Source organism: Onychostruthus taczanowskii, unplaced genomic scaffold, assembly GCF_017590055.1.
Source record: "Onychostruthus taczanowskii isolate IOZ18803 unplaced genomic scaffold, ASM1759005v1 scaffold213, whole genome shotgun sequence".
Taxonomy (NCBI): Eukaryota; Metazoa; Chordata; class Aves; order Passeriformes; family Passeridae; genus Onychostruthus; species Onychostruthus taczanowskii.
The window spans coordinates 1-72,089 of record NW_024499385.1 but is presented as its reverse complement, the minus strand read 5'-3'; the positions used below and the strand labels follow the sequence as shown (position 1 = coordinate 72,089).

At 38.7% G+C, this 72,089-nt stretch overlaps 1 protein-coding gene and 1 non-coding gene across 2 annotated transcripts; both read right to left on the bottom strand.

Annotated features, from left to right (window-relative positions):
- Window positions 1–982: 982 nt before the first annotated feature.
- TRNAL-CAG lies at window positions 983–1,065 on the bottom strand. Its single transcript has one exon. It is a non-coding gene; the product is annotated as a tRNA-Leu (tRNA).
- A 28,974-nt stretch (window positions 1,066–30,039) lies between these two features.
- Window positions 30,040–71,723, bottom strand: NFX1 (nuclear transcription factor, X-box binding 1). Its single transcript, XM_041404559.1, has 18 exons — window positions 71,564–71,723; window positions 70,247–70,346; window positions 69,893–70,110; window positions 69,074–69,171; window positions 67,712–67,742; window positions 66,467–66,549; window positions 65,816–65,924; window positions 60,655–60,774; window positions 59,958–60,037; window positions 59,394–59,624; window positions 59,037–59,110; window positions 56,356–56,457; window positions 51,611–51,652; window positions 51,154–51,252; window positions 46,613–46,679; window positions 39,736–39,881; window positions 33,117–33,218; window positions 30,040–31,628 (listed from the first exon to the last, which is right to left on the bottom strand). Exons 1-18 carry the CDS (start codon window positions 71,721–71,723, stop codon window positions 31,553–31,555), a joined length of 1,938 nt encoding a protein of 645 aa, XP_041260493.1. The 3' UTR covers window positions 30,040–31,552.
- Window positions 71,724–72,089: the final 366 nt, after the last annotated feature.

The window sequence follows — 72,089 nt, the reverse complement described above, 5'->3', positions numbered from 1 at the left end:
ACACAAGGATCTCAGGGATTTGATACTGGTTTTGAAAATTAATGATGGAAGAAATCCAGGGTCTGGGATTTGATTGCAATGGAGATAAGCTATAACCAAAAAAATCTTGTGAAAGAGGAGTGGAGCAGTTATTGCTGAGAGTTCCTGCTCTGACAGATGAGGATATTTCTACTACCAGCAGTACTCAAACACTGCAGGGCTGGATAAAACACTCAATAAAAGACATCATCTCAAAGAATTTGCAGTATAAATGTTATGAAGCCTCACAGGCATTAGGGAAAAAATGGTGCAGTAAAAAGACTGTTCTGGGTTTAACTGCTGCAGCTACTGCTTTTTATTTTTCTTTTCCGTGTTGTCTTGTTTAGGTTTGAAGAGGATTTCTGAGTTTGAGAACCACAGAATTGATAGGTTTGGTAAAAACCTCCAAGATCATCACATCTAGTCTTTGACCAAATGCCACCATGGCCACTGTATTCTGTCACAAAGTGCCATATTTATTCATTTTTTAACTTAGCCCATTTCTCCATCCTGTCCAGGTCCCTCTGTAGAGCCTTCCGTGCCACAAGCAGATGGATTTCCATCCCGACACTGGCATGGTACCCCTGGGCTCACCCAAGGAGCCTGGGTTTATCCCCTTCCCCTTCAAACCTTGTTTAAAGCCCTCAATCAGCCCCAAAACTCATGGCTTAGAACTCTTTTTCCCCCCTGAGACAGGTGAGCCCACTTTTCACCAGCTGCCCCAGTGCCTGTAAAACACCAGAAATGCCAAAATTCCACCTGAGCCAGGTTGATCCTATGGAAAAATAAAACCCCACCTGAAACAGGTGTTGATTAGTGGAAGGGACACTTTTTATGAACATGAACAACCAATAGTCGGGTGTTAATCCTGGGACTCGACCAGACCAGAGGGATTTCCAGGAACGTCTCTTACACAGAGAGGCAGCAGAATTCCCTGTGAGATGGCTCTGGCCAGCAAAGAAGTTGTCAGGAGTGGGATTCGAACCCACGCCTCCAGGGGAGACTGCGACCTGAACGCAGCGCCTTAGACCGCTCGGCCATCCTGACCCCTGGGAGCTCTTCCCCTGCATCCTGAAATTCCTGGGAAATTGTTTTCCATTGAGTGTGTCCTTTTAGTGTGTGGAGCATTTCCTTGGGCATCCAGGATTCTCCTCTGGGAAGCAAAGAACAGCCTGGACTCTGGAACTGACAGGAGAGTGCAGCCAGGTAGGGGTCAGTCTCTTCTCCCAATTAAAAAAGAGATAGGAAAAGAAAAAATGGCCCAAAATTGCACCAGGAATGGTTCAGATGGGATGTTAGGACAAATTTCTTTAGTGGAAGGGTGGTCAAGCATGGGAATGGCCTGTCCAGGGAAGTGCTGGAGTCACCAGTCCCTGGAAGTGCTCCAAGGTGTGTGCATGTGGCTCAGGGATATGGTGTGGTGGTGAGCACAGTGCTGGGTTAGTGATGGGCCTCGGTGATCTCAGAGGTCTTCTCCAAATTTAATAATTCCATGAAAAGGCTCCGAGTTCTCTCTGTCCTCACTTACAGCTAAGTTAACAATTAGTTAATAGATTGACAATTAGCTTAGGGTGGCCCTAACCAGTGCAAATACCAAACACCAGCTTAATGAAGGAGGTAAAAACCCCAAAGAACCTCAAGAATCAGAATAAAAAAAGAGATACAATAATTTATGGCATATCCCATTATCTCTGCCAACTCCTTTTTTATTTTTTTTTTCTTTCTCTTTGTTTCATTTTTTTTCTTTCCCTGCAGAGTGCTGGAATTTGTCCAACAGACTTTAGTGAATTGACAGTGGCATATGCATGAGCTGATGGCTGCTGCAGCTCCTCCAAAGCTCAGTGATACTCCTGTTAAGAATGTAATTAGCAATTCATGGAAATAAACGCTGTACAAAATATTAAGTGTATAAAATAAACTGCGGAGGGGGGGGAAGAATCCCTTTTTCCTTCAGGTTGGGAATTCTTGGCCAGATGACCCACGGCAGATGGATATCACCGTAGCCCAGACGAGATGCTTATCTGAGAGGGGCCAGGATCATCATCACCCTGAATCTGAATGCCAGATTCCGGGAACCAGGGAAGTGCATCGTTCTATTCCCAGATGAAGGCTTTGTGCAGCCCAAGCCAAAGAAAGATACCAACATGAATATGAAGAACTCTGAAAGAAACAAAGACTTTCTGCCGCGGGCGAAATAAACTGTATAAGAACTGCTACCTCGAAGCAGTTGGTGTGGACGGGGAGGTCAAGGCACCAGTGAGGGGGTGCTTTCCTCTCGTTCACCCGTATCATCGACCGGGGGTGATACGCTGTCCGTTTTTGGTGGTGGCTATCGGACTGTTATTACGGTCGCGAAATAAATTTTATTTTTCATATTTTTATTAAAATTGGCTGACTCGCAATTTTCATTTATAACAATTTGGTGACCAAGCCGCCGTGATCTGGTAAAGGGTCCCGGGGGTTTCCAGCCCAAAATCCTGGGCGGCGCCCCGACGGAGTTTCAGCGGCCGGGTGAGGCTGGGTACCCAGTGGAACAAACCAGATAAAAACGAACTTTTTGGCAGCCTTAAAAACTAGCCACGGAAACACCAAAACGGGGGACGGGCCCTGAGCTCTAGAGCATGGAGATAGCTCTCCGTGGAAGCCGGCCAATTTTTACCCATAAAATCTACGTGCATGAAGATCCCACGCGAGAAAAAGGAACCGTGAGTATCGCGGGGTTGGGTACAAGGGTGGTCGTGTGGGTGTGTGTGTGTGGGTGTGTGTGTATGAGACGTGAAATTTTCACTAAGTGAGTGTGGACCTGGAGACCGCAGTTCCGTCCTCCCGCGAGGGAGACGGTCGGGCAAAGGGGAAGTGAGTGAAAAAGTGTCCCAAAACACACACACCAAGGAGACAAGGAAAAGGTCCGGAAAGCAGGGAGCGAGTACTGGCTTTTCCTGGGAACACACACACGGAGGGACCCCAGAAGGGAGAAAAGGGGAACGAAGGGGAGGGGTCCCGGGGACCACTGACGGATCAGGAGGAACGAGGAACCTCGCTGGATCCAGGGAAAAGGTAAGAGACTTGTTAACAGAAAGTCTGTGGCTCTGTTCTCCACACAATTAATGAGTTAACAAGGAAACTATTAATGGTGGTTGTCTGGCTTCATTGCGTGTACTAACTAAATCGGACAAAAGCGGACGATGGCTGGGAGGAGGAGGGACAACAAGGGCTCTTCCCACTGAGGGAAGTCCCAACCACTCCGGGTATTATCGGTTATGTGAATGTGCCAATAAATTCGAGGATGTGCGGGCCTTTAAGAAAGATATGGGGAAAATCATGGATGATCGATCCCCTGGGGGTGGCGGAACGGCTTGATGAGTTTCTGGGAAATAGCATATATTCGTACGATGATATTTGTGCTATCCTGAAATCGCTGTTTAACGCTGAGGAGCGGGACATGATCCGGACAGCGGCGATTAAGGATTGGGAACAGAAACCCACAAGGGGGAAGTGGGGAGGCTAAGTGGCCCAGCCAAAGGCCATCGTGGAATGCCCTACTAGAAGAACACAGGCAGAAGTTGGTGGAGTTAAGGTATATGGTCATCCAAGGTATACAGGGGGCTGTGCCAAAAGGACAGAATCTGGGAAAAGCCTTGGGGGAGCGTCAGGGGAGGGACGAGACTCCTACGGAGTGGCTGGAGAGGCTACGGAAAAGCCTCCAGATGCATTCTGGCACTGATCCTGACTCCCCGGTAGGAGCTATATTAAAAACCCAATTTGTGGCAAAGTGAGCGGCGCAGAGCCGTCTCGGTGTAACCCACAGAGCAGGCTAGAATCAAATCGGCGCAGGTCAGGCCCAGCTGATCCCAGCCCCCTCCCGCCTGAGAAGTAAAGTTGTTGTCTCTTGGTTGTTCGCCTCAGGCGAGGAAGCGGCACGGGCGGGGCCCAGGCCGGCAAGCGGCGAGTGGGAGGGGGATGGAAAAATCCCAGGCAAGGGAAACATACAAAGCGCAGCGAACCTATTGGGGAACGCGCGGGCTGAAACTACAGGTTGTTTTAAAACATTAACCAAAGGATTTCTAACTGGAGTGGAGTTTTTGATTCAGAGCATTTCGGCTAAGAATCATAAACAAGCTAGCCGATAGAAGGCTTAAAGGTATTCAAAGTGCTCTCTTTAAAACGGTGTAAATTGCTGCTTTGAATTACAAAAGGCTTTTCTGTGCTGCAGTAGCTGTTGCTGTGTACCTCTTAAAATTGCAGAGGCATTTTAATCAAAAAGCACAGATATAAAATAAAGTTGTAATTGGTGAGAAAGAGCCATATGAGTCCAGGACGAAGTCCAGGATCGACCCAGGATGATTTTTTCTTTAAAGAGAGAGGAGTAAAAGATGGCAAAGTCACACTAAAAAGATACCAACAAGTTTTTTTCTTCTCCTCTCCCTGCAGTTTAAATCCGTAGATTTGTGTAAGATCAGACTGGTGAATGTACTGATACTGGTATTGGTAATACTAATAAAAAGGTTGAAACCAGACCGGGTGGCAGAAGTTAGTCCCGCCTTCTCCACAATCAACGGGGAAAGATCTGATAACTGCCCAAGTTATCAAAAGCTATGGTTTTAAGCCGTGTATGAATTAAAGGAGTGTATAATAAAAGAAATTAAACCTTTTGAAGGTTTGTGGGAAAGGCCATTGAAGAAGCCTTAGGGGATATTTTAAAAGTAAGTAATGATAGTCTATGAAGGAAGCAGTAAGAGGTATGTATTTCCAACTGGGTGCACACATTTGGGAATAGTATACAACTTCAGTGGAGAGACTATGTGAGAAGGACTAATACAGCCTTGAAGTTTAAAGAAAGCTTTGGGAATCCTTTTTTTTCCTTTCTGAAGTGTAGGTTTTTTTTGAAATCTTGAAGAGGTTTGAGAAACGTTAGAAAATTGAAAAAAGCTTCTGGGGACATTTAAAATAGCTGTGAAATGTTAAAGAAGAATAGTGTGAATCCTAATGGTTTACAAAAAGAATTGAGCAGTTAAAATCAAAAATAAAGTAAGATTCAAAGTGTTTTATGGCCTATAATTGACGTGTGTTGAACCAGTCTCTCTGTTAGTATTTTGGAAAAAAGCTGGTAGTATATTAGAAAATTAATTATACTTAAACAAAGGAAAACACCACCTTCAAGGTGTAAGAAATATTCAGATGGGGATTTTCAAACTTATTGGGAGAAATGTCATTAAATGTTATTTAGATTCAAGTTGCATGAAATACTGAAGGCAATGACATAAATAACTGCGAGTGTTATTGATCTGTACAACTTTGTCATGGGATTTGAGTTACCTATTACAAGAAGTGTGGGCCAAAGGGCTTGTATGCCAGGTGTGCGGACCAAGCTTCCTCAAGTCTGGGGAGTACGATATATCCTGCCTCGGCTCCTTTTTGGAGAACAGATTTTTCCCAGAGGGAACAGGGCAGTTTTCTCTTGCTCGAGAGAGTCCTGTTCAGTAAGGAGACCGCGCCTGCGCGGATCCGCACCGGTCTGGGTGGGTGTCTCCGCTCCGGGAGGGGAGTGGGGAGCTCGGGGGAGGTCTCTGAGCAGAGACTTGTCTTTTTCGCTCTGTTTCGGGGCACGCAGGGGTTGCGCAGCCCCGCAGGGTGGGCTACGGTAGCACGCTGGGTTTGGCCGCAGACGGCGCGACTCGGCCGCTTTTGGAACGCGCGCGCCGGTGTCAGCGGTGCGGCGCCGGCTCGGAGGGAGCGGGGGCGCTCAGCCGGCCCCGTCCTGTCCCTGCGGCTCGGCGGGGCGGCCCCGGCCGCGTGCGGCGCGGGCGGGCTCTGCTCCTCAGCGCGGCGCGGCCAATTCGAGCTCTTTGCTACGGCCGGCGGCACGTTTAAAAGCTGTGCAGGCGGCTGCACTGTGCAACGCAAACTTGCAGTTTTTCGCTTCTTAATTGCGGGGGTTTTTTTAATCGGTAGCGATTTCCATTCTGTTTTTGGTCGGCGTGGGATCGCGCTGTGCCTTTTTACATCAAATATGGGGGCAAAAATAAGTACAGCGCAGAAAGGAGCCTAGTACAGGATTTTAAGTCTGGGGTTATCACCTTATGAAATAAAAGTTTAACATTTTTTTTTGTATGCTACCTATGAGGCAAGGAGAAAAGCGGGTTAAATGACTAGAACTTTAAATAGAAATGATACTGTCTTTTTAAGATCAGTTCCAGGCAACACTTATGAACATACCTATGATCCAGACCAAGGAATAAGAGTGGATCCTCATCAATCAAGAATGAATTGGGAAAACACACGCAGGATCACACCTGACTGGGCAGTGAGACCAAGCTTATATCAGTGGTTTCAAGTACCGCCTGGACAGACTTTAGAATACCTTCGATATCCACCCTGGCAAGGGCCGGTGCCATCACAAACAGGGGGATCTGGACTATTCCGGGCAGGAAATTCTGGTATTTTGGCTTTAGCCTGTGATTTATACAAAGACGAGGGAGAGTTACAACCTAGATCAGTGCCTCATAATATACCCTGCTTAATCCATCCAAACACCAGGCATGCTAGTTGGGTAAAATGTAAATGTTTAAATTGTAAGAAAAATTGGTATTGTAGTTCACACAACAGATGCTCCTGTTGCAGGGAGTGTCGGGGTACAAGTAGGTCCCCTATCCAGATAGAATACCTTATTTTGTCGTTGGGAATTGTTAATTCCTATTACATGGGAAATACCTGAGAAACTGTGGGAAAATACAGTTAAAGAATGTCAAAAACGATTTGCCTGGAAATTAGCTAAATGAAAGCAAACGATGAGTAATATCTGACTAGCCGTGTCTTAGAGCTTGCTACTGAATTGGGCCTACTTATAATTGGATTTCCTGAATTGATATTGTTTCAAAAAGGGAATAAGGAAAAATTGGATTCAAAAGTCTTGAATATGAGCTATTGAATTCCAAAGCACTTTTCATTTATAACAACAACTATTCCTGCATTCAGCAGATATATAAATCTTTGCTAACCAAAGGCTGAGGAATCTAGGCAGGTGTGGGTGGCACATATATTTACAATATAGCATGTTTACTGAGGAATGATACACCAGAGCATGTGCGGATATCACCACACAGGTTTCTAACAAGATTGAGATTTTCTTTGTAATCCTTTATTGAGCCACTTTTCATTAAATGCACATACTTGCTTGTACTTGAGTTGCTAGCAGAGTAATGCTGTTGGCTCATGGGCAGCCTTTGCATGACAATTTCCTCTTTCAGTAAACTCCTGTGGCTTCTGTAAAAAGAGTGAAACTCAAGAGTTGTATTGGTTTGCTAAAGGGAAAATCTCATGGCTGAGCTTTGTAGAAATCCTCAGGCTGAGCTGGGCCTGTAATAAGTTTACATGGTGATAGTTTGTGGTGCTTTTTAGTCCATGAGGTTGGGTAGACTATTTGTACTGTGACAGATAGCTTCCTTTCTTAAATTTGTGGCTTCCATTTACTTTATGAAAGCCTGAATATTGTCTATTTTGTTGTAAATATGAGATGGATAAACAACAAAGCAAAAAGGTGTGTACACAGGCCTCTCTGACACTGGCACCTGGAATAGGCATTCTGCCTTTCTGGACAGTAACTTACAGTGGTCAACAGAAGTTTCCAAGTGCAAGATATCTGGCAGACAAGCTGACAAACTCTCCAAAAAGTAAGGGATAAAGATTGTCTCAAGGACCAGTACCAGCAGTCAATGACTAGAAGTCACAGAAAAAATAGATGCAAAGAAACCACATTATGTATTTTAACTCCAGGAATGCCCTATGATGTTGCTTAATTGTCCAGCAGAATCCTTGAAAGGGCCACAGTAGGCAAGATTTTTTTGCAACTTCAGATTGATTTGTTCCATCCAGCAGAGCTGAATTTCCTCTATTTGGAGAGTGATCTTATGTCATTTAGTATCCTCATTTAAGAAGAAACCTAGAAAAGAATGGTATTGTTTCTATCCTTCTCTGTCTTAGTGATATGTTCTCAAAGACCCTAAATGTACTAATTGGCCAAAATTGTGCTGACCATCCTCACCTAAGACACTTCTACCTTCACATTCTCTGTCCCTGGATCTAGGAACTCCCTTTAAATTTAGGCTTGGGCCTTCTGTCTCTGTGTGATCTGTGGTATGGATGTAGTTGCCTTAAGTTCCATTACAGCTCTGCTTCATCATGAGCTTTGTTATCCAGCGGCTGGCCTGCTTGTCTCACTTGGGCACTGTGGAACCAGTGGCTGGAGAATCTCCTACTGTTCTAGCTTTTGTTAATGTGGTTTGGCTCCTTTCCCAAAGGGAGCAGACAGGCCTGAGTGTTCCTTGATGTTCTTCTGAATGAGGCCCTGGATAACTTGCTCTACCCTTGAAGTTTGCCCTTAATGTAAGAGACTGCACTAAATGACCTCCAAAGGTTCTTCACACACTACTTCTTTCTGATTTTGTAAAAATGCAACCACTAGTCCAGACCAACTAGGTGCAACAGAATTTGCTTTTTAACAAAGAAGAAAAATAGAAGGAAACTAGAAAACTTGGTAAAATATCTGTTGCCTCCACCCTCTACTTCTGCTCTCTCTTTTCTACTTTTGCTGCACTGTGTCAGTATTGTGTGGTATGGGGAGGTCATGAAGCCTAGCTCCTGTAGTTTGCCATGCAATATAGGAAACACTAATAGAATATTAATAAAAACAGGTTATACCTTTCCTGGCAATAAAACAGAATGAAAGTAATCTCTCACTAAGAGGTGAAAAAGGTTAAGCCTGTGTTATGGTGCCTATAACAGCACTGCTGTCTTAGAACTCTGTGAGCTCTAATTTCTGTTCATTCTTGTTGCATTGTTCAACTTCACTTGCAGAGTTAACTTTTCTATCCTTTCCCTCTCTGTCCACTTGACATACCATTTCACTTACTCCTTGAGCTGAGAGGTTGTTGTGTGGAGAAGATGCCAAAACTGTGGAGATGCACCCTTAGAATATGCATAGTCCATTTTTCTTACTTGCAGAGCCTGTGCCAGCTGGAGCAAATTTTATTAGTTACAGAAGTGACAAAATAAACCACTTTTACTGACTACAACAGACTGCAGTGCAAACCTCTCTACAGGCTGAAGTAGAAAAAAAATTTGCTTTCACAAACATGACTTTCACATACACCTGTTCCTCTTCATCATTGCAGAACCACTACTCTGAGGGAGGGAAAATTGAGGGAGGGAAAACATAATGGAAGTATTTAAAACACTTGTATCTCTTTAAGTTGTTCTCTGACAAAACAAATGCCCTCTCCATCCCCCCAATGGCATCTGCTAGCATACACAACTGAGCTGACTTGCAACATAAGCACTGTAGGTTAATCATTGCCAAGATTTAAATGAATTGTGAAACTAGTTTCATAATGCCAAATAAGTGAGGAGAACAGAGAATCATAATAAAAAACCATAAAGAGTTGCTTAAAGAACAATACTTTTTCATATGAGTGGCAGGTAAAAACACTAAGATGACAAAATAGAAGTTAATTTTATTTTTGCTTTAATATTACTTTGCTTTAACTGTGTTTATTATTCTGCTGACATAGAGTACTTGGCAGAAAAACCCCTGCATAATTCAATTACATTGCTTTTCTTCCAAAGAGAAATTATGCTCGACTCAATGCTAGGAGCTCCTCTGCCCAGTGAGAGCCCTCACCACTAAGCAGTAACACTGATATGCACTCCTTGGAAGAATGAGTTCTCTCACTGAGTATTACATTTTCAGTAGAAAGGGTGGGGAGTAGTTTCTTGCATACTCATTAAGGATGTTGTTTTGGGACATGGCAAATAGCATAGTTGAATCCCTTCAGGCAATTAATACTTGGAATCTTCCTGGACTACTCCAAATAGCATGTTATTATGCTAAAACTAGGCGCTTCACATTCTATTTTTAATTAACTGTCTGGTGACTGTTAAATCTCATATTCTTTAGTATGTCTGCTGAATGAGGACCCTCAGAGGACATGGGCAAAATTAGAACCTTCTTTGCTCTGTCTGAAACAAGCTGATTCTGACCAATTATTTCTCAATAAAGAGAGCGAATATCTTTTATGTATCAAGGAAGCTAGCCAACATAATGATCTTGCAAATCAATAGAAAACTGCTAATCTTTCTGTAAACTATAATAGCTCAGTTACAGCTTCAAATTTGAATATTGACTCAAATTATGATACACCCTGGCATGCTGAAATACTAACCAGCATAACTTTATTCTCTTTGTAGAATTTTGTTCAACTAAGTGTAAAAACTTGTATTAGATTTACTGCTTACTAAAAATCACAATTTTCACAATATTTGGGAATATGTAATCTCTGTGGATTTTTTTTTCTTAAATCATGCCTCAGTGTCTCCATACTGTTGTATACTGTCACACTGTGCAATATAGTTGGACAGTACCTCTCAGAATAGCCTGAGGAAGTAAAGTACACATAAAATAGCACCTTTCCAACTAAGAATCAAGGGAAACTTTCCACCCAGGTTGGAAGCAGAGAAGCAACTGGTGGTGAAATGGCATCTTTTGGTTACCACAAAACAGGAACAAGAGCCAGGCTTTAGAATATTTTTTTTCTTAAATTTAACTGTCATTCAGTGATACATACTACTGTGGTGGATCCCAGGAAAACAAATTAGGTTGTGTCTGCTATATGGACTTTGATCACACTTATCTAGAGACTGTGTGCTGCAAGCTAACTGGTTAAGAAATGCTGATTGATTTTAGAAAAACTGTCTACATCTCTACAACAACATCTCTACAGCTTTTCTTTAGACATAAGCTCTCAACATCAGCCAGTTTTGCCTTACAGGAATAAAGCTTATACTGTAATGCAAAGAAAAGTCCTTAGGTGAGTTGTAGCATCCTTTGAAGCATTACACTTTGAGCTGTCTTCTAAATGGAAATTTGGGAAACTGTATGAAAAGACTGTGGGCTGAGAAAAGCCTTGTAACTCTTCATGAAATCTGACCTGGTTTAGAGCCAAGAAAGTGGCCTCTGTCAAGGAAATTATGCATAATTTTGAACTAGGCTGTGCTAACTTTCAGCTCATCACTCCACTACATAAAAAAACATATATCTGGAGAGAAAAAATGTCTTAAGTCGCTCCTGTTCTAGACATTTTGTTGCCTGTAGGAATACATTTTTCCTTTGAATATTAAGGGCTTAAATATATAAAATTACTGTAGACTTCATCACCTGATATATATGTATATAATTTATAATGTATGAAGTGTGTATATGCACAACCTGAAAAATTAATCTAGTTACAATTCCTGTAGGGTTTGAATAAGACTGAAATACCTCTTTAGTCAGAGTTGATTGTTCATCTTGTCAAACCCAGGGAAACAGGCAAGTCATATCAGAGAAAGGAGTCAGAAATTGCACAATTAGCTTGGAAATCGCTGCAAGATCCCCCTTTAAACACAGACGGTGTGAAGAAGACAAGGCCTCATAATGGGATAAAAGAGCATAGGTGAAATAAAGTGTCCACAAGAAAGATTACATAGATTTAGACTGGGAGGAACCAATTGTCATAATTATATAGCATGTATTTGGGCTTGAATGGACAGAAATGAGTGACTTTCTCTATAGCTGTTAGACTGGGAAACCTGGAAAAGCCAAGGAATGGATGCAGCATTGATCCAAGCGAGGGGAGGGAAGAAAGGGAAGAGAGTTGCCTTTCCTCTGGTATTCCTGAAATGTGTAGATTCCATCCTTTTTTTTTTTTTTTTTTTTTTTTACCATTTTTGAAAAACTCTTTGTTACAGATTTTATACTGTTAAATTAGTGCAATATTAGCAGTAATAATAAAAGTACTACCTACTAGGAGGTAGTTCCCCTAACATTAAAAACATACAGGTATAGTAGCAAGTTGGAACATGCAAGAGGACTATGCCCCAGTCTTAGGAGGTCACCAAGAAATCCCCAAGCAAGATCTTCCCCATGCAAAGAGGCTAGTCCTCTGAGTCTGATAAAGACACCCTGAGTCCCCTGACCCAAGATGCCAGGATGATCGTGGCAGTTCCTGGGGCAGCAAGATACAGGCCACATTGCACAATACAATGGAAAAACAGAAGAAAAATGCCTGTTTTGGGAGAATGCATAGGTGGTGACCATGAGCATTTTGATGCTGGCTAAGAAGTTTGCAAGTTTCTTAGCAGATTCAAATTGCAAATCAATAGAAAACTGCTAATCTTTCTGTAAACTATAATAGCTCAGTTACAGCTTCAAATTTGAATATTGACTCAAATTATGATACACCCTGGCATGCTGAAATACTAACCAGCATAACTTTATTCTCTTTGTAGAATTTTGTTCAACTAAGTGTAAAAACTTGTATTAGATTTACTGCTTACTAAAAATCACAATTTTCACAATATTTGGGAATATGTAATCTCTGTGGATTTTTTTTTCTTAAATCATGCCTCAGTGTCTCCATACTGTTGTATACTGTCACACTGTGCAATATAGTTGGACAGTACCTCTCAGAATAGCCTTAGGAAGGAAAGTACACATAAAATAGCACGTTTCCAACTAAGAATCAAGGGAAACTTTCCACCCAGGTTGGAAGCAGAGAAGCAACTGGTGGTGAAATGGCATCTTTTGGTTACCACAAAACAGGAACAAGAGCCAGGCTTTAGAATATTTTTTTTCTTAAATTTAACTGTCATTCAGTGATACATACTACTGTGGTGGATCCCAGGAAAACAAATTAGGTTGTGTCTGCTATATGGACTTTGATCACACTTATCTAGAGACTGTGTGCTGCAAGCTAACTGGTTAAGAAATGCTGATTGATTTTAGAAAAACTGTCTACATCTCTACAACAACATCTCTACAGCTTTTCTTTAGACATAAGCTCTCAACATCAGCCAGTTTTGCCTTACAGGAATAAAGCTTATACTGTAATGCAAAGAAAAGTCCTTAGGTGAGTTGTAGCATCCTTTGAAGCATTACACTTTGAGCTGTCTTCTAAATGGAAATTTGGGAAACTGTATGAAAAGACTGTGGGCTGAGAAAAGCCTTGTAACTCTTCATGAAATCTGACCTGGTTTAGAGCCAAGAAAGTGGCCTCTGTCAAGGAAATTATGCATAATTTTGAACTAGGCTGTGCTAACTTTCAGCTCATCACTCCACTACATAAAAAAACATATATCTGGAGAGAAAAAATGTCTTAAGTCGCTCCTGTTCTAGACATTTTGTTGCCTGTAGGAATACATTTTTCCTTTGAATATTAAGGGCTTAAATATATAAAATTACTGTAGACTTCATCACCTGATATATATGTATATAATTTATAATGTATGAAGTGTGTATATGCACAACCTGAAAAATTAATCTAGTTACAATTCCTGTAGGGTTTGAATAAGACTGAAATACCTCTTTAGTCAGAGTTGATTGTTCATCTTGTCAAACCCAGGGAAACAGGCAAGTCATATCAGAGAAAGGAGTCAGAAATTGCACAATTAGCTTGGAAATCGCTGCAAGATCCCCCTTTAAACACAGACGGTGTGAAGAAGACAAGGCCTCATAATGGGATAAAAGAGCATAGGTGAAATAAAGTGTCCACAAGAAAGATTACATAGATTTAGACTGGGAGGAACCAATTGTCATAATTATATAGCATGTATTTGGGCTTGAATGGACAGAAATGAGTGACTTTCTCTATAGCTGTTAGACTGGGAAACCTGGAAAAGCCAAGGAATGGATGCAGCATTGATCCAAGCGAGGGGAGGGAAGAAAGGGAAGAGAGTTGCCTTTCCTCTGGTATTCCTGAAATGTGTAGATTCCATCCTTTTTTTTTTTTTTTTTTTTTTTTGTAAGACTTTTTTTTTTTTTTTTTTTTTTTTTTTTTTTTTTCTTTTTTTTTTTTTTTTTTTTTTTTTTTTTTTTTTTTTTTTTTTTTTTTTTTTTTGTGACACTGTTGCAAGACCGCTATCTACAGATTTTACACTGTTAAATTAGTGCAATATTAGCAGTAATAATAAAAGTACTACCTACTAGGAGGTAGTTCCCCTAACATTAAAAACATACAGGTATAGTAGCAAGTTGGAACATGCAAGAGGACTATGCCCCAGTCTTAGGAGGTCACCAAGAAATCCCCAAGCAAGATCTTCCCCATGCAAAGAGGCTAGTCCTCTGAGTCTGATAAAGACACCCTGAGTCCCCTGACCCAAGATGCCAGGATGATCGTGGCAGTTCCTGGGGCAGCAAGATACAGGCCACATTGCACAATACAATGGAAAAACAGAAGAAAAATGCCTGTTTTGGGAGAATGCATAGGTGGTGACCATGAGCATTTTGATGCTGGCTAAGAAGTTTGCAAGTTTCTTAGCAGATTCAAAGCTGGGGTAGAGAGGGGCAGAGGCAGGGCCAACAGCATCCTGCTGTGGTCCTGTTGCTAACTCCATTGGAAGAGTATAATTTGGAACATATATCCCACTTCTCTGCATACACTTTATATCATTACAAACATAGCACTTTCCTGTCTCTAGTTTCTTTTAACATGAGTATGAAAGCACATGTCTTGTGTGCTGCTTTGGCTGGGATAGACTTAACTTTTTTCACAGTGTCTGGTATAGGACTATATTTTAGATTTATGCTGAATACAATGATGATAATAGAGATGTTTTTGTTATTGCTTAGCAGTGCTTACACAGAGCCAAGGTCTTTCCTGCTTTTTGTACTGACATGCTGGCAAGGAATTTGGAAGTGCATGGAAAATTGGGAGGAGACATAGCCAGAGCAGATGACCCAATCTGATCAAAGGGATATTCCAGACCATATGACATAATGCTTATTATATAAAGTAGGGGAAGAAGGAGAGTGGGATGTTTAGAGTGATGATTGTATTCCCAAGTAACTGTTATGCATGATGGGACCCTGCTCACCTGGAGATGGCTGAACACCTGCCTGCCCTTGGGAAGCAGTGAATTAATTACTTGTTTTCTTTTGTATCGGTTTCTCGGGGTCTGGATTGAAGGCACTTCAGACAGTAGTTCATGTTTGGACTCGGGTGTTTATTATTTCTTATCAGTAAAACAGTCTCACAACCATGAGTTCAGCAGCTTTTCATTAGAAGGCACAAAATGGCTAACAGTCTCTTGTTACAAGCTCTTTGAAGACTAAACTATCCAATTAAGAACTGACACCTAGATTATTTTCCCTTTTAACCCAATAACTGATCCCAAAGAGCCTGCAATGTGGACTTTTCTGCCCAATTACAAAATGCCACCCAAACCCATGAAGAAGAAGGAAGAAGAAGCATGAAGAAGAAACCCAGGACGACACCCTGTACCCTCCATCTTGCTTCCATCCACAACGTACTAAAAATCCCAAAACCTAAATTTCTCACCAAGTGATACACCTACACTTCTCTCTATAATCTATTTCACACTTTTGTGGACTCTACTCTATCTTGAAGTCTAGGAAACTTTCTCCATGAATGAGGGTCAAAGTCAGTGCTCCCCTGGGGATCAGGACACCCTAGAGCAGAAAGAGAAATATTTCTAGGTTTACACAGTTTTGCTTGTGTACGTGGCTTTTGCTTTCCATATTAAAATGTCTTTATGTCAACCTATGAGTTTTCTATCTTTTACCTGTCCAGTTCACTCCCTGATCCCACTGGTAGGGGAGTGAGCGAGCGAGCAGCTGTGTGGGGCTTGGTTGCTGGCTGGGGTTAAGCCACAACAGTCCTTTTTGGCTCCCAACGTGAGGCACAAAATGTTTAAGACAAAGACAGATTTTATTTGGATGTGCTAAATTGAATGTATAGCTATTAGTGCTGTTTAGCTGGTAATCAGCAGGCTCCTGTTCTTGCCATGGGGCTCCCTTCCCCCAATATACTAGACTGTATATTAGTCTAGTGCTCATTAGTGGTTGTTTTTTGCTTTTGCTGCTTGCTGTATTGCTGTACTGCATATCATTTCCCTGTATTGTACCTGGGAACATTTTGATAACAGCCTTAGTGATATACCTGGACTGGCAGAGGCCAGGGTGTTGCTGCTGTTTCTCTGTTGCTGTACTGGACAGGTGGAATTCCAGTGTGAACTTCAGCTGAATAAACTATGACATGAATCAGTCTAGATGGAGCAGAGACCCACCTGCAGCCTATGGAGGACCCTATGCCTGAGTAGGTGAATGCCTAAAGAAGAATGCCTAAAGAAGACTGTACCCCATGAGCTGCTGAGATTGGAGCAGATTTGCTGACAAGGACTTGTGACCTCATGGGGGGCCCTGCTGGAGCAGTTAGTGAAGAACTGGAACCTGTGCAAATGCCCCACACTAGAGAAGTTCAAGGACTGTCTCCCATGGGTATGGTCCCACATTGGAGCAGGGGCAGCAAAGATTCCCTCACAGACTATGATGAAGACCATGGTAAAGCAGTTATCTCCTGTAGTGCATGCAGGACTGTGAGGTGGACTACACTAGCAGCGGACTCTAGTGGGAACCCTTTGTTGTTAGCCAGACTGGGGACAATGGGAGGAGTTCATGGCAATGATAAAAACACTATAACTTGGCCCAAAAGGACTAGGGATCGAGATTGTAATGGATATACCTTTAAATTGTCATAAACTATTATCTGAATTGTGTGGTACAGGAATTAGTACAGCAGAAACCACCTGAGGCAGTGGAGGAGAAGACTTACAGGAAGCAGTGACTTGACCTGAGTTTGCTTTGGCACCCAGTAACAAGCAGCAAGAAATAGAGCCCAAAGCAACTGACTAAATGAATTCAATAGACATTTTTAACATATTTTATAGACATTTTGCAGGGGTGGTCTATAGGCTAAGGGAATAATATCTCTGTATTATATCAAAGAGTGGAAAGGGAAAAGTGGTTAATAAGGTTGTATAGAATAGTGTGGGACTTGAGTATGATGTAAATGGTACTAAATAAGAGTTGGAAGTCCCAGTTTTATGCATATACTTTATGTTATCAAAAACATAGCACTTCTCTAGCTCTTGTTTATTTTGACATGGGAATGAAGCACAGATTTTGTTTAGGTTACAGATCAATCCATAATATGTTTCACTTTTTTAGCATTTTTATCTTTGATGTTTTCCTTGCAAACTTTTCATTTCTCATTAAAAAATCACAGCCAAATTAACAGTTTGTTTTCTAACAGCCAGGAGCCTGTGCTTCTGCAAACATTTCCAGACAGCAGTCTACAGCTTGGGCAAATTACTTTCACATTTACATTAGTTATAGAGTCATGTGATAAGCACAGCTGGCAATACGTCTTTATAGACAGTTACTACCTGTAATACAAATACAGCACAAAAATTTCCTGCCCTAAGTAACCTTCTGACATCCCTAACCCTGTGATAATTTTCGTGTGAAAGGAGGAAGGAGGTCTTGGGAGATTTATGGTGTTTGTTTGGCTTAAAAATACCCCAACACTTCCCTCACCTATGATACAACATGCAGTGGGTCTTCAGGCAAGGAGATATAAATAAATATGACCTTCTTATGCACAGACCACCCCAGTTTGTGAGGCAATTCTTTTGCACAAATTTACATATGTACATGAGATCCATCACTTCTCTAAGTCCAGTGAGACTCTCAGCAAAACAAAGGTCATTGTTACCATTATCTAACTCAATTTAAAAGTACCTCTGTCTATGGTTAAAGTGGCAGATGAACTACAGTCCTGCGTCCTATACCTCCAACTTCCTTTATAGTAATGATAGCCAAGAGGAAAATCTGATCAAAACCACAACTCACTTACTCTGTAGGAGAGGTACTGATGCAGTCTAAAACTCTCTCTGCTTTCATATTGCTTAAATTAGTAGTGGAAGAATATGGAGGATTGCACATGTTGAGAGCTTCAAGATGAAGCTGAACATAATCACCAGGTTTGAACAGTCGGCATGAGTGGTTAAAACATTTCATATAATTCCAATAATGATACCTAAACAATAGCCTAAATGTACAAATCTGTATTCTTCTCCACATTGCCTAGCTCCAAACACCTGGATGTGCTATTCACATTGTTGCACATATCCACCACAGATGCCTCCTGCTCTACCTCTTCTAGTACATTTGGGTATAAAAGTAACACTGAGCTTTTAAATACCCCCTCAGAAATAGTGTATGCTGCCAGTGGCCTCTCCTGGCAGACATATAGTCATTGTAAACTCGTGGGTATAGCCCCTTGTTCTATAAGGTAAGCACTGTATCCGGGGTGTTCCTTCCAGGAACTCCTGTCCTAGAAGGACACACGTCCACTGCCCAGCAGACTCAGAAAAGCAGTTTACACTTCTGGGAGTTACAGTTGCCATAAACTCTCTCTTTCAAGATGCAGATTTTTTTAGCCTTAACTAATGACCAGTCTTTGTTGTAACAATATTATATGTTTTGCTGGGCCAGGAGTATTTGCAACACCAGCATTTTTATGCCTTCCTCCTTGCCTGCTACTCCTCCATACCCAGTAACAACCATGATCTTCAGCTCTGCAAAAACACCACTACTTTTTTTGGCACCCTTGGGTTTTCAAATGTAACTGTAGTCTCTGGACCATGTGTCTGTAGACTGCAAGCCAGAGCCTTGGTCCTGCTGCTTCCACAGTAATTATGCTGTGATAATTAGTAGTTATGGTCTAACAGTACAGTCTTTTTCATTCTTAGTCTTCTTAGTCTTTTCATTTGAAACATCAAACAAAATCATAAGCTCCCAATACAAGTATTATTAGTCCTACAAGCTGTCATCTCCCCCACAGCTGTGTGTAAAGGATGCTTCCTCACAACCAACATTCTCAGAATGAAACTTGAAATTCAGTTCATGGCCCCAGCTCATGTGGTGTTTTATGAGAAGCCCTTCAGGTCTCATAAGGATATCTGTAAAACATACAGCTCTCCTTGAGCGACAATCCGACTTTTCAGCCTCAAGATGGCCCAGACCACTGTTGTAGCCTATACTGCATGGTTACTAAGGTTGCTACCCGTGGCAGCAAAACTAAAAAATTTCATAGGAATGCTAATTGTGTGCAAATGTCTGTTCTCTCATTGCAGTAATAAGAGTGAGGAATGTCCTGGGGTTCCCCTCCCTGTGTATTCAAACAGTACAATTTGTTTTCTTTTCTGTTGCCCTGTAAATCCCAGAAGTCCAGGCACAATTCTATTGTGTTGCACAGCAAATAGAAAGTCATTAGGACAATCCAAAACATGAGCAGTCTTTTGAATTTTTAATTCTAGCATTGACCTCATCTGCATTGAAAACTGCACAAGCTGTTGAGAAACCACGGCGCCTTAGAACTTATATCTCAATAGATTAAAATCACTGGGGTTTATCAATAGTAGTGAAAATATTAAGTTACTAGCTTTTGTAAGTGATGTTCTATAACCACAGGAACGTATGAATGATGTTTAGTGAAAGGAACAGTATCTCACAGAGAAGACAGAGGATCCATTCTGTCATCTCTGGCTGCTCTCCAAGAATAGCATGGAATTTATATCTTCAGTGAGAGTACAAGTGATAATCAACCATAATTCACTGGTCCCCCTATCACTCATTGGTCTTAACGATAAACAACATTTTCCCTCTAAATTATTTTTTTTTCTGTTTCTTGATAGGTTGTAACTCCATGATATTACCTGACACACTGTCCATCTTAAACCCAGGAAGTCTTCTGGTACTTGACCAAAGAAGCATTTTGTGCTTCTCCTGGGTTAATCTGTGAGAACTCAGAGCCCACTGTGAAATGAACTTCTAAAATCCCCTAAATTGTTAGTGTATTTTTGTTCCCATCCACTCATCTGTGTTTTAGCTTACATTTCAAAGCAGGACAGACTGCGGTTGAGTGTCCATCTCACATTTGGCAAGGGAGGGAGGTTTCACCAATGGTGCCTCATCAAAGTGTAACAAACAGCACATAAAGAGTCTGGAGAAATATATCACCCCAATCTCTCCCCTCTTCTGTTGTCTACCCTGCAAATCCTCTTCACCTTTGGTGCAATCATGAACTTCAAGCATAACTCACCAATATTTCTCCATTCATCAAAGTCTTCAGTCATTAGCTCATGCTTGCCTTAATCTCCCATTCTTATTTCAAGCTATTTTGTTCCTCAGTGTTATAAGTAAAAATAAAAATTGACCCAATCTTAATAAAAAAAAAAACCAACAAAATTTATTCGTGACTGTATTACAGTCCTGACAGCCACCAATAAAAAAATGACAGCGCAGACCCCGGGATACAGAGCGGGTGGACGCAGATCCAGCTTCTATCGCACCGATAGAAGTTTGTCCACACCTGCTGCTTCGCAGGGACAATTCCTATACTCTTTTTCTTGCCCACGGTATAGTCCTTTTCTCTCCTTTCAAAGTCCATCATATTCATGTTGGTTTCTTTATTCACTCAAAGCTACACAAAACCTCATCTGGGAAGAGACAAATGTTCCTCCTTTGATTTCCGAAATCCTGTATTCAGGTCAGAGGTGTTGACGGCCCTGGTTCATGGGCCATCATCACTGGGCATCCTGGGGTACATGCCACTATGAATGACCATCTCCTGTGCAGCCAAGTTTTCTTCATATGTTAATGCAGATTTCCACCCTTGTCAGCCAGCCGAGGTGTCACTCTAGGATTAAACCCTGGTCTCCCTTTAATAGCACGTTTGATACATATATCTATAATCTATTGGCACGAATTTCTATCATATCCCAAACACTCAGTGTGCCACCAGAATGTCTGCCCACACTTCCCAAATGCCAGGGCCAGCTTAATTTGTTTTAAAGTAATATATTGTTGGTTGGCTGTTAGAAATATGGTTAGTAATTTGTGGAAATAAAAGATATATAAAATATAGGTATGAAACAAACTGCTGGAAAGAAGGGGGGGGGGGCGGGGGGGGAGAGAAATCTTTCCCCAGGATGGCGAAATCTCAGCAGATGGGCAAGGAGGCACCACCACATTTGCATTCGAAGAGAACTTCGGCTGTACAGGAAGGAGATGGGAATTCATGAAGGCATGTGTCCAGTGACACCAAGGAGATGATGGCCCAGACGAGATACACATCTGAGATAACCAGAGCCATCAGCACCTGCCGTCTGAATGCCAGATTCCGGGAATTGGGGAAATGTATTGTTCAATTCCCGGACGAAGGCTTTGTGCAGCCTGGACCGAAGACAAGACCGAACATGACTATGAAGACCTCGAAAGGGAGACAAAGGGACTCTGCCGCGGGCAAATGAAAACGTATAAGAACCACAGCCTGGGAACAGCCGGTGTGGATGAGGGGGATTTGGTGCAATAGAAGCCAAATCCACCTCATCCACCCAGCTCACCGTCCGGGGGTGGTACGCTGACAGATTGTTGGCTGTCGGGACTGTATTACGGTCACGAAATAATTTTTTTTTTTTTTTTTAATTAAAATTGGCTATTTTTCATTTTTCATTTATAATAGTTGCTGTCCTGGCTGCAATATGCTCAGGAATACTACTGACTACTCATCCCTTTCCTCACTTTGTCCTGCTCTTTTCTCATCACTGTGAGACAATTTCCTCCCAGAAACAGAGCAAAGACTGATTTTCTGCCCTTTTAGCAGAAAATGCCAGAGCAACATTTTATGCATTCCATGTCACTACCTTCTCTGAATAACTCATTGTTATATGTATTATGGTAATTCGTGCTAGTAGAGAATATAGATACAGATGCATGAAATATGTCTAAGATATAAAATCCTAAAATACACTAGCAGGGGAAAAAGTGTTGCTTCACAGGGTGATGAAATCGAAGCTGGCAGAAGGAGAGGAGGTATGCAATTAGCATACTAAGAGAACCTAGCCCAGCACAGGAGATTGTTGTTCTCACTGGTATGAACAGGGGAATGACCAGCAATGATGGCCCATGAAGATGTCCAACTTAGATAAATGGAGCCATCAGGGACATATATCTGAATACCAAATTCCAGTAACCGAAGAATGAACACACATTGGTTCCAGGACAGGGCTTTTTCCAGCACAGGACAGGGAAAGGAAGTAACATTAATATGCAGAACCCTGAAAGGAGAAAAAGAGACTCCACCACAGGCTGGAGTATAAGGGTATAAGAGAGAAAAAGGGTATAAGAACAGACTCTGACAAGCCACATTCGTGAACTGTGGGGGATTTGATGCAATAGAGGCCGAATCTGTGTTCACCCAGTGCCAGTCCTGGTGTCGACGCTGTCCCTTTGATTGTGGCTATTGAGACTGTATATCAGTTGCAAAATAAATTCTATTTTTGATTAATAAATTGGCTTGATCAATTTTTACCTATAACATCATGAACTCCTGGGCTGCTGGAATGACAATGCCTTTCTTCCTGAGAACATAGCCTATCCCTCCTGCTTTCTTACCCCCTTATCTCAGCCCAAACTGCTTTTTTCCTGGCCATTTTATAATTTAGACCTATTCTGGGGAAGCCAAGTTCAACAATACCATGCATATGACTCCAAACCAGTTTCATGTAATTCATGTGAAAAATGCCAAATCACTTGCTTTAAATTTTTACAAGTTTAATAGTAATAAAATGGTTATAAAAATAGTAATACAAATTAGAGCAATAAGAATTTGGACAGTCAAGTTCGGACAACAAAAGCAAAGAATTACGAACAAACATTTGGATGCTTTCCTCTTGAAAGCATGACTCACTAAACGAAGGATTAACTCTTACAAGCAATAGCCTCTTGCATATTCATGTATCTCATACATGATTCAAAAATTCTTTTCAAACAGAGGGTGTTCTCTGGTTATTGTCAGCTTCTCCTCCTTAATCCTGTTGGCACCTCAAAGGCAAGAGGGAGGTGGAAGAAAGTTTGTCTTTTCTGATAAGGGAGCAATAATTCTTCTTGTGGAGATTTAGGTGTCTTGTTGATGTTATCTCTGTGTGAAGAACTTCTCGAACTAGTTAGAAACTAAGTATCTTACATCGCATAGTTTTTATTTTAATATTATGTTATAACCTAAAACTATATTTAACACACTATTGAAAATTATTAATACAGTATAACTTTTTAACATATATAATATCCATTTTAATATTTGCAAAAAGCCAATCATAAAATACGTATTTTTCACATTCATCTACAGTGATGTAGAGATGTATGCTGCCTTCCTTACTACCTTCTTATCGTCAAGCATCAAGAAATCAATCATCCCCATACTCTTCCAGTGTTCTCCATCTTTTTTGGCAATCTGTATGACAAAAGACTGCTAGGTAAAATAAAATCTTCCAGGAACTCTGGAATTAAAACCACCAGTTATGTTCTGAGTCCATGTCTTTTTCCATGTCTTGCTCAATCTGTTTTCCTAAAACTACTCCTGTCACAGATTCATACAGGTCTATACTCCCACTCTGCACCTGCAATGGCCAAATTTCCCACCCAGTAACAATCAGGGAGTCTAATGCCCAGAGAAGGTAAAGAACATTACTGACATTACTGGTAGACTGAATTTGGTGAACATCCAAAGAGGAACCAGTAAATGATTAGAGCCAGTGAGCTATGGAGTAATTCCAAAACTGCACTTCTCAGCTGTGATATTAGTAGAAAAAAGGGAAAGTCTTAGCTCTAAATGTACACAGTTGTAAAGTAGTTTCTATTGACAGTAATTTCTTTCACATAATTATGTTTTCAATTTATAGACCTGGATAATGTTTTGAAAAATATTTTACAGGGTACCAGTTTTTAGTTTATATTCATGTGAAGAGGTAAACATCTATCACTACACTAATTGCAAATAATTTTGCTTCTGAAAACAAGCCCCTTTTCTAACTTCTTGATACAGATGGTAAGATGTCCATTCCACAGAATAAACTGACTTTGCTTCAGTTAGCTTTTGATGACAGAAACTGTTTGGCAATTAAATTGATGTCCTTATTACGGAATTAAGTATCAGCTAATGTTATGAATAAAAAGATACCTATTTTTATTTAAGGTTACAGAGAAAAAAAACACTTAAAGAATGCTTCATTTATCTCAGAATATGAAGAGCTCTCTCTTCAGGCCAATATGTTTCTAAATTATTTCAATTTTACACATTCCTTGATGCAAAAGAAATGTTATGAAGCACAAAAATACTTTTTTTCGTTCACTTAGAATGAATAAATGTCAACATTTGCTGCTCTTATCATTATCCCCAAAATTAATATTCAAATTTAACTATAGCAGTCAAAATCTACAAACACTGTAGCAACTGAAAAATTACAGCCTTATCATAACTGAGTTACAATATTGCATACACAGCTGATAAGGTCCTAAGAAAACATGAAAATCTGATTTCCCTTCATTCACTCCTCTCTGTTCTACAAGAAGACATTTTACCCATAAATGTGTAAAAACCACTGAATTGGAAACATTAGAAGAGTACAAAAGCTTTATCAGAATAAACAACTGCAAAAGATTAGGAACTATCAAATTTGGCACAAAACAACCATCAAGGAGCTATGAGCATTGAACACACTTCAATGTGACTGCACAATTACCTCTTCTATCAATTAACCAATCATAATATTTTTGAAAAAGACAAAATGTAGCACAGATATTAGCATATTGATAGAATTACTAATAATTTCTGGAGACTGCTGCATTCAAAAAGGTGAATAAAAAGACTAAGATGATAGAGAATCAACAGCCTGTTCAAAAGGGAGCTCAGGGAGACAACCCAGCAAAGATATGGAGAGAACTTTATTAAGGCATCTCTACAAACACTTTTGACAACTAATATTGTATGTAGAAAAAGAACTGCTAAAGCTCAGGGACAAAACTGAGTCAAAAGCATAGCTTATTTAGGCTGGCCATGAATTGTAGGATCATATTGGTTGGAAGAGACTTCAGGGAGGTGATGTAGTCCAATTTCCTGCTCCAAGCATGTCCAGTTAAAGAAGGCTATTCAGGATCTCATACAGTTGAGTTCTTAATGTCTTCACAGAAGACAATTCTGTAACATATCTGACAAAACTCGTCCTGTATTTTACCACCTTCCTAGTGAAAGTGCGTATCAAGTAATAATATCTCATGTTTCAACTTCTGTTTCCTGTCATCCTTTTACAGTACACTCTGGCTCTGTCTTCTATATACGTCTTGTTAGGTATTTGTGGACAGAAGTAAAGATTTCAGTATTCTCCCTTCTGAACCTGAACAAATCCACTGACTTCAACCTCTCCATTATGTCACATCATGTACTCCTGCCTCCTGACCAACTCGGTGGTCTTCTCCTTGAGTTGTTTCAGTCAAGGTCTTTTTTGTACTGTGGAGCCTGCAGCTGGACCCAGTATTACACAAGTCATCTCACAAGTGCTGAATAGAGGAGAGTAATGACTTCCTTCGACCTGCTGCGTTTGTGCTTACAATCCAGGGCAGAGTGCATGATTTTGCCACAAGGGTGCCCTGCTAACTCACAGTTAACTCGCTGTCCACCAGGATCCCCAGGCACCCAGTTCTTTTTACATAAAGCTGCTGTCAAGACAATGAGCTCCAGCCTGTACAATTGCATTAGGTTATTCCATTCTAGGTCCATGGCTTTGTACACATTCAGGGTGAAGATTTAAACAATTTCTCATGGCCAGGGCTGGAAGAAGCAGGAAAGCCATGGACTAAAAAATTAACTTCATATGGTGCTTTATCAGTTCTTAGTAAGTACATTACTCAGTAATTGCATATCAGCTGACAGCCAAGACATATACTCCTTAAATGCCTAATAAAGTTATCAAAAATACAACTTACATAAAAATGATTTGGTATTTCAATCCAATACCTGTTTAATAATTGCCTACTTCAGCACAATATAATTAAAATTGCAAAAGACTTTAATTGAAGCTGCTGCACTGTCCTTCCTAAGCAATCACGCTTAACTAGAAACTTTCGCACCTATTTATTTGATGCCAACATACTGAATTTAAACATCAACCTGAATCAGTACTCACTATGAGTTACTGAACTGACTGACGATTTTAATTAGTACTTCCTGAAACAACATTTCTTTGTAAGAGGTATCTAACTTACTGCGATAGCAGTAAATTCTGAAAACTCCTTGAATTGCTTGTTTAAAAAAAAAGGTAAGCTGTCTAGGTGCCTTGAATGGACAGAATGTACTTTCCTGACTGTACTGTTTGATAAGTAACTATCCAACATCCACATCTTTTATCTCCCAAAACTTAGATTTATAAGTAACGCTCCCTAGTAGAACATGTTAACTTACCCTACATACATATTTTGAAAGACAGCCTTTTGACTAGCATATAAAAAGTGTTCTATTAAGCTAGATTTTTCTTCATGCTGATGCTTTTATTTTCGTTTCTTACATCTTACAAATCAAGCCGTCTAGTTCTCTGACTAGAATACATTTTCTATGCTTTAAATGTGAATGTAGTAAGATGACTGGATGCTGGAGTAAGCACACATTAGATCCATCAGAAAACCAAACCAGGGGAAGTTCCTGAACATTGCATAAAAAGTAAAGTTGAGAAGGGCAAGCGTAGCTGAGCTCTACACAGACATATTTTGCCCCTATTCCTTTCACTGAAAAGAAGGCAGCAGTAGCTCATAATGGCACCTAAACTGGTAAAAGGGTTGTCTGAAATACCAGAAAGGTGACATGCCTTGATCTGTGCTCTTAAAAAGATTCTTTCAGTGATAAAAATATGTTTTGAAAGAGACATGTATTTCCCATAGAAATTCTAAATTAGACACCTTGACTTAGAAACATAATAAAAATACTGTGCTTGAAACAGCATTATTATCAATGGATAATAACAAAAGATTCCTAGGATCCTTCTGGGACCTTGCTTCTTGTAGGACAGCATCAACATGGTCTCTCCATCTGCTCAAGACACTACACTACTTTCTTCAAAAATCTTGAGATGACAAACACTAAGAAACCTGGTCTGAAGCTCAGGAGCGTCCAAAAATACAGCATCTCTACATAAGACCTTTCTAATAGCTCTAATATTCTGGTTTATGGTTAAATAGTAAGTGTATAGACAGAAATTTGCACATCAACAATCTTAGGAATTCAGTATTTTAGTAAAGGATGAAAACATTTGTTAAATATGAAGGCTTCTGCTGGGAATTCAGTATCTACACAGGCTAAAATTCTTGAAACCCAACATTTGAACAACAGCATCTATCTAAACCTTTTCCAAACATGGAAAAGTGAACAGAAAGCAAAACCAATAGTCCCTTCTCCCGCCATTTGCACACACTGACAAGGAAGACGTATTTAGTCTCCCTCTAGTCCATGACACACCAAACTGAAGTGCAGGCACTTTTTTCAGGCAAAGATTTCCAGTTAACATGTTTTCCAATGATTGTACACCTGCAGCATGCCATCCTCATCCTCCAAAAATATCCTGAAATTAAAGTCTAAAGTTAAAAGGCAGTTGAAGCAGCAAGCTAAAAGGTTTTAGTCTGTCTTTCAAGACTCTTCAATCTCAGATCACTTCCTGAATTTCTATGAGCCATCTTGCACTTCATCTGAAATATCAGGTCAGGCTTTTGCTGAAAATGCATGACCTGGATCAAAAGTTTACGGAGGAGCCAGTTCAAATTATTTCAGACTTCTGATTTTTCAGACTGCTTGCTTTTTGAGTCTTTCTGTCACTTACTGAACTGTGATGACAGAGTTCTTATATCATCCCTCCACTCCCCATATATCATCCTGAATTTCTTGTATCTAATGCCCACAGAACTTTAATGTTACATTAGTCCTCAATTCCCCTCCCCCCACCTGCCTTATAGTTACCATTACCACTTAATGGTGAACAAACAACAATGAAGGGACCATAAGTTAAAATAACATATTTTATTGCCAAGTAGCATTTAGGCTGACATAATAAAGGGTTTTTCATATAACTAAAATGCACATTTCTATCCAGAATCATCTCTCCTGTAGCTCTGAATTCCATGAAGGCAGCATACTCTTCATTTCCTGGGGAGCCTTCTTTACTTGCTTCATTCTCCGCACAGCATTCATCTAAAAATCACTTCAAATCCAGGAAACCACATACTTTATTTAAAAATTTGAGGAAAAGGAACTTCCCAAATGTCAATTTAAATCTTTACACTTGTTTCTCTGTGATGTCTCAGTCTTCCAACTCTTGAATACCAAGATGAAGTTTGCAAACAATTCCAAAGCACTGAACTTTAAATTTAGATTTATTTTGGGTTTGTAAAGAAAGTAATTTTACATCAGTAACTTGACAAAATTAAGTTAAATATAGATCTTTCAACAAATGACAAGTGTTGTAGAAAAACTTTGCTCATTTTGAGGCAGATACTGTAAAAACTGCACAGAAACAAGTGATTTTGAAGTTTACTTATGTATCTTATAAAATTTTATGTTAAACCCAAATACTGAATATTCAGAGCACTTTAAATATTTTAAGCTATACAGACAGGTAACAGCACAGCCCAAATACCAAATTATCTGCCTATTTTAAACACAATTTTAAAAGCACTTAATGAAGTTGCAGGAATTCCAACTGGTATCACATAACTTATTTCAAAAGATGCTTACTGAGAAGTACATTATTCAAATATATTTACAGGAGACAATATTATTCTTAGGGCTATGGAAAATTGGTAGCATAGTGAAGCTGAAGTCATAAGATACAGTGATATCACCATAATTTTTGTCACTGCCTTCACTGATGCAAAGATTTCTTTTATCTACTTATTCTTATATTAGATAAAAGGTGTAAATGCCAGCTCAGATTTAAAAAATAGCTGTTTGAAAAGTATTTCCACAAGGCACACGTGCAACACGAAGCTAAGTTATCACATATATCAAATTTCCAGCCTTTATTACTACTCCATATTGCATATGAAAGTCACTGATACACTGCAGCAAAAGCAAAACAAAACAGAAACAGCACCACTCTTAACATTTGCTGAATTCCTTCTTAAGGCTATGTAACTGAACTTCCGGGGAAAATCACTTTCACGGGTAAACATATAGTATCACATTTTTAACCAAGTTACTAAAATGAATTAAAAAAAAATATTTGGTACTTGTGAATTGCTTCAATACTACAGGTATGGATCCCACAGCCTTGATTTAGAGATGTGGAACATACAGATCTACAAAAATGTTTTAACATTCACATAGTTAAGAGGCAAGTGATAAGAAGTATGACTTCTCAGTATGAACACATTCGGTAATAATTATTAATCTTAGCTTGAGAAACTGAGATTACTTCCATTTTCTTATTACAAGCAGTGGCAAATTGATTGCTGAAGTGTGTCTCACCAAAGCTGCTGAGCTTTTATGTTAATGCCATAATCTGATAAAAATTCCACTAAACAGAGCTGAAAATAATACTACAAAAGCCTTTTAGGTTTTAAATTTCAAATCAGAGGCACAAATGTGATGGTTTTGGCTATATTCATCTGAAACTGTGAATAGTTAGCAGGCTTCAGCTTTATTTTATTTATTATCAACTAAACCACTTTGATTTTCTGTAATGTTAGGTTTACGTATAGTAAACCAACTGTGTGTGCTCCAGTATACATGCATCCGACTCAGTACACTGGACATGTATGCCAGCTCTTTTCTAGAACCTACCTGTTTGGTGTAACTACATTCATTCTTAATAGAGGTCTTAGTAGCTTTAAGTCAGTGCTATGTAAACATAGCTCCAAGTTTCAAAACCAGAAATAGCCTTTGTTTGGCCACATTGAGACAGCACTTGTCTGCAAGCACTGGTACAGATACAGTCCTCACCCAGAAGGGACTGAAGAAATACATTCCTGGAAGTAACTTATTTATTTAGCTGAACTTAGCAATACACCTTGTAGAATCATACCATAATTTGCTTAAGAAATTAATGGCAATGTAAGACATTGTGATTTAATTTTCATTTACGTTCACAAAGTATTAGACAAAAAAAGTAAAACAAATTTAAATCACTACATACAAATTTAAAGCTTGAACACTCTTGAAGGTACCTGTTTTACTTGAAACACTTCAAATGTTTAGTATCATTTAAGACTGCACTTTTAAAAATGTGAAATAGTAAACTCCTACAAAAATATACAATAATAGCAAGCATTTTATTTTTAAAACATTTAGAAGGGCAGATATGGCTTGTGAGTTTTCGACTTGTTTTTCCATGTTTTATGAGCTGTTCAATTGAAATGTAGCCACGGAACGCTTCATAGTTAAGTGACAGGGTCATATGATAACTCTAAGTGAATCTAAGCATGAGTAAATGCCTTCAATTTTTTGGCAACAAATCTCACACTACAACGTAGTGAGCCCCTATTTATCATCAGTCTCCTATGCTGTATAGAGAACTCACCTCAAGTATTACACGTAGCAGCCACAAGGAACAAGAATCAGAGTGCATCAGTGTCAGAGTTCCTAAAGCTATTAATACAAAAAAACATTTCCCGAGGAGAACAGATATGACTCCAATTCAGAGCTGTACCACCTCTTCTGATCAGACCTACAATCTCCTCTCCCAGAGAGCTACTCACCTATCTTAAATCAAGATCTGGAAAAAATTCACCATTATGAGACCACTCAGGTGCCTTTCAGTGTTTAAACTGTCATCCCATTTTGTTAATGGCATTTCCCATAAAACAAAGATTTTCCATTGCCAAATAGCTTAGGCAGATGGAATTATAAATTTTACAAGTATTATTCCAAATTAATAACAAACCAAAATTCACACATTCATCTTATACTTGCACACTACAGAAAAAAATATAAACCACAATAAAACCATGCACAGAACACCAAAATTATATATGAAGTCTGATTTTGTTCAAGGTCTTGAATAAAAAAGTAGTAGTATTAGTAATCTCATGTTGTGGGGTTGGTTTTGTTGTTGTTTGGTTTGGGTTTTTTTCTTTGTTTTTGCTTGTTTTTCTTTTTAAACACCTCAAATTTGAGATAGAGTAAGTTTTAATTCCCCACCTTCCCCAAATACTGTGTTCTTCAGATTCCAAAGCAATTATCTGTTCTTAATAGGCATTTATGTATATATTTATACTTAAATTTAGTATTTCTTTCCATGTAGAAGAGCAACTCAAATTCTCAAATTTACCACAATAACACAAAAGTGAATTAATAAAACATTAAAATACTTTAAGAATATCCCAACCAGTGTTTTTATCACAGATTATTTCTAGTCCATTTTAAGTTGTGTGTGATACATCAAAATAAATGTTTGAGATTTATTGTTGTTCTTAATATTCCAAAAATATATCTGCTTACCACCAGTTCTCTTGCTTCAAAGTCATCCATGAAAATCTAAATTATTCTGACTGCACATTAGATACAAAATTGCACCAAACCCAGATTTAACAAACCCATACTATTATTAGGTATTATGCAGTTACATAAACTGTTGAAATGCTTAACTTTTTAAACTACCATATCTAGCTAACTTTAGATGTTAAATTATGAATATGTTGAACAACTGGTCATTTGGCAGATAACCAAAAAGCACCTCACACAATAACTTAGTATTTTCACCTCTAACCTTCTGTATCATAATCTATGTGATTCTTATTCATCTGAATGATTCTACATCAATCAATTCAGTCCTGGACATCAAAGTAGTCAATTACTGGCTCTTCCTTTAATGGTTTGGATAAACCACTGTTTCCATTAGTCCTGAAATTACAAGAATATTAAATATTACATGCATGTAAAAAAAGTTACAAAGTAAACTGAATCACAAACTCCCATAGTATCTCAGTGTGCACATACACACTGCATTGGTCAACAGCATGTACTTCTAAACTAAGTTTTATTCAAAGTACCTTAATGCTCCTGAAAACCTTTGTTTACTGAATTTTGACAAAAACATATGACTGATTAAATTAATGTACATCAACATGTGTCTGAATGGGTAAAATTCCTTTTGTGGTTTCACCAGAAAATGTAACTTGCCAGTAATATTTATTGCAAAAATGATACTGTACTGAAGATTAAATGTTCAAAATGCCTTTTTTAAGGAAACAGCAAAATAAATACTGTTAAAGTGAGCTGATGATCAAACCTTCTTGCTTTCAAAAACAAGAGTAACAAAAAAAATACGGTCATAGCAAATCCAAACACTGTAAAGATTTTTTTCAGTAAGACAGCATGAGATCTTGCAAAAGATTTTGTAGAATTAAGAATTTCTAAAGAAACTTTACTTCTAGTAATGAAAAATAAATGGCTAAGACCCTCTATTTAATTTTGCTACATAACTCCTTAGCATTAATTAGGGTCACTGAAGACAGGCATCCCACAGAAGTGGAAACAAACAGTACCAACCTATTAAAAACTGACACCGAGTTACACCTTAATCAATCCTTCTAGAAATATGTTTTGCTCTAGATGCTTAGCTCTGAAACAATTTAAATTTTTTCAGAACAGCCTACTTTGTATTCCAGCAGCACCTACCAACAGTAGTTACTGCAAAATTAAGCAGTCCCTTTCTGCAAAAGGTACTTGAACATAACTCCAGATGCTTATCTGTGAAAAATTTGGGAGGAAAACACTTCTAAAAGGTAAATCCAAACAAATAACAAGCCAGCCATAAAAGAAAAAAATCGTAACTATGAGATAACTACAAATATCTGAAGCTGGCAGGTCATACAACATAAAGACTGTCCTTTTAATTCTATTTACCAAGATGCCTTATATATCCCATATTCAGTAATTCTCACTTTTTGACAAAAATTGTAGTTCACCTTTAATCAACTGTGTAGTCATATATACACAAGAAAAATACATTTAGTACCAGTCCAAATAAATAATTTTATGCCAGTAAGACATTGGTTAAAGGTAAACGAAAAAAAAAAAAGGAATCCCAAACCTTCAAAACAGCGCTGTCTTCCCAACTATCTAATATTTATTAAAAAATAATTTAAAAACCCAACAGTATTTGTTACACTACTACTCCTATATCACACAGCCAATCTCACGTTTTCTTATCACTTCATTTCATGCTTACTTCTGTGGAAAGAACATCTTAGTGCATACTGCAAGCTCCAAAGCAGAAAAAAGGGAAAAAAGCAGAAACAGGGCATATGAAGTTGAAGCTCAGGAATATGCTCCTTGGGGAACTCAGCACAAAATTGAAGAATAAGGTTTTAAATCCAAATTCCTTACTTATCTGTTGGCTTGTAATGAAGAAGAGGAGGTGCAGGCCTGCTCCGCATTTCTTTATCTAGCACAGAAGTTAAGGTATTGCTTGGACAAATGGATTTCCCTCTAAAGAAATAAAAGAAAGCGTATTTAGTTCAATAGGAAATCATACTCATTAAGAAGCTGGGAATGAGTAATATTTGTATGTAGCAGTTTTTGTATCAGAGTTCACATTTGTATTCTTAAATCAACTATTCAAATATTTAATTTTCCAGCCATGGAGACCAACACTCCAAAAAGTACATTTTCATTACCAAAAATCTATCCAGTATTCTAAATGTCTCTTCACTGCTGTGTATAAAAGATGAAAGAAGCAGCTTACTAGATTTGAGCATTGGTACCCAGACTTCTTTTCTGCGTGTGAGGTCCACAACTCCTTTCTACTATGAAATGCACTAAACGATCAACTGTTAAAATAGCAAAACTGGGATACTTATACTCTACGGCAACATATCTGCTCTTTCAAAGAACAAGATATAAATCAGAAGGAACAACTTAATAGCTTAACTCAGCATCACAATAACACAGTTCACTGAATCTTTACAACATATTATCTAAAATTTTGGAAGCACCTTCTCAAATGCTGACAGTAAATCATGTTAAAGTCATTTATCACAGCACTGTGCTAAGAGGCACTCTCTCAAACAACATTGCTTCTTCCTTGTAAGCAGTTCCAGGTGAATCAGATCAGAAAAAAACACTATGCGTTAGAGCAGGCAAATTACAAAATCAGCTTCTTCTGTCCTCCATGCTAATTACAATCTAATATGTCATGGCCACCACACAATGAAGCATCACACTTGTGCCTGTCCCATCTGCGGTCTAAGGGTCACCCCATGGCTATGGTTACAGGGCAGTAAGTTCTCCAGTACAGGAGGACAATGTACTTTAGCATGTATATGTATGTATTTTAGGCTGTGAATCACACTCAACTTCAGTTGGCAATCTCTGCCTAAAGGCTGCAATGGCTGGAGAAAGAGGAAGGCTATATATATTAAAAAAAAATCTGGAAACAAACAACCCCCAACAGCCAGGAAAAAATAAAAAAGTCCTAGAAAGATCTTTCCAAAAGGCATCTAACTGAAAAAAAAAAACAAAAAACAAAAGTCCGAATAATTACCAAACACACTATCTTTAATAGGCTGTGGAGATCTCTTAAAATTTCCTCTGAATTCATGAGCCACTTTTCAAGAGTGAGTTTGTCTTATTTCAGTTGGATGATTTAACTGCAAGACTGAAACAGCTTCCACTGTTAGCATCTTTCCCATTCACTGTTTCTTCTTCATCTTATCTGGAGGCAGATAAGCCTGAATAAATTAAAATTCTTAAATCTCATCAAGGTAAATTTTTTGCACTTTCTTCTATACCCATGCTACTGACATTTTCAGACCAAACTACTTCTCGTACACTGAATCAAACTGCATTCCTGAAAGGTTTTTATTGGGTATTAGAAAAATGTTCTTCACTCAGAGAGTTGCCAAGCATTGGAACAAGCTGCCTAGGGAAGTGGTTGAGTCACCATCCATGGAGGTATTTAAAAGATGTGTAGGTATGTTTAGGGACTTGGTTTAATGGTAGGTAGACTTGATAGCACTACTGGACAAAATGGGTCTTTTCCCAACCTACATAATTCTGTGTCAAGCACTAAATAAGGATGTTTCCTCCTTATTTACTTTATTAATGCATTTTAAATATACTCCTCCAGATAATGAGATTCTCTGTGTTTGGTAATTACATTAAATTCCCACTCAATTGGTAATTGGTAATTACATTAAATTCCTACTCAATACCAACATATGCATCTTTCAAAATTACATACTGAATAGGAACAATGCTGCAAAGCAATGGGTTGCATACTGTTGTAATTCCAGAAATGTGTTGAGTTCCATGCTTTGTCATGTACTTGATAACTCATACTTTTTCCCCATTTCCCTGAGCAGTTGAAATCTCACATCAGTACCCAGATTAATGCAAATTCTATTTCAGAGCTTACAAAAATTATGTATTTGTCTTATTTCCGTTATCTTCATCTTATTTAATAGTATCTTGTTTCTATCAATCTGTATTTAACGGCAAATTTTTGTGATACTGTGGCAACACAGATGAAAAACTCCACATTTTCAAGGTCAAGTCCACTAAAATATTAAGTGGTGATTCCTGAGCCCCTTTCAGTATTGTTTTAAACTGAGTACTGACATAACATTCCAATGAACTACAAGATCTTGCAAACATAGGTGACCAATTAAAAAAGCATTCCCATCGCCCCAACAGTTAAAGTTTTCATTATTTGGAAAAAAAGTTACTTGTCACTGGCCATAATTTTTTCAAGGTTATATTGTGTTTACATGTACACTCTAACAACAAGTATATTACAGCCCTATCAATTGAAAACAGCTGATCTTCCTCTCCTGTCTAAAACAGTTAAAAAGTCCTTTTCTCCTTTAGCTCTAAGCCTACCATATAAAGTCAAATGTTCACACTACTATTTCAGTTACAACTCAACCCTAGAGTTCTAAGTGGAAAAAGACAACAGTGGTAGATGGGAGGATATTCTGTTGTCTTTCATTTTTATCAACTGTGACATGCAAAAACATGGAAAGAAAATTGGCTGGAGGTAATTAAGCAAAAAAAGAAGAAAGCCTAGATAGGCCTTCAACAATTAAAGTAAACTGTCTGTCCTTACTCTAGAATATCAGACTATATTTCACTTGTAGTAAAAAAAAAATAAATAACGGCTCTGAGATGCTGGGAACGAAACACTTGGAAGAATACATGTGGCAGTAATTTCTACTAATTAGCTAAAAAAAATCTTACTGAAAAAAGAGAATGTTCCTACATTTCAAGAAAGTAAATCAGCAGTTCTGCTCTAAAGTTGTATGTTCCCAGGATGTAGAAAGTTAATATAGCAAACCTTTAAAAATCAGGAGGGATCAAAGCCTTGTGAACAATCAGATATGACCCTGGAACCAAATTTGCTTTGGTCACATCAAGGCCTAGACATGTTTTAGCTTTGACAAAATTCAGCATCCCTCAAAAAAACAAACCAAACCAAACCAAACAAAAAAAAAAAAAAAACAAAAAAAACCCCAAAAAACCAAAACCCCACACAAAACAAAATTTGAAAATTTTTAAAAAAACCAACAAAACAAACAAAAAAACCAAACAAACAAAAAAAAAAAACAACAAAGAAAACACCAAAAAAAAAACCAAAACAAAACAAAACAACAAAAAAAAAACCACCACAAAAAACCCCCAACAACAAAAAACACACCAAAAGCCCACAGGGAATTTAGAGACAAAAATCTATAAACCTACACTCCAGCAAAATTAACACCACCTTCTGTATACACTGGTGGCACATTGATTGGTTAAAGGAAAAAAAAAAAAGATTAAACAGCCACTCACATTTAGCCCATGTGGAAAAACCCCAAACAACTGAATTCAACTAAACAGATGTACAATGACAAAAACCCCTCTGATTAATTAATTACCAGAAATAAGAAAGAAAGCAGACCCTACCTAACCATGGTTATCCATCATCAGTTGTGAAAGAACTGTTGATATGAAAACAAAAGGCTCTGCAAGTATTTTGGACATTTTGATATGAAAGCTGCCATTCTTCATTTCATTAACTTATTCTCAAAGTAAGGAAAACCAAGTGCCTGCCTCAAGCAACAAAGTTGAGATGACACATTTTTAATGGCAGTACAAGGAAAAGCATGAACATAAACCATTTGCTGATTTTATGGCAGTGCTAGTGCTGACAGGATGGCCTGTTGTATAAAACCGAAATGTGGAAATCATGATTCAATTTGTCTTCTTCAAGACTTCAAGCTCAATTTTTGTAACTACAGGATGGATCAGCATTGAACTGTTTTGGTATGAACTACTACAAAATTCTTTGTCCACCAATCTGTTTAGACTTATTCCATGTAGTCTTGCAAAAATGTGCCACCATCTTTCAAAAAGAGCATATTTTTGTGAAAAATGTCTCCAAAAACTGGTAGCAGCTGAGGTGGAATAATGAAGAAAATGTCTCTTTAACAATCTCCTGATTGTTTTAACTTCATATATTCTATGTTAAAAGCTTTCCAGAAGTAACACATACTATTCTCAGGGCAAACAATGTCAACAAGTTAAGGAAAAAAACAGTAAGAACAAGATGCAGCTTTCTTCTGAAGCAGGACTGCTGTTAAAACCACCTTGGCTGGTGACCTTAGAGCAGTATTTGTACTTAAATGTACCAGGATATGCAGTGCTTTCTTTCTCTGATGCAACTGTCATAATCTAATAAGGATGTTCCATGTGGTTACAGGGGGTTTAATTTCTTTAGGTCTTTGATTTTGCTAATTTTGTATAGCCTACATCTAGGTAACCATTTCAAAACCATTTTCAGACTGACCTAACTGAAAGGAAATAAAATCTTGGGAGAAAAAAAAACAAAACACAGGACATGGCAATAAAACTACAATAGCACGTAGCTTTCTCAGTGAGAACCATGAGGGACTTATCACCTTCTTGAGAAGTCCCCTTGTTCATGAGATAAAACTGATCCTAATGTTCTTCCTGGAAGTAACAGGAAAAAGATCAGTCTTTCAGGAATAACTGCCCTCAAAACCACTTCTAGGATTTCTCAAGTCAATACACACTGCTTAAACACTGGCCACTACATAAAAACAAGCAGGCACCCCTTTAACAGGCTCTGGAATTGAGAGTTATTTGGAGAAGGAGGAAATTTTTACCCATCTAAGTAAAAAACTTAAAAAAAAACACTGACAGGTACAGTGAAACACAAGTGTGTACTTCGAAAAGAAATTTTTACCATTCTCATCACAACAGTATAGCTATTACTTCTAAACCTTGTTTAGAAAGCATCTGGTATTGCAACCATTCAAAAGATGGTGACTGCAAAGATGGCCATCAGGCAAGCACAGAGAAAGGCACTTGACAAATGACACCCAGAACGGTAATTCAGATTAAGCTTAACAATCAATACTGAGAATGATCCTCTCTGTGGTTATATGGACAATGCTGTACATAGTGATTCTAATGCAGCTAATATGACCAGCTTTTACTGATGGTGATGGAGGCAGAGGCTGAGGGCAAAGTTTGCCCCTAGATCTCCGGAATAGGAAGAAGCCTGGTTGGAGGAAGCTTTCTTAGCACTAAGGAGACTTTCTCACCCTTCTAATGGACTTGAGTAGGGATGTTAACATTTGAATGATGCAACAGTCGAGTGTGAAGAGAAGGAATGGTCTTTTTGCTTGAACAAGTTTCATTTATTTATACATGAAAGAGCCCGTGATAAAAATACAAAGGCATTGCTGAGACAGAATGAAACAAAACCATTTTGACTTTCTGGTGATTACTAGCTCTGAGAGTTGAAGAAGCCATTGTGAAATACTCAAAAACATTATCCTAGAACATGGGCTATTACTCATGTGAGGCTACAATGTTTTTTATGTTTTAAAGAAGTGAAAAATAAAAAGAAAATTAAAAGAAACTTTAGAATAATCCATTAAATTAAGAAATACTGCTATGCAGCTGAAGACTAGTCTCAGCAGACCACTCAAGAGTCTTTTAAGATTGGCAGTAATGAAATAGAAGCATTTGCATTCTGCACAGTACGCTACTCCCTGAGAAACACAAGAGAAGGAACAAGTGTGCAATCTGTCCTAAAACCATACAGAGGAAGGCCTTCCCACACTTGAAACAAAAAGTATCTTGCACTGTAAGATCAAAGTAATGTTCCATCTCTCTTGGAAGAAATCAAGATTGTAGCTAAGCTACCAACTGATGAACAAGTTCAGGAATAGCTCATGGCACTCTATAGCATGGAAGATGAGAGACTTCTTACAACTGCAGTCAACATTTAGAGTTAAAAACAACTGGTTGTTAAATAGTCAAAATTTGACAGCACTAAACTAAATATGCTGCTGAGTAAGGAGCACAATCAATGAAGCCCTGATACGAGAAACCTTCCCATACTACGTCTCTAGTCTCTAGGTTTTTTCCTAGCTGTATTCCCTTCATTTTCCTTCCTACTATGAACTGCCTTCTGTGAGTGTTCTCCAAAACATTTCATTTTTGCTACAAAGTCTCTTCCATTTGCAGTAATTCCTGTTCTTTGTCCGTTAACTAAAGAGGAAGTATACTCTGTGATAGGTTCATATAGATGGAGAAATACATTACAATAACCAGATTTTTTGAAAGGTGGTGTAAATTTAAGTACGATTTCTCAACCCAGCAATTAGTTTTCATAAAATTTTATTACATACATTATTTTTGATACCTCTATCAAATCTAGCTGATGACAAAAAGTTACTGGTAAGATTAATGGAAAACAATATTGCAAAATATTTTCTTAGCTTTTTTATTTCTAATGGTGTTTTCTTCTCTGAAGATTTACTTGAGTGAGCCCATGAAACTATCAAATCAAAAACTGCTTTAAAAATAATTCTACTGGTAATTACTGCATTTTGCAAATTGCACTGTAAACAAACTCCTTCTGGTAAGTGATAAAAACTCATCCAATTATTTAAACTATACTGTAAAGATTTGAAAGCAACAATGAATTACATACTTCACTGCAGTGATAACAACATTGCGCTTTGGTTCGTTGTCATAGCTCACACTTTCAATGCCATAAACCTGAGCTAATTCATGGATGATTCTGCGGTGATCTCTGTTCATTGGTGGGTAACAATGACTCTTCTTTGTGTGCTTGCCCTGAATTCAACAGAAAAGGTTAAGAAAAAAAAAAAAAAGAAAAAAAAAGGTGAAGTTTTCCTTCAGGAGAGCCAGGGGAAAGAAAACAATGAAAAAAGTGCTTCTACCTCTAAAATTTTGCTGTTATGACAAAATCAACACCACAAATTGCTCAGACCTCTGTATTGACAGAAAGCTCATCTGAAATTATTAATTTAATACCCCAAAATTAAATTCTATGTTCTCTGTTGTTTCCACCACCTCAAAGTTCACACACGCCCACATAGGGATATCTTTTAAGTTTGAAATGTAAATCCTGATTACAGTCATTCTACTTAGATTCCGAAAAACAACACAAAATTATTTTTATCAGAATTTATATTTTTTAAAATGATCAGCCAAGTTCACATCAGATCCAATTTTATTTTGCAGATTGGCTTCATAATACAAATACTGCAGATAGCTACAAAGATGTCAAATTTATCAATCACTTCCCTCTACCAAAGAAGCTATTTATCTGCAAGTTCCTCATGTAATGTCATCAGTAGATTCTTTATTAAATAAAACCCAAAGTTCTATTTTTTATCTGTTAATAAAGACTGATAATGCTTGATTCAGCACTGATTATTTTATCAACAGTAAAAGAACAAACAAAAAAGCAGGACCCTACGAGCCCATGTCCTTAACGGGTTTGGATCCATTTGTAACAACAAATGCATATAAGAATGCGTCAACTCAGTGCTTCAGTCTGCTTTCACAGATTGTGGGCACTGCTTCAGCTTTTGCCTTCATGATCACCAATGAAGTCTTCTAGGTCACCAGAAAGGATTCAAGAGGAAAACAAACTACCTGTAGTAGAATAAGTTTGAGTCAGGGACTTCTGGAGAAAGCCCAACTTCTGTAAGTTCCTAGAACTGCAGGCAGAGCATTTAAGGTTACTGAGATATCCCACTTCTCTCTCCGCCACCTCTAAAAGATTGTAAGAATGGGGTGGGAACCCAATGGCTAGAGAAAGGTACAAACAAACAAACAGAAAGAACCCAAGAACTATTGGCTGATCAGCTAAAATTCAAATCCATTTTTAGCTACATGGAGGACAAAAATCCCTGGGAACAATTAGTGGGGATTTACAAAAGGTCAGCCACCAAAATTAATGTAAAAATCACCACATGTAACAGAACAAGCCACCAAGGGTACATTGCAGCTATCCTGAAAATAGAGAGTTAATATTTGTCTCTTAGATTATGAAATTGCTAAGTTACAAATAGTAACTGGACCAGAAACTGTGGTCAACCATTTCTGTAAGTCTTCAGGGTAATCACATGCTGACAGAATCTTATCTTTACTTTGCAATTAACAGTAATAAACCTCCCAGCTATTACAACACTTCCAGCATAGATATAATAATTGAAGAACTCTATAGATTCTGCACCTATTTATGATGACTAGTGTGCTTGTTTTAAAAAAGTGGTGATGGGTCCATGCTCTGAAAAACATCACAATTCTTGTCCCTATGAACACAGAACTGGATATACACGTCCTCTGTCTTTTCTGCTTACATACATCAACCATGAAGACTCTGCTATGCTAGATAGAGTACATACTGGTGAGTGTAGGGCAAGATATTTATGAGGCAAGCAAAGTCATATATGAGAGACAGCTGAAAAATATTAATGCTGAATCATATTAATGCTAAAACCTTTCAGTATCAAAATCCTTTTTATTATTCATTTATCCAGTTAAGCTGAAGTGGGCATCTCCAATGGTAAAATGAAAAAAAAATTAAAAGCAGAAGCAGAATGTGTAAGCCTAAGTAACAGTAATCAGTAGGAAAGACATAGTACTGATACAGGCAGAGCTACATGAAACATTTGATAGATTACCATGCAAAATACTTTTAATAAAAGTAACATTCTACATCTAGAAACAAAGAAAACAAGGCACATATTCAGTCAGAGAAATTTAGGAATCATAATAAACAAACAACCAAACACAGACTGAAGCACAAGGAAGTCTTAAGAAGAGGACTTGAGATCATGGCAGAAGAACAACTAAAACCAGTCTCCCTGCATAATGCCACATCAAACATATTAACTCAATCTTTCGCTACATAAACCTGTTGGTTGCAAGATAAAACATGATTCTCACAAGAGAGACAAAGTCTCTGAGTCTTTCACAAAAATAAAAAGTTATGCAAGAAGAACTGAGTACAAGGGCAAATTAACTTTACAGTGCATGGGAAATATTCCCTTTTACATCCTATATGCCACAACTTTGAACAAAAAGAGGTGGAGTATGGCCTCCACACATGCTGTCACTTTAGCTTCAAGACAGACTAGGAGGACATAGGACAGGCTGCTCAGCCTCATCTCAGTCCCTGGGAAATCTCCTCCCTTTTGAAACATAACTTGATTTCTGGGAGCTTTCTGGAAACTTTCATACTTTTAGGAAATAGTAATTCCCTACAGCCTGATGGGTAGGACGGTACAGAACTGCTCCTTGAGATATTCAATTATCATGTGGCCCTAAACGGTTCATCCTGATCATGATGGAAGATGGGTACACTGGGTCATTCTCCCCTTAGGTCAGGCAGGGAAAAGACTGAGATGTGGTTTGTTTTTGTATTTTTCTTCTCTTCTGCAATGTAGATGCTACTTAACATACACTATTTGTCTGCTTTGTAGGATGGTTATTTAACAAACAGCTGGTTTGCACTGAAAACTAAAACACTGGAAATGCTCTTGAGTTCTCTAGTACTCTTGTTTTGGCATATTTGATGTCACTAATTGCAAATTCAAGACCTCTGGTTGCCCCTTTTTAAATATAATTAGATATCTTAGTTTGGTATTAGTATAAGCATATATTTGGTATATGGAATTATATGAAGAAAGTATATATGTGTACACACTTGTGTACATATGTGTGTCTGATAAAGCTAATGTACAAAGGAATATGTACAATAGGATAACCACAAGCAACACAACACTATGCAAATTATTCTTAGGCAAAACAACATAGGTAACAAAAAATTATTCTATGCATCTACTTTCCAAGTGTCTGAGGTTGGAGGGACCTGAGTATAATTAGCATAATCTGTGCCCCAATGAACAAGAAATAGAGCACAGGAGGCATGAGACAAATGAACTAGGAACTCCTGTTAATATTCAAGCAGTAAATACTCGGGAGACTCAAGCAGTGTCAGCCCACTTGGGATGAACACAAGTTGTAAGAGTAAGCAGAAATGAGACAATGAAGGCCAAGGCTCATCTAGAATTACATCTGGCCAATTATGACAAGGACAGAAAGAAGGGCTTCAAATACATAAACAATAACAATAGGAAAACTAAGGATAATGTGCACCTACTACCAAACAGAGGGGGGACCCTAGTAAGAGGACACAAGAGAAGATGGAGTATGTGAACACCTTCTTTGCATCCACAAGTCCATGGTGCCTCATGGAATGCATCCATTACTGCTGAGAGACATCACAGTGGTGGACATAATAGTGAGGCTGCTTATGATCATCTTTGCAAGGTCATGGTAGTCAGGAGAGGTGCATGAAAACTGAAAGAAAGCAAACATCACCCCGGTCTTTCTCAAAGGGCAAGAAGGACTCTGAGGAACTAGAGGCTAGTCAGTCTGTCATGGCTTGACACTGGCCAAACGGCAGGCACCCATGAAAAGCCACTCACTCACCCTCCCCTGGTACAGCTGGACAGAGGACAGAAAATTTAATGAAGGTTCACAAGTTAAGGACCGGAAGAAAACACTCCAAGGGAAAAATAGGCTCAACTTAAGACACAGTGAATTTATTAATAACAAAACCAGAGCAGGATAATGAGAAATAAAAAGGTGGTTTTAAGGGCTTTTTTTCCCAACCACTCCATCCTTCCCACTGCCCAGGGAGACAGGGGTGAGGGTTTTGGTCAATTCATCACCCTTTTCTTCCACTTGGCTCAAGGAGAGAAGTGGTTCCCCTGTGAGACCAAGGAGTCCCTTTCCACAGGAGACAGTTCTCCATGAAGTTCTACAGCATGGTTCCAATCTCACAAGCAGCTGTCCTCACAGCACTGCTGCAATGTAAATTCCTCCCATGGGCAAACAGTCCTTCTAAAACTGAGGTCACTCTTCCACAGGCAAACAGTCCTCCAAGGACAGGCTGCTCCAGCTGGAAAGCAGGGGCCCCTTCTGTCCTTCTGTCCACCAGCTCTCCCACTGGATCATAGTCCCCTCCAGACATTCACCTGCTCTGCTGTGGGCACCTCCCACGTGGGCTGCAGATGGATCTCTGCATCCCCCATGGAACTCCAGGAGCTGCAAGGCTGCCTGCTTCATTATGGGCATCATCATGGCCTGCAGAGCAATTGCAGCTCTGGCACCTGAAGCACCTCCTGCCCACCCTTCTCCACTGACCTTGGTGTCACCATGTTGTCTCCCTCACAAGCTTTCAACTCCTCCTCTTATCTAGCTGGAACTAAAACTGTGACACCACCCTTGTTTTGATTTCTTCTTAAATAAGTTATTGCAAAGGTAATTAGAAATTACCATAATTTCTAATTGGCCCAGCCTTGGCCAGTGGCACATCCATCTTCAGAGCCATCAGGGATTGGCTCTGCTGGACTTAGTGGAGGTTTCTAGCAGTTTCTCACAGAAGCCACCTCTGTGACACCCACCCCACTACCAAAAACCAGTCCATGCAAAACCAACACACAGATTCACATCAGTATCTGAAGAGGTGATGGGAATGGTTCATTCTCAAGGTCATTGTGGGATGACAGGAAGGTGATCAGGATTAGTCAGTATGGAGCCAGCAAAGGAAAATCATGCTTAACCAATCTGACTGTACAAGAAAACAACTATCTATCCCCTGGATAGATAAGGCGTGAGCACTGAATATTGTCTACCTGGACTTCAGGAAGATTTTTGACACTGTGTCCTCTGACACCCTCATAGGTTAACTCACAAAGTGCAACCTGGATGAGTGGACAGTGAGGTGTACTGAAAACTGGCTGAACAGCAGATCTCAGAGGACTGTGATCTCTGAGATGGCAGAGAGTCCAGCTGTAACTAGCGATGTTCCCCAATGGTCAGTACTGGCTCTAATACTGTTTTAACTCATTCTTCAGTGACTTGGATGAAGGGGCAGATATCTCCTCAGCAGGTTCACTGATGACCCAAGGCTGGGAGAAGTGGCTGACACCCCAGAGCATTGTGCAGCCCTTCAAACGTATCTCAGCAGGCAGGAGGGATGGGCAGAGAGGAACCTTCTGAAATTCTTTAAAGGCAAGTACAGAGACCTGCACTTGGGGAAGAAGAGCTTCATGCACCAGTATAGGCTGACCTGCTGGAAAGCAGATCTTCAGACAAGGATCTGGAGGTGCTGGTAGGCAACAAGCTGTCATGAGACCAGGAGGTCATGAGAGGTGATCCTGCTCCTGTACTCAGCCCTCATGAGGCCTCACCTGGAATTCTGTGTCCAGTACTGGGCTCCTCAGTACAAGAGAGGAATGGAGTGCCTGGAGCAAGTCCAGCAGAGGGCTACAAAGATGACAGGGGACTGGACCATCTCACAAAGACAGGCTGAAAAAGTTGGGCCTATTGTGCCTCAAGAAGAGATGACAAATATAATTTTATTTATTATTATTTCTTTTGCCAATTAGTATCTGAAGATAGAGTGTCAGGAGGATGGAGCCAGGCAGCTTAATAGTTGGCCACTTAATAGGTGGCCACTTAATAGTACTAACCAACAAGAAAGGAGGCATTAGGGAGTAAGTAACTGATGCACAGGCAATTCCACATGAACATAAGGAAGAACTTCTTTACTGTGCAGGTGATTGAGGACTGAAACAGTTTGTCCAGAGAGACTGTGGAGTCTCTCTCACTGGAGATATTACAGAACTGTCCCATGCAATGTGCTCTAGGATGACCCTGCTTGAGCTCGGAGCTTGGACTGGATGACCCCACTGGGACCCCTTTGATAACTAGACACAGACTGACTCATATTAGTCTTCCATTCTAATGACAAAAACAATGGCCAAGAACATTATACAGATCGACAAGCACCAAGACTGTTTAAGAAACACCATCCATAATTTTTTGAAGGAATGAAGTAACTGTCATTAGGGCCTAGGGGGGTCAAAATTATGCTTTTTATAGAAGATTAACTCCTTGAGCTAAGGGCAACTGAGGATAGTATAGTTTACACAGTCCTTTGAACCATATATACTGGGTCTTTCATGGAGTAGCAGCAAGCTAACCTGACAGACAGGAAGGTGGTATCACTGAAAAACATATGATTGTGCCTGTGGTACCAACCTCCCTAAGTATACTGGAGTCTGTCAAACACTGTGGCTGAATCCAGGTTTTCTTATAGAAGAAAGAGGACAATCTCGTGCACTGGCAAGTATAGGAAGGTATCCAAAAATCTGTAAGCAAGTTCCCCTACAGGGATCAGAAGTACCTAGGCTTTCCTTCTCAAAGTCTGAATGTTTAAACATCATCTTTGACAATATTTTATTAATGGAGATCCAAAAATTGATGATAAACCATTGATGCATTAAAGCCTAGCACTGCTTGAATCCTTAAGCAAGGTTTGGCACCAAAGTAATCCTGAACTACTAGGTGTCCCAAAAATTTTGTTCTTTTTACAATAAACTGTGCACTATACTGGAGTCCAAAAAGATCTAGTGTCAACTCGTAACTATGAGTATTAATAATGTTTAGTAATATCAAACTCACATATGAATACTGACCTTATTCACAGCTTCCACAAGCATTCTCATTTCCTTCTCAATGTCACTGACAAATTTTATATCCTTCCTGCAAGAACAGCATTCTAGGTTAACAAGGCAAGAAAGTGTACAAAGATAAAATATCTTTAGATTTTGTAGTATTTTTCAACAAGAACAAAATGAAAAAAAACCAAGAACAAAAATGACTCAAGCAAAAGCTTCATTCACATTAAAAGACTGTTAGTGTGTCATCACTATTACAAAAATAATTTTTTCCTTTTCAACAACTGGGACCAAGAATAAAATTCTATGACATGGTTCTACCATCTGACAATACAATTCTATGTTTTCAAATGAATAATGTAAATTTTGAAGTGTCCATTTTGGTGTTTTTAAATTATGTGTCATTAATTTACTTAATTACAATATATGAGGAGACATAAAAATGGGGATAGGGTAAACAAAGTGGAGTTCTTTTCCAAGACAAAGTTCACTGACTTTGGTCTTCAGCCCCCCATGCATAAAAAATGATGAAAAATTCAAGAAGCAGCATAAGGCTACTGGCAAGCAAATAAAACATTCTTGATGTGAGATACTAAGGATTTGTTTGAAGTATTTTTTGGTAACTATCTTCATCACAGTACTTCAAGTCTTTCACTTAAGGGTGAATTTTGTGCTCTGTCCTTAAATAAGCAGGTAAATTAACTTTAAACGTAAGGTTGCTATTTGTTAGGCCACCATCTCCATGGGGAAAAAAGGCTACATGAAGATTTCGTATCTCAAAGCTGGATAGTAGTAAGTAATTCTTCAAAAACCAGGCATTACTCCATACCAACACAGTACTACCTTGTGAATGATGTCAGAATTTAACCAGTTAAGAAGTGCCTACCAAAGGAAGTACAACCATCATTTATAGATGACATAACAAAGTTCTGGGTGCTGAAGTCGATGTATCACCAAAAGACCATAAAAATGGTCTCAAACAAATGTGCAAAATGACAACACTGAATAGCTCAGCTACCAAGATCACTTGATCAGATACTGTAGCTATGATATTTTATGAAAAATCCTTTGCTAGGATTTTTCCCTCCTGAGGAGCTGAGGGCCTCAGGAAAGAAATGTAAACAATAACTATCTGCTGCTGTGGAATGCAACAGGTGCATCTGTGATTGGGGCATGTTGGTTGTTTCTAATTAAGGGCCAATCACAGATGCAGCTGGCTCAGACTCTCGGGGAGTCACAAGTCTGTTATTCATTCTATTCTTGTCCTTTTAAGCCTTCTGATCAATCTTTTTCTCTCTATTCTTTTAGTATAGTTTTAATGTAGTATTTTAATATAATAATATATATCATAATATAATAAACCAGCCTTCTGAAAACATGGAGTCAGAGCTTGCATCTCCACACATGGGGCATCAGACACTACAAGATACGATGGATTTAGCCCATCACTAGTAAACAAACCTTCAAGGTTTAGCAAGAATACACAGGCACTGCATGTAGCTACGAGAATTCCTTGGTCTTCATTAGACAGAAGTATAACACTGGGAAAATTGGAAAAAGGACCTGAACTGGGTAGAGTTAAAAAGAAATCGACCTCCAGACACCTATGGTGTGAAATACAGAGTCAGCTCATATGGCATTAGGCTTTGGAAAAAATATTACAGCAATAATTTGAAGTTTTAAAAAACCCCAATCCCCAAACACAAAACTCAACTCAACAATAAAAAAACCTAACCAAGCCCACTAGAAACACCCAAATTTCAAGGTGAAGTGATCATGGCAGGTAAAACACATGTATCAACAATCCAGTGAGAGGGTCCACAAGCATCTGGTATATAATATTTAAAAGCATACTAATGAACCAGCTAACACACTGGAGGATACATTAAAAAAACCCAAAAAAACCAAAACCAAATACAAATGCCCTTCAGAAGCCTATAAAACCAGAGATTTTCATGGTCCATACAATGGTGTCTTGCACAGCCAATAACAAAATTCTTTTCTGTGTAGCTTCAGGTGGCTTCTCCAGATACTCCAGATGTTCTCTCCTTCTCCAGTAGTTTTAATTCATCAAACAGCACCCTCAACATCATCAATGTCCAATTAGACATTGATACTTGTGCTGATCTATCCTCCATGTCAACAGATCAACCTGAGCACTTGCTTATTCTCTATATGTATTTCTGAAGCTTCTTAGAAAGGTCAGTGCTGAGGTGTCCTGCCAGTGGATTTGTACCCCCTGATCTGTGCTCAGTTGGTAGCCATCTGCATGCTACAAGATGGATTCCCCTTGGCAGCAGAATATCTCCTCATGTAAAGCTATAGGGTGGAGAGACTTCCTTTGACTCCTTATCAGATCCTGACAAACACATCAGCAAGATTAACATTACCATGCTCTTCCTGCTGCCCCCTTCTCCTGCCACTGTCCTACAAAGGAGACATATTATCTCAGCATGCTTACACTCACTTATCTTCCTGTTACCTGGAGTTGTACTGCATTTTGGGAGCTTTAGGATTCTGTAATTAAGGATTACACCTCAAAATCAGGAGTTCCTAGAGCTTTCTCAAGTTTTCTTCATTTTTAGGTATATATTTCTTTCAGCTCTTGTCAATGTATTGGCTACACAGACCAATTAATTGCCTAAAGAAGATAATATAGCATTCTAGTAATGACTTTGGTAGCTGCTACCTTCTTGAGGCAGCGACTCTGCATGCACAGGGATGTCTGTGTCATGTTTCTCCATCATTCTAAGATCCCACATATAACTTATGCTCTGTAGAAAGCCCTGAACTCCTGCATTACTGGAGTGATGCACTCAAGCAAGAATAAATTAATCTGTCAGAAATTATTCAGAATACTGTTCAGAATACTGAGCCACCTGAAAAACATACTGTAATAGATACAATATCTGGATCCTGCCATCTTGATGGACAGCCAAAACTTTTGCTAGACTACTGAGACAAAAGGTTATCAGGAGCAGTCAAGGAAGAAAATTCATAAAGCCATAGATTCACAAATTGCAGATTGCTGCTCTTGTAAAGAGAGCTATGTTACTGTAAGTAGAAACTCATTTATCTTTAAAACTGGATAAATGAAATACAGTAATTCAATGTACAAAGTAATTTACTTGAAGATTAAGAAAAACTTTTGCTTTCGCTATGACTCAGTAAGAATAGCCTTGGTGTATTTGTTTATTGTAAATCACCAGTGTAAAGAGGCTACAAAGGAAAAACAAGTAAAATCACAGAAAGAATGAGGAGTGTGAAAGCATTAAGACTGCTTTTCAAGGTATCTGTTCAATCATCTGCAGCACAGTGCATGGTCCTGGTCAGTTCTGTACATGAAAGATGAACACTTGCATTATGGGTAGTGGCTGGCAGAAAGACGAGACAGAATTGTACTCCAAATAAACCACAGTAGACTACACAGTAGACTATACACACAGTGCAAAACTTTCCCCTTCTTATTGTACTGAAAGTGTGTGCTGTGTTTTCTGAAGAAGATGAAGCAAAACATATTCTACACAGAACTAAGAGAATAGTCCCTACAAAATAGTACTTTTAAATGCAAATACTAATAAAACAGTAGCCCCACAATGAAAACATTCAGCTCCTATTTTGCAGTAGGTTTATCAGTTGGAAGTAAGAAGATGTAACTTACTCTTAAATTCTGAATGGTTGCTTTTGTAAAATTTTCACTTATTTCAAAATATCAGCAAATCAAATAAAGGATTTTCAAGTAGCAAACACCCTTACAAAACAATGAAATTTATGCAGCATTAGAATACTGGAGGAAGAAGAAAACATACTAAGCTGTTCTACAAAACTTAGACCTGGTAAAAACTAATGTCATGTCTACAAACACACACAAGAGTAAAAACTCTCAGATGACACATCATCTTAACATCTTTTAAAAATGTGTCTGATCCCTTCCTTTCATTCCACATTACAAAGTATTTATTGGTGTGGTGGTTTTGATATTACCTTGATTTCACATTGCCTCATTTTAAGATGTTTCAGTCTAGCAACCCTCTATGCAGTCACATTGGCACAGGCTTTGCTCTGCATCCAACATTTAATAATTTCATTTCTTTATTTTTAAAATAAAAGCAGTAAGGTAAAAAAAATAAATGGTACCTGGTAGAAAGAACACTAGGCTATGAGAGTCTAAATTTTATAATTATAATAATAATTTAATTATTTAGTCATCACTTTTGTCTTTGTTTTGAAATGGAGCTCTGAGGTAGAAGTTGGTTCTCAGTAACAGCAGTAGAAATGTGAGAAGTACAGGTACTGATTCATAGTGAGAATCGTGTAAAATAATGTTACCATTTTAAATCTGGTCCTATTACCCAAAAAAAAGTAACCTGTCAGGCACTTCTTACTTTTCAGGTTCTCATTTGGGAGATCTTGAGAAGTGCATATCAACTTCTTTGCTTTAACTGCCTTCTAATGCCAAGGCAGCTATTTTTAAGAAGAGTAAATAGAACTGTTCTGCATTTCCCATCTTGCTTTCAACACTGCTGACTTATGTCAGCTGCCATCACTAAAACACAAACCTTGCATCTTCTTTTAAAAGGTCACTGTACTTTGGTCCAGAAGAACGGATTTTAAAAGGATCAGAATTATCATCTATTTCAAGAGCTTCAGCAAGGCGCCTAAATTTGAGGGTAGGAGGAAAAAAACCCAAAATATAACAAAACATAAGCAAACAAAAAAACCCCTCATATAAATCCCCCCAACCTTCCACACATCATAGAAGAATTAAGTTACAGGCTATTAATACAAATTAATAGCTTGCAAAATATATGGTCTGTACATTTGAAACTTCTCATTTAGAGATAGAATATTCTAGCAAGATTTCTGATCATTCAATATAGATCTTTATAACAGGAATCATTTCCACATTTATGTGTTCTCTAGGACATGAAGAAAAACATTACTTCTTTACATAGCATTACCTTTCCAAACCTAGACTACTTCTGTTAAAAAAAAGTAAGCAAGTTAATTTCCCACCTGTTCCTCTGAATAGCTAAGCATTCTTCATCACATTGCAACCTGAATTATGAAAGAAAACTAAAATTAGAATCACTGCTACTCCTCATACCTTTCAAGCTGTAGCTTGTTGGTGTCATATTATCACAGCCTAAAGAAGTAACAAGAGTATGTATTAGCACAGACAGAGCTAAAAATAAATAAACAAGCAATAATCAAAGATCTTTGAGCACCGAATCTCTTCGCTAGGTCTTGAACAGCAGCAGCAGTTACCAAGGCTGTATAGGAACTGAGGAAAAAAGCTTCTGAACTAGATGTTATATTGGTAAATTGAAAGCAAAATAATTTGGTAGAGTTCCGCCTTGAGGGAGGTCCACCAGGAGTCAGAGGACTCCCATGACTCCCACTGTCAGGCAACAGGAGGACACCTGGTGGATGAAGGGGAGTGGAAATGGATCCCTACTCGGGGAGGTAACAGAAATTCCCCCCAACCCCCATCACCTGCCTAGGTGCCACTTCAGAATAGGTATGAGGCTCTGGATCTACAGGGTCAGCCAGATGATGTAGAAGAAAATGATCTGCCCAGTAGCCCTCTCAATTACACTTCTTCTAGGATCCATTCAGACAGATCACCACCTCTGACATTAATAAAAAAGTGTAGATGTAGTGGGTGACTCCCTTCTGAGGAGAACAGAGGGCCCCATAATGTTGACCGAACCTATCCCACAGGATAGGTTCTTCTGCCTTCCTGGGGCCCAGGTAAGGGATATTACTGAGAAACTCCCTGGGCTGATTCAGCCATCTGTTTATTACCCACTGCTGATACTCCAGGTTGGCAGTGATGAGATTGAAAAAAGGAGTGTCAGGGAAATTAAAAAGGACTTCAGGGCACTGGGTCAAGTTGTTAATAGGACAGGAGCACAGGTAGTGTTCTGCTCAGTCCCTTTGGTGGCAGTGAAAAATGGTGAAAGGAGCAGGAGAGCCAACATTGTCAACAAGTGGCTGAAGGGTGTCACATATTTGGAGCGTTGCACTGGATGGCTATAAGCTCTTTAGAAGAGACAGGAAATGGAAAAGAGGTGAAGGCATGGCCCTTTGTGTTAGGGAGGCTTTTGATCCCATGGGTATTGAAACTAATGATGACGAACTTGAATGTCTATGGGTAAGAATTAAGGGGAAGGCCAACAAGGCTGACATCCTACTGGGAGTCTGTTATCACCCATCCAACATGGAAGAAGAGGTGGACAACTTATTCTATGAGCAGCTGGAGAATGTTTCAGGATCACCACCCCTTGTTCTTGTAGGTGACTTCAACCAACCAGACATCTGCTGGGAACTTAATACAACAGAAAAGAGGCAGTCCAGGAAGTTTTTAGAGTGCATGGAGGACAACTTTTTGTTGCAGCTGGTGAGTAAGCCCACCAGGGGAGGGACTATGTTAGACCTACTGTTTGCAAACAAAGATTGGCTGGTGGGAGATGTGGTGGTTGAAGGCCACTTGGGGCATAGTGATCATGAAATTACAGAGTTCTTGCTATTTGGTGAAATCAGGAGGATTTCAGTAAGACTTTTACATTGGACTTCCAGAGGGCAGACTTTGGCCTATTTAAGAGATTATTCAGAGAGTACCTTGGCAAGCAACCCTTAAAAACAAAGGAGTTCAGGAAAGCTAGGAGTGCTTCAAAACAGAGATCTGGAGGGCAGAAGAACAGACTGTTCCTGTGTGCCAAAAGATGAGTTGACAAAGCAAATGTTCAGCCTGGATGGACAACGAGGTTTTGAAAGGAATTAGGAATAAAAAGAGGATGTATCATCTTTGGAATGAGGGTCAGGGCTCTCAGAAAGTATTTAATGGGGGTGGTAGGGCATGTAGGAAAAAATTAGGGAGGTCAAAGCTCAGTTCAAACTTAATTTGGCAACTTTTGTAAAGGATAACAAAAATGTTTTTACAAATATACTAATGGCAAAAGAAAGGGTAAGACCAACCTTTGTTCTCTATTGGATGAGGGAGGGAACTTAGTAACTGCAGATGAGGAGAGGTGGAAGTATTTAACACCTTCTTTACCTCAGTCCTTAGTGGGAAGATGGCTTGCCCTCAGGACAACTGTCCTTCTGGGCTGGTAGGTGGTATCTGTGAACAGAATAGCACACCTGTTATCCAGGAGAAGGCAGTCAGAGAATTGCTGAGCCGCTTGGATGTTCATAAATTTATGGGACCAGAGGGGATCCATCCCAGGGTGATGAGGGAGCTGGCAGATGAGCTTGAAGCTCCTTTCAATCATTTACCAACAGTCCTGGCTCACTGGTGAGGTTCCGGATGACTGGAAGCAAGCAAGTGTGACACCCATTTACAAAAAGCGTGGGAAGGAGGACCCTGGTAAGTATAGGCCCGACCTCAGTACTCAGTAAGATGATGGAGCAGTTTATGAGTCTCATCACACAGAACTTACAAGATGGCCAGGGAATCAGACCCAGCCAGCATGGGTTTAGGAGGGGTAACCAAAGAGAGACCAACCTGATCAGGACATCAGGAGACCAACCTGATCAGGAGATCAGGAGACCAACCTGATCTCCTTCTATGACCAAGTGACCCACCTGATGGATGCAGGAAAGGCTGTAGGTCTTGTCTACCCGAATTTCAGCAAGGCCTTTGACACTGTCTCCCACAGCATACTCCTGCAAAAGCTGGCAGCCCACGGGCTTGGACAGGAGCATTTTTGCTGGGTTAAGAATTAGCTGGATGGCTGGGCCCAGAGAGTGGTGGTGAATGGTGCTGCATCCAGCTGGTGGGCAGTTACCAGTGGTGTCCCTCAGGGGTCTGTGCTGGGACCAGTTCTGTTCAATATCTTTATTGATGACATGGATGAGGGGATTGAGTCTTTCACTGGTAAATTTGCAGACAACACTAAGCTGGAAGCATGTGTTGATCTGTTGGAAGGTAGGAGGGCTCTGCAGAGAGATCTGGAATGGTTGGATGGGTGGGCAGAGCCCAATAAGATTACTTTTTTTTCTAAGTCCAGGCGCAGAGTCCTGCATTTTGGCCACAATAATCCCCTGCAATGTTACAGGCTGGGGACAGTGTGGCTGGACAGTGCCCAGGCAGAAAGGGACCTTGGGGTACTGGTCAACAGCTGACTGAACATGAGCCAGCAGTGTGCTCTGGTGGCCAAGAAGGCCAATGGCATCCTGGCCTGTATCAGGAATAGTGTGGCCAGCAGGACCAGGGAGGTAATTTTTCCCCTCTATTTGGCACTGGTGAGGCTGCCTCTTGAGTACTGTGTCCAGTTCTGGGCCCCTCAGTTTAGGAAGGCCATTGAGTGCATCCAGAGAAGGGCAGCTATTTTGGGGAGGGGGTTGGAACACAAGCCCTACGAGGAACGACTGAGGGAGCTGGGGTTGTTTAGCCTGGAGAAAAGGAGACTCAGGGGTGACCTTATCACTCTACAGCTTCCTGAAAGGTGGTTGTAGTTACGTGGGGCTTGGTCTCTTTCTCCAGGCAGCAACTGACAGAACAAGAGGACACAGTCTTAAGCTGTGTCAAGGGAAATATAGGTTGGATATTAGGAAGAAGTTTTTTACAGAAAGGGTGATAAAGTTCTGGAATGGTCTGCCTACGGAGGTGGTAGAGTCACCATCCCTGGTACGTGTTTAAAAAAAGATCGGATGTGGCACTCAGTGCCATGGTTTAATTGAGGTGTTAGGGCATGGGTTGGACTTGATGATCTTGAAGGTCTCTTCCAACACAGTGATTCTGCGAACAAAGGCTACCTACCACAGTTCAGTTATGATATTAGGAAAGACTTGTACAAAGAAAAGCCATCTCTGGTAATTTCAACTGTTCAAGGAAAGGGCAGTGTGTGTCCATACAGAAAGATATGTATTAGTGACTACAACACAATAGCAAAAGTTCTTAAGATACTGGCACTAGCTTTGGTACAGCAAATCACGAAGCAACTATGTGGGAAATGTCATTATTTTGACTTTACACAATATAAAGGAACATTAGATTTTAACACACATAATAGACTGACTCTGAAATAATCAAATGCAATATCAAGAAAGAAGACATGATAATAGAAATAAACTAAAACCAGAGATTAGGGACTTCAAAGGCAAAGACTTCAGTAAGTCAAGATTCTGACAGATGGATGCTGGAGAAAGTTGAAAACTTCATAAAGAAATTATACTATAAGTAAAGGGACAAGCTATTTCAGTCCTGAGGAACATCAGTAAAACTTATGTCACAAAATTAAAATCAGGTTTGTTGTGCCAGCCAGGATGACACACCGAAGTACCAATCAAACTGAAATACAAATATGAAAAATTCTAAAACAGGTAATACAAAAACATTGTAAATAGTTAAGATGATGACTAGGAGAAAATACGGCCTATCAATAATCCAGAAAGGAACACTGGAGTGCTGAAACAGAAGATAAAGTTTATTGCCCTATCTAGAAATCTGAAAAAATCCAGAGGAACGCCAGTGAGTTGGCAGAGTAGGAAAAAAAACTCTGAAACCACAGTTGTATTGTCCCATACTTAATTATAGCAATCAACCATACAATGACAGAGATCTCATTCTACATGAAAAAAAACCCCATGAATCACCACAGAACTGCAAAATACTCTTTAAGCATATTGCTAAAGTAGAGTCAAACTGGTATTACAGCTAGCATTTTTATCACCATATTAATATATTTTGCATGTCACTTATGCTTCAGGTACACACAAAGGCTTCAAATATGTTATTACATGTATGTCCTTACCTGGCTTGCTTCATTTCTTTTTTTGTAATAAGCCTACTGATTTCCACTGAATCCCCAAGCTGCAGATCTGTTAGCTTAGTTGCTATAGATATAGCAGCTATTCTGAAAAAAAGAGTAGTAGATTTCATTTAAGGCAACACATAAACTTCTGAAAAGGTATATAAGGGTGCAGATTTAATCTCTAGGTGGAAGAAGTAAGACAGACTGATCATTAGACTTTTTAGAGTTCTCTTTAGACTGGAACTCTAGTTCTACATCACCAGCTCTTAGGAGTCTAATCCAGTTACATAAATCCAGAGTCTACTCTCATCTACCTCAACTAGGAGTAACACTAACAAATGGACGTGCTTCTTATGCAAGCTGAAATTATGCAAGGTAACTACTCTTTCTCCTCACTTGCTAATTATACAAGTTACAGCTGACCATACAGCTTTAAGTATAATTTTATCTGATTCTTCCCTGACTGTGTGCAACAAAATCTGTCAAGTGAATTTATAAAGTACTTAGAAATTTGTTTGGAAAATATGGTTAACACAATCCACAAGGAAAGGACAAAATGCCAACCAAAATCATTACCATTTTCTTTATAAAGAGTCTTCCTAATTCCCTTCAATATCAAGTCTTCCCAGTCTCCTTTGCTAAAATTTGTATAACTAAAATATACAGGAATTTTTTATGGAAATATCCTACAAAATTTCAAATCAACTCCTAAAAATGAAACATTGTATCCTCTTGAATTAGCTTTTCTGTTACATTAAAATAAAAGGATATGTTTGTTTCTGTATGTTTATCTCTTTATGTTTTTCATCACATTCAAAGACCAACCACCTATCAGGAACGAGGCTAATCATACTACATAAAACAAAAAAATTATTTAGAGGCACTTCATATTAATCAGTTGATGCCAAAGTCTAGATAGTGGGACATTAGATGATATGACATCATTTGTGCTATATGTACAGATATAGCAGCACAGGTATTTCCTGTTCCCTTGGGCATTCTTTCACCAACATTCACTGACAACGCCCAAAGGTGTTTTATCATTTCTCTAAAATTTTTGAGAAAACTTGGATATTCCCCTAATTTGCTGACCTTTACTTTGTTGTGGGTTTTTTTAAATGGTTTTTGTTATCATTGTTTTGGCTTGGTGATAGGTAGGAAAAATGGCAAACTTATCTTCACAAAATTAGAATAATCTTTCAGGAACCTGAACTGCTGGAGTTATCAAACTTAGCTGGCATGTTACTACCACAAGTCACGAGTGATTTATAAGCATATATGAACACATTTTAACTGATACAAACATCTCCTTTAAATAGAAGAGTTTTCCTTCCTCTAGATTTGCGCTCTGATCAGAGAAATAAGTACATATGTATTCACCTTATACATGCAAGATCTCTCATTGGCTTCAAAGAAGCATTTTCCTTGCATGAATATTTAGGCAGTGCCTGAGTTATAAAACAGCAGAGAAAGAACTTCAAAAATCTGGACTTGTGTGTTATCTTCTGAACTTATCATTAATAACAAGCATTTGTCAATTTAAACTGGTATTTCAACGTTGAGTCAGTCTTCTGATTTGTATTCATAGTGATGAAAATACCAAAAAAAACCAAACTTCTGTACATGTATCTTGCATTCAACTTAGTATTGACTACAACTGTTCTTGATTGTTTCTAATTAGCATATTTTTCTCCTTGTTTTCATTAGGTAGCATTAAGTATCTAAGCTAAACTATTTTCTGTCAGAACTTGAATATGGACAGTGTTCAGCAGAAACCAAGCAGCATACCCTAAGCTGGGCTAGGATGAAAAAAGGCCCTCCGATACCAATTCCAAATAAACCCATCATTAAGAAACTTTCTCTGAAAGACAGGAAGAATCTCAGACTTTGGTTGCCTAACAAGCAGGATACAGAGCAGAACTCTGATCATATACCAACTCTTTAGACTAACTTTTTTTACTCCCTTTCAATCACAGCCTAAGAGTAAGATTTTTAAAATTTTTATTACTGTTTTGCTATATTAATTTCAAAAGTTCCAAAGCCCCACTTTTCTTCTTTTCCTTGCTCTCTCTCCTATGAGAGAGAAAATTAAGTATAGACATAGGATCTGGAGATTTTTGCAATAAATGCAGTTGGGTAGGGCTCAGTTTGCCCAAGATTAAAACCCAAGATTTAGATGCCAAAGCTCTCCTGCCTAAATTTAGCTATTTCAAAATTACTTTAAATCACTCTTCAGCATCCATCATCTCTACTGACTAGGTTCCATCATACATGACTGGAAAAATGGACAGCAAGTCACACATGGACTGCAATCGCCTACATTCAGGAGCCTGAATCTGGACTCGACAAATTCATCTGTACCTAATTGCTCTGTGTGGGTAAAATAGAGTTCCACATATGGAAGAGTCAAGCTTTGACATACCAACAGCAAAAAAAAAAAACAAAAAAACAAAAAAAAAAACCGAGTTCTAATACAGCATAGCTGGTATAAAAACTCAGGGAAATATCAACCTCTGCTGCCACCCCCCACCCCCCCCCAAAACTACCACATGTCAAAGTACAAAAAAGTCAAAAAAGCTTGTGAACTAAATATATTTAGTCAAGTATAACCACCTGCAATTTAATCAAACTGTGAAGCAGTAGGTCCAGTAAGGAATTGAAAGAATTATTAACGTACCAACCTTTGATATGTATTGGATGCTTCGGAGCATATCATACTCTCCTTTCTTCTTCCACATTCACACTGAAGATCAACCTGCCATATCACATAAGTGAACAGCTTTTTTAAGTTTTGTCTATTTACTGCCATAGAGGGTGTGAAGGATATAAACTTATTCATTTTAAAAGGCCTATTTTAGTGGAATAATGGCTAACTAAAAGTGATTAATAGTTTTATTTTTTAAAAAAATCAGTATTTTAATTTTACAGACAAAATGTTATGCTATCAATATACAAACGTGTCACAACTGTTACTGGCTGATAATTAAACCATTTAATTCACCTGTAAATTTGCAGTGAATTTTCTTTAGGTATCTAACCTTTGCACAGCAGGATGTTGTCGGGCAGTGTGAAGAAGGATGACAGGGAGCCATACATGGATGATTACAATATAGCCTTGGAATAATACATGGCTGTTTACATTCTTCATCTATAAGACATTCCCCTTTATGACAAATTCTTTTACATTTGTGCATTCCACATTTTAACATTTGATTGCAGCGAAGTCCACAGGAAATGTCAGTGAGATGACAAGGAATATTACTTCGCAGCTGAAAGAGGAAAGGAAGAAGACGACAACTATCAGTAAAAATTATCAATGGAAATCTCCAAGTGCTTTTACTGTTCACACCTTCATTGGCACTGTCCACATAAGAATCTTAATACTAAAAGATCTTAGGTCAAAGAACGAGTTTTGTTTTATACCATAGTCCAATACAGTAGGTGGTTTGCATGCATATGGAATAAAAGATATACTTCTCCAATTTAACCACATTAAACTCCAACTCCAGTAACATACTCCATTTCAAACATGACACAAAAATCCAAACCTACAGTTGTAAAAAATTGTTTAGTATTCAAAAACATTAATTGCCCAGACTTACTTCATGCTTGCCCATACACCATTTCTGAGTGAGATAGGTACAGGGGGGACATTTCTCCTCACTATGACATGAATGGTACACTGCAATTACAGAAATAAAAGTCATAGAAGTTTTATTAATATACTTCAGTTGAATGCATTAAAGAAGACAGGGAGTGCAAAACTACACAATTTATGCAAAGCATTACGCATCACAAAAAATTAGGACGCCAAGTGTTTATGTGAATAATCTCTATACACTCTAAATTAAAGTGCAGGTAGTTTTCTAACTTGTGAGTAGGGTTATACTCTCAGGCAAAATTTGTCAGAAACTGTTCGACCCACACTATTTATTTTGTGATCAGCCAATGAGTTTCCAAGCAACATAGAAACTAACTGTTCCCTAGATTATCCTACTGTTTCAATAGAGCACTTGATCTTTGGAATACAGCAATTAATGTGTTGTGATTAATAAGAAAAAACACCAGTGTTTTTACCAGTGAGAAGTACCATTAGTAGTTTTCATTGCAAGTTTTTAGCTGGTTGGCTTGGATATATATTTTCAAATAGACCTATATACACTTTTCTACATTTTGATCAAAAGAACACCAAATTAAAAAAAAAAAAAAAAACCAAGCAAACAAAAAAACCCACCACCAAACAAAAATCAATAACAAAACCCCAAAAAACCCCGATCAAAACTGAATGGCTTGGCTTACCTGGATGATCACAGTCATGTGGCCTGGTGCATGTTTTTTTACACTCTGGTGGCTGAGTGCCACAGGGAACAGGGGGGTAAATCACAGATTCACCACAATAACAAGTTAACTCGTCAAAACCTGAAAAAAAAGTCAAATATATTCTAATGACTAGATCTATTTGTATGTTTCCTCTATGAGAAATCTTTACATAACATGTAAATATTTTATTCCAGCTTTGGTTTTTAATATTAAGCACTAATATTTGAAATTAGTGAATTTATTAGCTTTTGTGGCTCCTACAAGAAAACTAGACTATGACGATTTGGTTAGGCATTATGCTTTGCTTTTAGAGCGGTTCTTTCACATCAATATTTTGAACCAGGAAAATGAACAAGCAAAATGCTCATGTCAAGTTGAAAGCTTTGCTGTTCTACCTTTGATTTAAAAAGGGGAGGTATCTCTTGAATTCCCTTCCAGAAGGCCTACCATTGAAATTTCGTGTTCCAAACTTCCTGACATCACTTTTTCAGACCAGTGTTTATATTTTGCCATTTTGCTAAGCCCTGCATTTAGTACTATAAAGATTCCAAAGAAAATTACCAAAAGACAACAAGTCTTCTTTATGGTATTTATTATTACATGGATCCTCGTAAACGTTCATTATGAACATGTCCAAAGACTTCAAATCCAGCTTTGTATGTTTTGGAAGTTCTCTGTCTCAGGCAGTACCCATTTTGTTCTGAGTGCATTTTTTTATCTTCCGTGTTTGGGAAACAAGTTTTAAACTCCTATAAGATTCAAATCTCAGTAATAAACAAAGTAATAGAAGTACTTACATACACCACCCCAATGAAACACTGTACAAAAATTAATACAATTCACTGCTTTTTTCAGACTGTATAAAAACTGGCAAACTGGAACGCAAACTACAGTTCAAACAGATAAATGCTTAGAAAAACAGAACACTAAGAACACTGACATCATACAGAAGCAGATCTGAGAACAAAAAGAGAATATGATTGGTCTATAAGCAAATAAAGAGGTAGTGGAAAACAACAGAAAATGGTGGAGGAAGTAAGAGAATAAGGGGGCAACAAAAACACAAACCAACAATTCTAACCTGAAGAGAAGTGTGTTAAGGGAGCTTTGGAATTCAGCAAGTTCTCTGACTTTAACTCTGGAATCACAGGATTCTTCCCTCCTAGTCTACCAAAGCACAACCTGTTGAACTCCCAAATGTTCCTACTGTCCCACCTCTATAGCTACTGATGGCTGCTAGATCAATATGCAGATCCAGCCTAGTGCAGGACTGAACACACATTCCAGAGAGACGAGAAACTCAATACATACATGGCAATAACATGACCAGACACACAGACTAACACAAAGCCAACCGAATTACGAGATTCAAGTAAAGAGGAATACCAATAGCTAAGTCCTCTTCTTTTTCTTCAGCTCATCAGGACTGAAGCTTATTAGTGACATACACACAATTCACTCCAAATTCACATGCACATTCATGAATCTGAAATACTAGCACAGGCTATCTAATATCCATGCCTGGACAGACTCCTTTCCCAGATACTGGCTGAAACCTTGGGTAATTCCAGAGGTGGATCTACTAGCTATTCAATCCAGCTTTGAAGCAAGCTTGTTAGAAAATTGCAAACAAACCCTCATCCATCCATGTGCTGGCACCCAGATCAAGGGGTCTTTATAACTTAAGATCCCATTCTCCAGCTGTTCGCACATCAATCTGGTATCTTAGTTGCTAACATAAAGACTATGTGCTCCCATGATGTGCAGCCAAGCCTCCAGCTGCTGGCACACAAGAACTCTCACACACAGAACAGAGAATGAGACTACACTGAAAGATATTAAATCTTAACTATGACAGGATAAACAATAGACATGAGGCGCACAGATCTCTATCAACTAATTAAGTTGACCAACAGCTTCATTTGTGCAAATGATGTCTATTGTGCCTTCCCTCCATTTGTCCATGCATCCACCTTGATCCCTCCCAAATAATCTAACAAAATAATTTTTTTCCCATTAAAGTGACTTTAACCTGGCTGGATGTCCTTCACCCACCAAAGCTGTTCTATCACTCCCATCCACAGGCAGGGAAAAGAAAATATAATGACTTGAGATAAGGGCCAGGAGAGGTCATTCACCAAATACCATAATGGGCAAAATACAGATGCCACTTGGGCATCCTAACTGAGTTTATTTCTAATAAAATCAGAGCAGGATACTGAGAAGTAAAATACATCTTAAGAACACTTCCCCCCCACTCCTCCCTCTTTCCCAGGCTCCAGCTCCTGTCCCCCAGTGGTGCAGTGGTCAGGGAGTGGGGGCAGTTGATCACACATTTTTCCCATTGCTGCTCAGGGATAAGAGACCTTCCCTATTCCATAGCTGGGTCCCTCCCATGGGGAGCTCTCCATGAACATCTCCACCGGGAGTCCATCCTGCATGCAACAGTTCTCCACAAACTGCTCTAGTGTAGGTCACTGTTCCAAAGGGTGCAGCCCTTTTCAGGCAAAACCTGGTTGAATGTGGGTTCCACCAGAGTCACAGGTCCTACCAGAAAACCTGCTTTAGCGCTCTCCACAGGTCTGCACGTTCCTGCCAGGAGCTTGTTCCAGCACAGGACTCCCACCAGTTCACAGCCTCTTTCAGACATCCACCTGCTCCAGTGTGGGGTTCCTCTGTGGGCTGCAGGTGGATTTCTGTACCCCTGTTGACCTCCATGGGCTGCAGGGCCACAGCTGCTTCACCATGGTCTTCCCCAACAGTGGCTCTGTTTCAGCACCTGAGCACCTCCTCCCCCTCCTTTTTCACTGATCTTAAGTGTCTGCATAGTTGCCTTCTCTCCTCTCCGGCTGCAATTACATCTGTTCAATATTTTTTTTTTACTTCTTAAGTACATTATCACAGAGGTGTTACTGTTATTCCTCATCAGCTTGACCTTGGCCAGTGGTGGATCCATCTTAGAACCAGCTGGCATTGACTCTGCTGGACATAGGGTAGCTTCTAGCAGCTTCACACAGAAGCCAATTCTGTAGCCCCTTGCTTCCAAACCCTGGATGCAAACCCAGTACAGCCACTGGCCCACTCAGCTACATCTGTACCCAAATCTGCTACTTCTGCTATTATTAGTGTGGTTATATCAGCATCACAATTACCTACTGGCCCTCAGAAGTTCCACCGTCAAAAAGGTTCCCTATACCTCACTCGTCCAATTACTTGTGAAGCTCAGACATGTCTCACCCTTTTTGGTGAGGAACAGAGGTGAAATTCCCTATCTGAAACTTCTTTCACTTTTTCAATGATTTTTCCTATGTTCAGAAATTTCTCAAGTCTGGTTATTTTTTATGATCTGTCCCATCAGTTAAATCTCAGGCCAGATCCTACTCATTTGCCCATGTATTTTGAAGTACAGCAGTTAGTAAAAAAAAAAACAAACCTGCAATTTTTGTCTAAGGAGACTAAATTACAATAAATTACAGCAAATAAGAATGCTGGGGTGAACAAAATGTTAGAAAAAAGAAGTAGAAAGCAAAAGCAGAAAAGACTCAGAATGCCAACAGAAAGGAAGGCCCTCTGGAAAGGAAGCATGGGAAAGAGCAGAGCTTTGTTGTCCCTTACTACAGGTCTTGAAACCTGGTCTTCAGAAGACCTGAATGTTAAGACAGCTACACTGAACGCTTGCTATTGATGAGAAATGGTAAGTGAAGAATCTTATAATGAGAAGTCCCTTAGTTGCACTAATCAGGATAATGGGGACAGAGTGCAGAGAGGTCTGGATCCAAAGGGCAGAAATACAGTATCTGATTTTTTTTTTTTTTAACTGCACTGTCTCTAATGCTGACATTATTTATTTTCCCCAAGAGATGTACTCATGTCTTGAAGTAGACTGTGCACGCATAAAGAAACCCTAGCACAAGAAAGGGACCACACTTATCAGCACTGAGGAAATTACACTGGAAAGTGAAGCACCTGGGAAGCACACAGAGGTGTAGATGCACTGTAGTATTGCAAGTTGATGTCAGCCCTCACCATTCCTAGCAAAAGCAGTAATGGAGATGAAAGCAGGGGCAAGAAATCCAATCTAATGAGTAGGCAAATGACTTACAGCTGACCATGCATTTGATACCATGGTTGATATAAACCACCTGCAAATTGCTGGCTAGACAGGTGCATCAGAGTCAAAATGGTCCTTGGAGTGCTGAGAAGGATTCACCATCAACTATAGGGTCAGAATCATATAGAATCATACAATGTATGCCTCTGTAATCTCAACAAGCAGCACCAAGAGAAAGCAGGTAAGAAATCTTTAAATAGACTGCTTAGTTGATTTACCTCTGGACAGATTCACATGGGAAACTTCAGGAGCACAGAGGTTTAAGCCAAATTATCATAATAATCAGGTTCCTGAAGTATGTAACTGCTTTTCCCGTATTCAGAAAAAAAATCAGCATAGAAGATTGACCTCTAGATTTTATCACATTCAACAGTGGAGCAATTTACAGTGGAGGCCTCCCATTTAACAATGGAGGCAATCCTTAAGTCTCCTTTAATCTGAGAGTGAAACACAATCCTCAAAAATATTGCAGCAATGTGGATAAGTTTAACAACCTTAAATATTAAACCTATGGAATTCAGTGAAGAAAAACAACTGCTCAGAAAAACCGTGCACTTTGACTCGACTACACCAGAAGTTACTAACAGGACCTCTGAGACACTAAGATTACTATTTTGCTTTGTCAAGAGAAATGTTTGCACATAGAAATATCTATTTTTCTAATGAGAGATGCAGTCAACACACACATCATATTAATAGGCTATTAAGACAGACTACAATGCTTACTCAAGCACAGTGAGCTTCAGAGGCTCTAGCACCTTCTTTTTCCCAGGATGATTCCATGAAAAGTTGGTCTCCATAAAATGGAGGTCTTTGACTATGTCTATGTGCATATAACACAAGAAAGATACATGTACTACTGCAGCAAAGCCACTTAAATCTGTAAACAGTATCCTTACAATCTACATCACCTGTCTTTCTCCTTTTTTACCACTGTAAAATAGATCACATTAACTACCTAAAGCTAGACAGAGATATTAATGTATTCCTAGAATAAATGAAAATTATGTATTTTTGCACATAACTCACTTGTTTGCCAGCATGTTTGACAACTGCCACGATGGCAGGGTTCTTCACATCTATGAATCCCACAGTTGAGTTTACGACCACAAACCAAAGAGCACTTATGTTCTGTGTCCTAAGAAATGGCAAAAAAGAAAAACCAGAATTTAACTATAAGCTCTATTGGGTATTTTTTTCCCTTTGAGGTTCCAATCTACTTCTAATAATAGACAGACAAAACTGTGTAGCGCAAAAAATAGCTTAGTCCAACTCTATACAGTTTTTCCATCACTGTATGGATACACAATTTTTAATGAAGATTCTGTTAAGACTTCTGTTACAGACACAGCTACAAGGTTTATGCTTCTTCTATTAAGCAATATGCTTTCCCTCTCCATTCTCCCTGGAATCACTACATTGACAAAAAAGCACCTTTACTGATTTAACTGCATTTAGGCTGAAATTTGGCTTCACATTTATAATGATACCTATAAAACAAAACTTGCAAAATAAATGCACACACACAAACTTTGTGAGCATAACAAACACAGCAAATAGAGAATGAAGATGCACAAAAATGAAAAAAAAAAAAAAAAAGAAAAAAAGACTGTTAACATCACAACCAGAATTAAACACACATCACATCAAGCAATTTTATAAAACCACAGGTACACTTACCACACAGCAAACTTCATTACACTTGTGTCGTCCACATGATCTCTTCTTGTTGCATCGCTTGTCACACATGAATGTAATAGCAGCTATTAAAAAAAAATCCCCCCAAATTCCTAACTTTTAGGTCTTTGCATATGCTGAGAATAAAATCTGTAATTACAGTATTATGCTAAGGCTGTTGCAGGGCATGGTCTAGGAGAGACTAACACATGTTAAGCCAGCAAGCAAACTTTTAAATTACTCACTCTCCCTCACAATTATCCCCATGTGGGCACTTGCCTTTCTTTAAACCCTTATTCAAAAGGATTTTGGAAAGCAGAATACAGGAAGCTAGTTAATTTCCCCTTAACCCTCACACCATAAACTCCACACAACAGAACAAACAAAACAGGATATTCTGATACACTGAAGTACCATAAACACACAATTTAAGACTGATTAAACTGGGGTGGTTTTAGCTGTTTTAGTCAGCTAAAAACAACCACTGCTATATGCTCATGAAACTATTGCTAGCAAAGAATATCCTTATTACCATAAACAGCTTACAAAAGGAAATCACTTCTGGATTCCATAAGAGCAAAGTCTTCATAGACAAAAGGTCAAATTAGAAAATATGCATATTACTCCCTTATGTATCTTGTAAATAAATACCGCAGTAGACAGGGGTCAATCAAGTAAAGATTTCACTGAGAGGAATTTTGAGATGTTAGATCTTGAATACCGAGAAGCATCAAATGGGAACACTCTGCTGTGGTCATATGCAAAGACCAGCTGCAAAGATCACCACTATACAATGTGAAGTAGAATCAAAGCTTGTATTTCGCCAGAAACATAGGCATCAGAGCAAAACTATTACACTGAATCTGAGCTGTGCAAGTTGACCAAAAGTTATACAGGATGATGGGGGAGTAGGAGGGGGACGTCAACCTAATGAATATGGCAGGCGGTGTAAGAAACTGCTCAAAATAAAACAGACATCATCTTTGAGATCAAACGTGAAGAAGTCTTTCCTTATGTAAAAGATGAAAGAAAACTGAAGATGTTTATATTTCAAACCTTCTCCCAAACACAGCATCATGACCAGTACCATGAACAAGCAGCAGAAATTACCAACTTGGCATGAAAGCATGGATAAAAGATGCAGTACAGATCAGCTATTTGCCAACTTTGTAAATCAATCCCCAAATTACTATGAGCTGTGATAATTTTTAAACAACTTTACATTATATATATATCATTATCTTGTACCTTTATTTCTGAGAAGAGCACATGGGATTTCCTAGGAAACAAACAAGCAGCCATTGGGTTAAAATAAATGAAACAACTGAAACATACTTATCTTGAAAACACTTGGTCACATGAAAAAAGAAGCACACTCAGTTTTCATGTGTATGACACATCTGCACACAAAAGTGAAATAAAAACTGGAAAAAAAATCCTCAAATCTTTTAACACGGTATTTGTTCCTTAAAGATTCAATACCAATTTTTAAAAAAATGTAGTTTTGTATTCTCCACTTAATTCAGCAGTATTAAGTGTCACGGTAAACTGAGAGAATCAGGCTTGTCCCAAGAAACCAATAGAGCTCTCCCAGAGAATACTGATAGGAGTGCATAAATTTGTGCTTTGACCAACTGTTCTAAAACGCAAGTCTGACGAAAGAAAAGAAGAAAGCCTAATGTTACGTTTACAAAGTTATACCTAAAGACCTCAACATGAAAATAAAATGTGATGGATGAAAATAATGTTGTTGACATTTGAAGCATTCACCACAAGTTTACATTCTGTCATTTCTGACTATCACATTTTTCATAATTTATTGAAATTATCACTGTAGTTAACTCTTTTTATAGAAGCATCTTTCTGGTGTGTGAGAAACTTCATAAACTAAACCCAAAACCTCACTACTTTATTTCAAGATTCAAAATGCAATCTAAAGCCTTCTACCCCATAACTACCTTCAGCAAACTTCTAGGAGAAAGCAGTTCCAACCTCTAGCAAACTCTCAGTCATTTCCAAGCACTTACAGACATATATATTCAGAAGCCGCCTCTACTTGCAGATGATACATAACAGGTCAAAAAAGTCATCAAAGCTTCTGTGATAGTAGCCAAAACTTTCAAAGCTATGATTACAGAAAGTAGCATGGTTTAAAAATATAATAATTACTAAATAACAATAGCTGAAGACCTGCAGGATCACTATATAAATGTACAAAGAAAAGCAATCAGTAAAAATGTAGTCTCTACTAAAACATCTACAAGGAGACTACAAGCTATAGAGTTTTAATTAGGCTGCCTTTCTTCTCTCAGTTTACTCTTGGCAACAGTACCAATTCCTTATGCTATAAAAATACTCCAGAATAATACAGGATTTTGCAGAATGTTTACACTAACAGAACTCTGTTCCAACTCTGCCAAAATACATTAAAACTTGCCTTCATAGTAAAAGCATGTTGCCACTTCACAGTATAAGCTAGATACCATCAGTTAGTATACAACACAGGTTCTTGCAGCTAAGAAGCACAGTACTTCTTTATACTTCTTCAATTCCTTTTTCTCCACAGCTTTAAAAAGCAAAGATTACCTGTTTCTGCAGTTACACACTCACCTTTTTTTTGAAGCCACACCTACAAAAAATATTTGATGTGTGAGAACATGGTCTACAGTCTCCTTCATGGCAAAGGCTTTCACATGTATGAACAAACTCTAGCAAAATGAAAATACAAGTATTAAGAATATAAAAAATCTATGACCTGTAACATCATATTATTAGGAGCATCACTGATCAATGACACTAAGCTTATGCAGAGCTGAGTTTTATTTCCTTATTTTAAAGCATTATTATGAACACACAGCTAGACTGCAGGCTCTGCAGTGGTTTTTACACTCATTTTGGTTAAAACCCCAAATTGCTAATAAAATATTATTTTACTGAAATTAAATATTTAAAGACCACTTTTTGTTTTGTTTTCAAAATATTGATATCAAAAAGGTTAGTCTATGAACAAAGACTTCATCTGTGTACTTTTAACAAAGAAACAGGCATGCCCTGCCTCCAGAGCAAGGACAGAGGGAAGATAAAGGGACTGGGGGAGTAAGTACATCTGGCTTAAGAATGCAACCACAGCCAAAATAAGACCATAAAAAGACTAAGCCAGGAGGAGAGTTTTATGGTAACGAGCAATTATAATATGTACAAGATTTCTGCAAATTGTGAAGCATATTATGTAATTTAAGTATATAAGCAACACACTTGCAGAGAACCGGAATATGCGATTCTGGGTGAACTTATCCTGCCTACAGCTGGTACCACAATAAAGAATGCCTACTTCTTAATGCTGCATTGGTGTTCAGAAGTTCTATTCACCTGACTTTTGGTGACACTATGAGACACTTAGAATACTCTGATACAGAAATTTCTAATTACCATAGCTACCACAAGAAAGAGGTTTGCCACATGTTTTTCCACACGATGGGATAGGATCTGTGCAAATTTTACGTTCAACACATCCTAGTTCCAGTAACTTGCTGAGAGGAGTCTGACCACAGGGACAACGATACACAACTTGTGGAAGTCGTGGACAGAGCTGGCAAGGCTGAGGATGGCATACTTGCTTACAGTTGTGCCTCCCACAATTTAATTTTCTGGAAAAAAAATAATCAAAGAAACAAAATACAAAACAAGAAAAATATTAAAAGGGGAATTATCTAAGAGTATCACAGTAAGTAATTGTGAATAGAATTACCTTCTTTTTAAAAGTGTAAGTCATAGTGATCTTACTTGCCACATATATTCTGACATGAGAAACTCCCAAAACCGTCAGAGAATTCTTCCTTTGATCCACACAATACTTCTCTAAAGTTGCTTCCACAGTAACACACTGTAAGAAAGCAATATTCCACAGAAAACAATACAAGAGAATATCAGTGACAAAACACCTCCAGCAAATATAAAAAGGTAAAAAGTGAAAAACTGTTACAGTCAATTTTTAGAAGGATAAAGAAGTTGCTCCTCTTTAGATTTATTTCATCACTGAAAGGGTTTTGTCCTACAGAAGTTGGAATTCCAGCATCATTTATTTTGATAAAGTGGTACCATGTGCACAGAAAGTTTATTTATTAAAGCAGTATAAATAACAAGTTAATTATTACCTTAGAAACTGAGAAAATTAACTTGCAATTTTCTGTATAAACTGTTCTATAAAGTTATTTCTATACTGGCATACCTACTCAGACAATTTAATTTCCATTCAATACTCGGTTTAGAAAATTTTAACAGAAATCGTGAGAAGCTTGTTGAAATGTACTTTCCTGTGGGCCTGGAATCCCTGGGTGGGCAGGGATAGGTTGGATTCAATCTGCACAGGGACCCTCAGCCAATGTCATTCAGCTCTAAACGCAGATGTATCATTGGCCAGAGAACTGGATGGGGCTAAGACCTCAACAAATCACATGTGTAACTGGAGCTCCTATAAAATGAGCTGGAGGAATAAACTCGAGGCTGTTTGTCACAAGAACTCTGGAGTGTGAGTCTCTGTATCTGACCCACACACTCCATGCACGTTACACTTTCCCATACCTTCTTGTATTTTTCTTTCATTTACTGCCTAATTAATTCTTATAATTATAGTAAAAAATTCAGTAAGATCAGAGAATAATTCAGGTAAGAAAGGATTAGTTAGTCCAAGCCCTTACCTAAAGCACAGTCAACAATGAGATCAGACCACATTACTCAAGTGTTTTATTCAGTTGGTCTTGAAAATCCCAAGACAAGAGATTTTCCTTACAGCTAATTACAAGGAATTTAAGCTCATTGTCTCTCATCCTTCACACATGCATAACCCATCTCTGTCTTCTTAAATTACTTATTAGCTACTGAAAGGCCACTACTCAGCCTTCTCAAGATAAGGAAGTCCAGTATCACCAGCCTGTCCTAATAAGACACATGCTCCAACAGCCTAATCATCATGGCAGGATTCCAGCAATAGATTTTGGTTGTTTTAAGGAAAAACTGACACCTGCCTCTTGATACTGATTTTTTCCACCCCCATGTTCTCACTGTATAGGGTGGATATCTGTAGAGCATTTCAGTACTTACCTTGCTGTACTGTTAACTGGCAAGGTGAACATTTTCCTGAGTGGCACACTTGAGTACAGCTGTGCTTTCCACAGTTTAAAGTATTTCCACATACATTAGAACAATGAATTTCTGTTGATTGACCACAGCGAACTGAATGACTGTAGAGAAAGTACACCATAGCCTGTCAGCTACATGACATCTATACAGTATTTAACAAAAAGGGAAAAGCATTTTCAGAAAAATGCCAAAATCTTCAAAAGCCAGCATAATTTACTAATGAAAGTCTTTAGGAAATAACACCCCTAGTTTTTCCCTTGCTTCCCCTCTTACACCTTACTAAAGTAAAACACCTGTTACAGTAGTCAGTCTACAGAAGTTTTCCTGAAGAAAATGGGGGAAAACAACCCAAGGTGACACTAAAATTTGAACTAATGCATGAATGTTGCAGCGTGCTTTTATACTTTGTAATACTTTGTAATAGTTGGATTTTGTACCCCCTTAAGGGCAGGGAAGGGACGGGAGCAGGGCCGGGGAACCAGAGCCA

What these genes read in the sequence shown, in the direction of transcription:
- NFX1 (XM_041404559.1), bottom strand. Translation starts at nt 71,723, where the DNA reads ATGGTGTACTTTCTCTACAGTCATTCAGTTCGCTGTGGTCAATCAACA. An exon ending in GGTGTGGCTTCAAAAAAAAG is followed by an intron (nt 67,743 to 69,073) that starts GTGAGTGTGTAA and finishes TTTGTTTCCTAG; the next exon opens with GAAATCCCATGTGCTCTTCT. An exon ending in GCATCCAATACATATCAAAG is followed by an intron (nt 56,458 to 59,036) that starts GTTGGTACGTTA and finishes TCTTTTTTTCAG; the next exon opens with AATAGCTGCTATATCTATAG.